This window comes from Nicotiana sylvestris, chromosome 5 (genome assembly GCF_000393655.2).
Source record: "Nicotiana sylvestris chromosome 5, ASM39365v2, whole genome shotgun sequence".
Taxonomy (NCBI): domain Eukaryota; kingdom Viridiplantae; phylum Streptophyta; class Magnoliopsida; order Solanales; family Solanaceae; genus Nicotiana; species Nicotiana sylvestris.
Window position 1 is genome coordinate 24,522,742 of NC_091061.1, and position 72,089 is coordinate 24,594,830.

A 72,089-nucleotide genomic window follows, 5' to 3' on the forward strand; every position below is an offset into this window, starting at 1 on the left:
TCTTCAATTCTTTGTCCTCATTCTCCAGGTGGACGCCTGACTTCTTCTTTTTCTTTTATCCTCATTCTCCAGGTGGACGCCTGACTTCTTCTTTTAATTCTCATCCTCATTCTCCAGGTGGACGCCTGACTTCTTCTTTGCCAGGTATTTCCTGACACAAATATTGTTTTTGCCCCTGTTTTAAATCAAAGAAAACTTTGTTAGTTTAAAGCAGGGTGGTTGGCTGTGGTATTCTTGCAGATGGTGATGTTTCTCTTCGTCTCTCTTTATTGCCTTGGAATGATTGAAAAGACTGTTTTGTCTTTGTAATTGATCCTTGACTATAGGATTCCCCTCTGTATGTTTTCCTTCAAACCCTTTTAACTGTAGTCATATGTCCCTTCTGACTTTGCTGATCCACTTTTGATTTCACCTTTCTTACACCCATATTCTTTATCTTCCACTTTTTGTGGCCGTATTTTGCATCATGTAACCTTGAATCTTGGTAGTATACCTTGACATTCCTTCTTATTTGTTTGGAATAAAACTTATTTCAAAGCTTTTAGAAAAGTAAGATTATTAGTGACGAAACACGTTGATTTCGACAATTATAGAATAAAAAGAAAAATCCAATTTTGGATGACTGTTGGAGCAAGAATGAAAACTTATCTGATTGGAGTTACTGGCACCAATGATCAGGGTATGCATTTCGGATTAATCAACCCAGTCTTTTAATCAATCTCCTCTCAATTGTCTTATTTTCGTTTTCCCCCAAAATTTCCATAATCCAACTTCATTTTTCCTTTCACAGGCCTGTTGGGCTTGTAACGTCTTAAAGAGTTTTCACCGATAAACCTTCCTCATTTGTTCATTTTTTTTTCTTTTCGCCTTATGGTGCCTACAAAGGTTTTCACCAATAAGACTCTCTCATTTTTATTTTTCTCTCAACTTCCGTCGCCTTATGGTGCCCGTTTGGGTTTTCACCTATAAGACTCTCTCGTTTTTACTTTCTTTTCTTGTTTGTACCAGAATGTTATGAACCATCTTCATTTGCTTGACTTAGCATTTTTCTAAGATTGGTCGAAAGGTCTTTCTGGTATGGGGTTAGAAATGGAAAAGCTTAAACAATTTTGGTATGTGTTTGAAATTACAACTCTTGGAATCTTTTCTTATTCCTAATACAATTTTTGCCCCAGTTCCTTGATTGGGGTCGCTTGATGTTTCTTTTCCGTGCACATTGTGCATGTTGTGCACCCTATGACCGAGCCGTGAGGCGCCTACGTATCCTTCTTTGAGGAATCAGGTCAAATGTAGTTCACTACATAATAGTGAAGATTTTGATCTTTTTATTTTATTTTATTTTATTGATTCCAAGAGAGGGTAGGAAAGAAACAAGTATGGCTCAAAAAGGGGAAGGAAATGGTATAGTGTTTGGATAGCAGAATAAATTGCCTTTGTCATTCCAATCTTCGAAATAATGCTAAATATAAACATTCAAAAAGTTATGCATAATATCTCTTTACTGCATCAGAATTGATCGCCACTCAAAAAGTTATGCATAATATCTCTTTACTGCGTCAGAATTGATCGCCATATCTATGCATTTGCCTTCAATGTCTGTTAAGCATAGTGCACCATTTGATAATACTCTGGTCACAATGAATGGTCCTTGCCAATTCGGGGCAAATTTGCCTCTTGCTTCAACCTGATGTGGAAGAATACGCTTCAGCACATGCTGACCTACTTCAAACTTTCGGGGACGCACCTTTTTGTTGTATTCTCTTTCTATTCTTCTTTGATATAATTGACCATGGCATACTGCGGTCAATCGTTTTTCGTCAATCAAGTTCAACTGTTCTAGACGGGTTTTGACCCATTCATCATCATCAATCTTTGCTTCGGCGATGATCCGAAGGGAAGGAATCTCAATTTCTGCAGGAATTACTGCTTCAGTGCCGTATACCAACAAATAAGGAGTTGCTCCTACTGAAGTGCGAACAGTAGTGCGGTATCCCAATAATGCAAATGGTAATTTTTCATGCCATTGTTTTGAACCTTCTACCATTTTCCGAAGTATCTTCTTTATGTTTTTGTTGGCTGCTTCTACTGCTCCATTCGCCTTGGGCCGATATGGGGTAGAGTTACGATGTGTAATCTTAAACTGTTGACATACTTCTTTCATTAAGTTGCTGTTGAGATTAGCACCGTTATCTGTGATGATCACCTTCGGGATTCCGAATCGACATATGATATTTGAGTGGACAAAATCGACCACAGCTTTCTTGGTTACTGATTTGAATGTCTTGGCCTCAACCCATTTGGTAAAATAATCAATAGCTACCAGAATGAATCTGTGTCCATTGGATGCTGCCGGCTCAATTGGACCAATCACATCCATGCCCCAAGCAACGAAAGGCCATGGTGCCGACATTGTGTGCAACTCGGATGGTGGAGAATGAATCAAATCTCCGTGTATTTGGCATTGATGACACTTGCGTACAAAACTGATACAATCTCTCTCCATGGTAAGCCAATAGTAACCAGCTCGGAGGATTTTCTTTGCCAACACATATCCACTCATGTGGGGTCCGCAAACTCCTGAATGTACTTCAGACATGACAGCTGCAGCTTGTCTGGCATCTATGCATCTTAATAATCCAAGATCTGGTGTTCTTTTATATAAAACTCCTCCGCTCAAGAAGAATCCATTTGCTAATCGCCTAATGGTCCTCTTTTGATCTCCTGTGGCTTGTGTGGGATATATCCCCATTCTGATATACTCCTTGATGTCGTGGAACCATGGTTCACCATCAAATTCTTCTTCAACCATATTGCAATAAGCGTGTTGATCATGGACTTGAATATGTATTGGATCTACATAAGCTTTGTCCGGATGGTGCAACATTGATGCTAGGGTAGCTAATGCATCGGCAACCTCATTACGGATTCTTGGAATATGTTGGAATTCCACTGATTGAAACCACTGACAAAGATCATGTAGACATTGTCGGTATGGTATGAGCTTCAAGTCTCGGGTTTCCCATTCTCCTTGAATTTGATGTACCAAAAGATCCGAATCTCCCATGACTAAGATTTCTCGGATACCCATGTCTGCAGCTAGCCTTAACCCCAAAATGCAAGCTTCATATTCAGCCATATTATTGGTGCAATAAAATCGCAATTGAGCCGTAACAGGATAGTGATGCCCTGTTTCAGAAATGATTACAGCTCCTATTCCGACTCCTTTCATGTTGGCGGCTCCATCAAAGAAAAGTTTCCAGCCAGGTTTTTCAATTTGTTCCACCTCGTCGATATGCATTGTTTCTTCATCAGGAAAATAAGTCTTCAACGGCTCATATTCCTCATCGACCGGGTTTTCGGCTAAATGATCGGCCAGTGCTTGAGCCTTCATTGCAGTTCTAGTCACATAGATGATGTCGAATTCCGTGAGCAATATCTGCCACTTTGCAAGTCTTCCCGTTGGCATAGGCTTTTGAAAAATGTATTTCAAGGGATCCAAACGAGAAATGAGGTAAGTAGTGTAGGATGACAAATAGTGTTTCAATTTTTGAGCTACCCATGTTAGGGCGCAACATGTCTTTTCCAGATGAGTATACTTAACCTCATAAGCTGTGAACTTCTTGCTAAGGTAGTAGATGGCCTGTTCTTTTCTGCCAGTGAGGTCATGCTGCCCCAATACACAACCAAATGAATTTTCCAAAACCGTTAAGTAAAGAATCAAAGGTCTTCCTGGCTCTGGCGGGACCAATACGGGTGGGTTTGACAAGTACCCTTTTATTTTGTCGAACGCTTCTTGACACTCATCGGTCCATTTGACTGCAGCATCCTTTTTTAACAATTTGAAAATTGGCTCACAGGTTGTTGTGAGCTGAGCAATAAACCTGCTGATATAATTTAACCTTCCCAACAAACTCATTACTTCAGTTTTGTTTCTTGGGGGTGGCAGTTCTTGGATGGCTTTGATCTTTGACGGATCTAGCTCAATGCCTCGTCGACTGACTATGAATCCCAGCAACTTTCCGGATGGAACTCCAAATGCGCACTTGGCAGGGTTAAGCTTGAGGTTGTACCTGCGAAGTCTTAAGAAGAACTTCCTCAAATCCCCAACGTGGTCGGCCTGATGCTTTGATTTTATGATCACATCGTCCACGTATACCTCAATCTCCTTGTGTATCATATCATGAAACACTGTGGTCATTGCTCTCATATAGGTTGCTCCGGCGTTCTTTAAACCGAATGGCATTACCCGGTAGCAATAAGTTCCCCATGGTGTGATGAATGCCGTCTTTTCTGCATCTTCTTCATCCATTAGAATTTGATGATACCCGGCATAACAATCCACGAAAGACCCTATATCATGCTTGGCACAATTGTCGATCAAAATATGTATATTGGGTAATGGGAAATTATCCTTTGGACTTGCTTTGTTGAGATTGCGATAGTCGACGCATACTCTAATTTTGCCATCTTTCTTTGGCACAGGAACGACATTAGCCAACCAAACAGGATATCGAGTAACTCGAATGACCTTTGCTTCCAATTGTTTGGTGATTTCTTCCTTAATTCTCATACTCATATCAGGCTTTGAATTTTCTCAGCCTCTGCTTGACAGGAGGCACCGTTGGATCGGTGGGCAATTTGTGGACCACTAAATCAGTGCTCAAGCCCGGCATGTCGTCATACGACCATGCAAAAACATCTTTGAATTCTATGAGTGCTTTAATTAACTCTTCTCGGATCTTTGGTTCGAGATGGACACTTATTTTAGTTTCCCGGACATTACTCGTGTCCCCTATATTGACGTCCTCGGTATCACTCAAGTTAGGTTTGATTTTTTCCTCAAAGTGAATTAACTCTTTACTAATCTCTTCAAAAACCTCATCTTCATCATATTCTGATTCATAATCACAATATATTTCTTGAATTAATATTTCGAAACCAGATTGATTTTTAAGACTGGGCTGAGAATTCCTCATGCATGCCATATCACTAGAGCCAGCGTAAAAGGAACTGTACAAAAAAAGAAGAAAAAGAAAAGAAAGCTATTAGGAATGATAATAAAAAGGAAACTGCTTTTTATTGGATGATGAAAGATAACAAGGTTTTGCATACTTCAAACCAACTGTAAGGTAAACTTCGGGATTACAACCTTGAAATAACCCAAAACAAACTGAAAGAAAATCAAAATAAACTACCAAGACTCCTTTCGAATTGGGAGAGGAGTGGCTTTCCAATTATTGAGCTTTGTTTCTGGCCCAACGAATTGAACTTCTGCGTTGCTACACCCTTCTCCGCTTTCCAACATATTCACATCACTAAACAATTTCTCGAACCTTTCAATTAATTCCTTCTCAGGATTGACCCGGGATTTAGGAATTGTTGTTATCGGGCGACTTTTAGCGCCGGTCTTGACAAAAGACTTTGACAGATGTGGTACTGGTTTTGGAAGAACCCACGCTTGGTGTTTCAACTTCCTGGCCCTTATTACGTCGTTGGCGGTGGGTATGAACCCTAAACCGAATGTTCCCCAGTTCTCGGGGAGAGATACTGGTTGTACAATTCCTTGCAGAGATAAGCCCAGACCTTTGCCGGGTATAAAGCCATTCTTTAACATTTCATAAGCTATCATGACTGATGCAGAGGATATCCTTGGATTCGGAAGGTATTTCCCTTCTGGAATTTTCTCTATCGACACTGTGTTTGTCACTTGGTATACCCATGGTCCCTGGTCATTTTCTGTTCCCTCGACCGGTACAATGGTACTACTGTGAGCATTTAAACTTTCTTCTCCATACACGACTACTTCTTGATGATCTCATTCAAACTTGACAGCCTGATGTAGTGTTGACGGGACTGCTTTAGCAGCATGGATCCATGGTCGACCCAATAACAAGTTGTAAGAAATAGATATGTCCAACACTTGGAATTCCATTGTGAATTCAACTGGCCCTATAGTTAGTTCCAACACTATGTCGCCAAATGAATTTCTGCTTCCACCGTCAAATCCTCGTACGCAGATACTATTCTTCTGGATCCTTTCCTCTTTAATTTTTAATTTGTTTAAAGTGGAGAGAGGGCATATGTTTGCACTGGACCCATTGTCAACCAATACCCGGGTTACTACGGAGTTTTCACATTTCACGGTGAGGTAAAGAGCTTTGTTGTGCTCGGTACCTTCCACAGGTAATTCATCATCAGCAAATGTAATTCTGTTTGTCTCAAAGATTCTGTTGGCTATTTTGCCCAAATGATTTACAGAGATCTTTTCAGGAACATGAGCTTCATTCAGGATTTTCATCAACGCCAGACGGTGTTCCTCTGAATGGATCAGTAATGACAACAATGAAATTTGAGCGGGGGTCTTCTTTAATTGATCCACAACAGAATAATCATGTAGTTTCATTTTTCTTAAAAACTCCTCTGCCTCTTCTTCCGTCACGGCTCTCTTTGTTGGCATTGGATTGTTTTTAGTTTTTCTCAGCTCTTCGGGAGTAAAACATCATCCCGAACGAGTCAAGACTTGCACCTCGCACACTTCTTCCTTGATTTCTTTTCCCTTGTACATTACAGTCACTCGTTCGTAGTTCCATGGGATGGCTTTGTTGTTGATGACTGGCAGCTGGATTACAGATGCAATAATAACCCGATCTGTACGGGCTCCTTCCACGAATATAATGGGTTTGTTAGCAACCCCTGGTACTACCACTTTCGGCCTTTCTTGTTTTGCGGCAACTTTGCTCGATGATGCCTCCTCGATTATCATAGATGGTCCATCACCATTTCTGTTCTGCTTAGATACTGGTTTCTCCTCTGTTAACTGCTTATCTGGCTTGGTTTCATGAGACTTGATCATCATGACAGTTTGTGACGGCTTCTTTGTCTTTCCATCAGCTTGTATGATTTCCATCATGTTAGCCTCTTGATGGGCTGGCATTGGATTTCTATTGATATTTGGAGTTTCGGGGGTTTGAACCTCGATTTTATTAGTATCAATCAGCTCTTGTATTGCATTTTTCAAATGCCAACATTTCTCCGTATCATGGCCTGGTGCACCGGAGCAATATTCACAGCTAATGGTGTAATCCAGATTCTTTGGTGGAGGATTAGGTAGTTTGGATTGTATTGGTCTTAGCATGTCTAACTGTCTCAGCCTGTGGAACAGACTAGTGTAAGACTCTCCCAATGGAGTGTAAGTTTTCTTTTTCTGTTCCTTTTCTCCCCTGAATGCTGGCCTAGGCCTGAAACCTGGTCCGGGGTAGGCTCGTGGGTAAGTATTTGGTGTGACGGGAGCACGCCAATTGGTGTGAACAAGCGGCTAATTGTATGCTTGAGCATGGTTAATGGAAAAATGCGCCTTGAATAGCTTGAGTAGTTGCCTTAATTGCTGAATAGCTCATGATTTTGTTTGTCTTGAGGCCTTCTTCTACCATACCTCCCATCTTCACTACCTCGTTGAATGATTTTCCAACCGCTGAAACCAAGTGGGCGTAGTAAGTTGGTTCCAAGGCTTGGAGGAAGTAGTCTACCATTTCGCTCTCCTTCATAGGAGGATCCACTCTTGCTGCCTGTTCTCTCCACCGAAAACCATACTCTCTGAAACTTTCATTGTGTTTCTTCTCAAATTTGGTCAAAGATAATCGATCTGGGATGATTTCCAGATTGTATTGGAAATGGTATGCGAATGCCTGTGCCAGGTCATCCCAGGTGTACCATCTTCCATGGTCTTGGCGTGTATACCACTCCAAAGCTGATCCGCTTAGACTTTGACTGAAGTAAGCCATCAATAATTCATCCTTTCCCCCAGCTCCTCGCATCTTGCTACAGAAACCCCTTAAGTGGGCTACTGGGTCGTCGTGCCCGCTGTATAGGTCAAATTTGGGCATCTTGAAGCCAAATGGCAATTGTACATTAGGGAACAAGCATAAATCTTTGTATGCTACACTGACTTGCCCACCTAATCCCCGCATGTCTCGGAACGATTGTTCTAAACTTTTGACCTTCCTGAATATCTCTTCTTGTTCAGCATTTTTGGCTGGCTTGTCAATTTCGGTTGGGAGATCAAACCGAGAAGCAGGTGAATTGATTTCGGAGGCTTTGAAGGTGGGCTCCGGGGGTAATATTGGTTGTCTTGGGCCTGAAATGTAGGCTCACTAGGAGATTTGTGAAATGTAGCAGGGGGAGGTGCTACAAAAACAGGAGTCATAGGTGGAGGAAGGTACGGAACTGGTTTTGGAGGTGGAGACTGTGGTGTCTGAGAGGTGGTGCCTCGGTAGTGCTGATAAATGGGGAAACTTGGGGATAATTCAGTGGTGATATTATCCTGAGTTTGGATCATTGATGGAGCAGGGTTATTTGGGTAAGATGGGGGTAACTGTCCTGTAGACCAAGCTTGGTACATTTCAGCCATTTGCTGCTTGAGCTTAAGCATTTCTTCTTTCATTTTCCCGACATCCATCTCTTCTATCTCCATACCTGTGTCAACATCTGGGATAGACATACTTTCGGGTATTGGTCCTTTTGATCTTGTGTGATAGTGATAATATGCCAGTATACTCTTTAGAGAAACTAACTGCTTGAATTCTGGAAATGAACAAACTTGTTAGTTTTGAGAATTTAACACATATATAATTACACGTTGAGATGCAATGCTCCTAGACAAATATCCCCTTTCTATTATGCATTTGCTCGACTGCTTGTGTCGTCCCAGTTTTCTTGAAAATTTTATTCACTTATATTTTATTTTATTTTATTATATATATTTTATTGTGGTGGTCGAATCTTATGGAGATTGCCTACGTATCATGACCCCGCATGAATCAGACCTTGCGTAGTTCGGACCAAAGGCAATCATTTTTATTCCTTACACAAAGATGGAATTACATTTGAAAACTTTAAGAAAATGGCTTGAAAACACACACTCTTAAATCAAAATAAAAGATACAATTCTTAACATCTCACAACGTGCCCCACTTTCCACTTTTGTTGTCAAATATTGGATTATCTGCTCAATGTGGGGCTTGACCTGGATGGCCTCCCAGCGTACGATACATCCTTTCCAACTCCATTGCTAGATGACGAGCAAAAGTGGGCGCATGCTCAGTAAATCTTTCATAATCCATTCCTTGGCAGTTTACATAACTTTGAGATGTGAAGACTGCCAGGTCGTGGATTTGTGCCCTGAAACCTTGGAGACGTTGGTCTTGGTCTTGCAATTGCTGCTGACGAGTGGTGGCTATGTCTCTGACACGGTTTTCACGATCTAAAGCTGATTCTAATAGAGCTCGGAGTCTGGCCTGCTCTAATCTTGCTTGTGATCTTTCCCTGTCGAGGTCTGCTTGTTGGTATTCTCTGTTGCATCTTCTTGCCTCTTCTAGTTGTGCACGAAGCTGGTCTTCTGATCGCATCCAATAGTCTTTTTCCTTCTTGAATTGAGCCTTGTCTTTTTCGGATTGCCTATCCTGGCGTTCCTTGTTAGATCTGGCTTCTTCGTTTAATTGTTGGATCCTTTCTTTTGCTTTGCTTAATGCCCTTTCGTTTTCCGCAAGCATGGAATCATAATCTTGCATTTTTTCGAAGAGGTTGGTGATGGTTTTTTGATCCTTCCAGCTCCTCTTTGGCGTTTCAGAGACTTTTTTCATTTTTTGGAGCCGAGCATGAAGATTTTCATTCTCACAAGCTAGACTCTTTTTCTCGCCTTTGGCTTCTTGTTCTTGCAAATCTTTCTCCAAACTGAGGCTTCTTAGATTTTCTTTTAGGGCATGGATAGTGGCTTTGTACCCTTTTTCTTTTTCTCCCCAGATTAACCGCTCTTGGATTTTATCATTGAAATTTTGAACATGGGGTCTTTTTGTTGGCCTTTTTAGCTCAGGTTCTGGTACATCATCCACGCGAGACCGCTTTTCGAACCACCTTGCATATCCAGGATTTATCTCACCCTTGGTAGTGTCTAGGACTTGAGTATCACTTTTCAAGTATCGGCACCCATTCCACATTTGCTGAAGTAAAGCTTCGGGAATAGTGGCTTCTGGGTGTAATTCGATTACTTGCATACTCAAATCTTCCTCATCAGGAACTATTTGATATCTCCCTAGTTGCCTTAGGACTCTTAGTGGTGCATACGGCTGAATGCTTCTCAATCCCAATAGTAGTAGATAACTATTTGAGGTTGACATATGTATTACTTCTCTCATCGGGAGCCATCCCAGAGTCCATTCAATTTGATTTGCCGTTAAAGCCTTTAGATGAGATACCCATGCTTCTATCCCTTCTGGAGCTTGATAATTTTTTGTTCTTTCCTCATAGCTCTCGATGCAATTAGCTTTGTTCGACCCATACTGTATGATTTTGGGTTGTTGTTGGAGATGTTCAATCACCCACATTTGCAACAAAATTTTGCATCCTTCGAAAACTTTCGCTCCTGATTTGCATAAAGTCAAAGCCCGATAAATATCTGATAGAATGATGGGGACAAGGGTGTGATTTTCTTTAGTGGTGAGGATTTGCACAACTTTTGCGGTGCGAATATCAATTGTTCGCTCTTTATTTGGGAAGACCATGATTCCTAGAAAAGCCACCATGAAAGCAAATCGACGGTGCATCTGCCAAGTGTCTTTGTTTTGCTTATTAGTAAGGCCTTTCTCATGAATTTCGAACCCATCTGACTTTCCAAACCTGGAATACAAAAAATTGAAGGAACAACATCCATTGATGACATTGCTTTTCCTGATTTGACTGCTGATGTTCAGAAGACCGAAGAATCGATGTATTGAAGGAGCCTTTGTGAATATCAAGCTTTGATTTCTTAAACTTCCGTCAAAACCAACATAGCCAGCTATCTCCTCTAATGTAGGAGTAAGCTCGAAGTCAGAGAAACGAAAAACATTGTGAACAGGATCCCAGAAAGTTACTAATGCCGTAATCAGATCATCCCGAGGCTCAACTTTCATAATGTCTGTGAGATTTCCCAAATGCTTGACGACCCATTTTTGACCGTCTTCGCCTAAATCATACCACCACATTTGAAGCTGACATAGAAATTCCTCCGTACTTGTGGATGAGGGGCTTTGTGTAGTGCTCATTTTGTATCTGAAAGTTAATTTTGATAAAGTCAAAATTCATTTTTTGAAAATTTATACTAAAATCATTTTCGAAATTTTTCTTTTATTTATTGAATATCTTTATTTCAAAAATTTAAAACTATATTTTTTCGAAATTTTTAAAGCAACCCATTTTATTCCTTTCTTCTTACCAAGATTTTATTTAAGCTGGTCAACAAGCATGTTCGAGGCGAATGAATGCACAAATAACAAGTAAGATGCATCATGATGGTCTTTTAATTTTGGGTTCACCTGTCCTAGACAGACCCAACCCCTGTGTTGAGTCTCCAAGGCCAAATGCATATGATGCAAATATTCGTTCCTACTAGGGATCCGGTACATGGCTGAGTTATTCTAAGTGTAAAACCTTAGGTTGATTGTTCTAAACCTGGCTTACCCAAACGGACAGTTTGAGCCGAAGCGGGGGCAACGTACCGGGAGCACGAAAGTCTGCCCGGCCTAGTTACTTGTCCCAACTCCGTCTTATTTGGTACGACTCTAACAGAAAGGTGGGTCACGCGCACGTGTACACCATAAATTCAGAAGACTCAGAGAGAAGGGGGTTTTCGTAGCAGTTGTATATATATTCATAATTCAAATAATATTAAAGCGGTAAACAGCAACATTTAGCATATTAGCATATAAACAGTTGAAAATCTCATAGTAAATAAAGCCAATTAACACAGATATTTTAAGCTCGAATTCTTTAAACCCTGAACCAGTGGTTCTGGGTTACAGTTCACGATCTATTCCCCAGCAGAGTCGCCAGAGCTGTCGCACCTCCTTTTCGCCGCACCCGCGGGGCGCGTGGGGAGTTTTCTCCAATTAAAGGACAGTCGAAACGGGATTTGTTTATTTGTTTTAGAGTCGCCACCTGGGAATTTTAAGGCGTCCCAAGTCACCAATTATAATCCCTGAATCGAGGAGAATATGACTCTGTTTATTATTCTGCGAACCAGAAATCCTGAGTAAGGAATTCTGTTAATTCGGAAGAAGGTGTTAGGCATTTCCGAATTCCGTGGTTCTAGCACGGTCGCTTAACTGTTTTTATTATTGGCTTAATTATCTTGATTTTTATTAAATACTTTTTGTTACATGATTTTTCTACCGCTTTTACTTATTGTGGTTAAGAAACCTTCTTTGAATCGAATTACGCGTACGTATATTCGTGTTATAAAAAAAATGCGAAATTGTGTCACGCGTACGTGTACACAATAACTTTTGATAATATATTTATTGAGCAATCATTTTTCGAAATTGTGTCGAATCAAGAATATTTGTTTTTCTTGAATAGTGAACCGTACATCTCGGTTTTTTATGAAATTGATTTAACGCCTTTGGAAAAATCCTTTTATCAAATATTCGTTCGAAATTGCGCGTACGCGTAATCCAAATTTTTTTGCTTTTAAAAATATAATCAGGGTACGCGAATGTATCCCTAATCGCGCGACATATTTGTAATGATATTACGGATTTTTCCATAAAATGTTTATTATATTATGAGGAATTTTCCTTTAAGATATCCTTAATTCTTGAAAAAGAATTCACAATTTATTGAATGTTTCCCATTGATTATAATTTCCGCATATAACATGTTTATCCAAGACTATTCAAATTCAAAGAACGGAATAAAAATATGATTAATACTATTTTTAAACAAATATGACATATATATATATATATATGCCAAAGAATAAATTGCATATGGAACTGAAAATAAATGATTCATAAAGGAAGGAAATATTTTCCGAGAATTTTCATTATTTACTTAATGCAAATTCTACTTCTAATTATCATTGGTATGAAGTGTGGCAATTTATACTTATACATCTCTTTTCATTCTTATATACTTGCTTTTAATCTAATAGGCCTAATTACTTGGTTAATTTGTTTTATGAAGGTAGATAGACATCGAGCTATAATGGCCGAATTATTATACAAGTTAATTCAATAAAATTACCTTACATGCAACTTAACTGTATATCGTATTCATAACGTATTGTAATAAGCTACATCATATCGCCTTTCGCCCACTTTTATACACACATCTATTATCTTATCAACATCACCATCTTTACCTTATGTAACAATAAATATCACTACTATAATTATCTTGGCACTTCTACATCACTTCTTACTTAACCAACAACAAAATTTAAATAATGACCAACATTCATACCATATTCCCTACTTCGACAATTTAATATGATTGAACTAATGAGATAATGAGCTAATGTTATTACAAATCTTTATACGAACTTTCACAGCAAGACAATTAGCTCATAGCTATCAAATTGAATTCACTACTAATTAACTAACATAAAATAAAAATGAAATTTAAATTGATGAACTTGGACAAATAAAAACAGAATTTCAATTCGAACTTCATTGATGAGTCATGTTGAATCTCTTTCCAACTTAAAATTTAAAAGACATGTACCTGAAAATGGAGGTAGAAGAAATGAATTTCAGCAGTGACAACAGCAGCAAAGCAGCAAAATATATCAGTATTTCCACAGATTTGAGCCACAAAAAAAAAGGACCCGAGGAACCCAGATGCACAGGAGTAAAGCTTCTTAAAGAATTTCAGATTTTAAAACCCAGCAGTATCAACAAACAAGACCCGGACAGATTCCAGAAAAATAATGTTTCAGAAATTTTTTTTTTCTATTATCTGTCTTCGACTCTATATCTATATGGGTACTCTATTTTCTGTTTTTTTTTTTTTTTTCAGATTTTTGTTTCTGCTTCTGTGTGTTTTCCTCTCTTAATTTCTGTCCAGATTTCTCTCTCTCTCTCTGTCTTTTTTTTTTTAAAACTCCTCCCTTAAGGTCTGTCCAGCTCCTGTATTTATACAGGGCTGGTTCTATACCAATTAGTATTGGAGGGACCCTTTATCCCTTTAACAACCAGAAAGTTTCCATTGAAACTTCTTTTTAATACTTTATGTGATCCTAACATGATTTTCAGCAGCCCCATTATCCCTTGTTCCCCCTTTATTACTTAAATATAGCCATTAACATTGCATTATAATACACTAGCACTAACACCCTGTTTTTTACTGTTTCATTCCCAGAAGTGCCCCTGAAATCCTGATGTTATTACTGAAAAATCAGAACCTACAGCAAAACAGATTCTAAAATCTGTACAAACTTAGTCATCTTTCTGATTTACAGCTAAAACCAATCCTATTAACCTCCTAACACAATTGTATTTGACCAACTTTTGTAAACTTGAATTCAAACTGGACATTACAGTAATATTACACTGAATTCAGAACTAACATCATAATAACATATTACTGAAATTATCATAACAATTCAGACTGGATTAATCACTGAACCAAAATCAGACACATACAGGATCATTGCCAATACTGACAATGCCCTGAAACTTTAATATTCAGACAATAACATATATACAACACTTATTTTGACAGATTCATATAAACCAGGATGATTTAACTGATGATTATCTACAATATCTGTCAACAAACAGTACATAATAATAGAAAACAGGTTGTTTCAATCAGTATTATTATGAATGAGAATTCATAATATAACTAATCGACGAACTTGATCGAGTCGATTACACACATTGTAACTAAGCACAATCAACAGAAACAATTCACGTTTAAAATCAGGTAGACGGGTAGGAGACAGTATGATAATAAAAGATGGGAAAATTACACAGACTAAAACAAACACAAAAATACATGTATAATACACAAAATAAATAGAAAAAATACCTTTGAATCTTCAATTTTATTCCGACTCGAACTCAACTTGGATTTCGGATTTTTTGTTTGAAATCAAACTGACCTTAGTCGAAGTATTTTCCACTGAAAATACTTCGACTAAGGTCGATTAAACCTCAATCTTCATCATAATCTGAACAGAATCCGGAAGTTTGGTATTTTTAGGGTTCTTTAAAAACTCGATTTGGGATTTAACCATTTCTGGTCGGATTCGAGAAGAACCAAACATGACACAATGGTGAGGGTAGCCTAGGGGTCATTTGGTGTTAGTTTGAAACGGATCTGAGTTCGTCCTTGTTTGGTCCGAATCTTCAAAAGAAGATTCGAGAAGTTCCGAACTGATTCGAACCAAACAAACGATAGATCCATACTTAGGGTGACTAGGGGAAGCTATGGTGTCGGTTTGGGACTGTTAGGTTTATATCTGAACTTGGCTCGAATCTTCAAATGAAGATTCGAGAACCTTCAGGGAGATTCGAACCAAGCGGGTAACATATTCGGATAGAGGGTGTTCAGGGGGTTCTGGGGTGTCAAGATGGTGACCGGCGGCGTTGATGCCGCCGGGTTTCAGGCGGTGGAATCCTAGGGCGGCTAGGGTTAGGAGTGGGGGTTTGGGACGATGATGAACAGTGTAGGAAGGGGGGTGTTTGGTTAGGGGCCGGGGTAAGGTTTGGGATTTATATAGGGGTGGGGTGGACTGGTATCGTTCATTGGATTAAGTAGAATGGATGGCTGAGATCTACTCACTTAACCAAACGGTGTCGTTTGGATTAAGTTAGGGGGACGGGTTGAACCGGGTATCGGATCGGGTAAGGGTCTTGGGTTAGGGTGATGAGATCTTGGCCGTTGGTTGTATTTAATCCAACGGCCTTTGATAAGAGGTGATCAAACGACGTCGTTTGGTCTTAACTCGGGACTGGACCAGACAGGCTGTTTTGGACTGGGCTGGGGAGGAATTAATTGATTTGGGCCTGGATTTTAATCCAGGTCCAATTTCCTTTCACAATTATATATATTTTCTAATTTTATTTAAATTATAAGAAAAATCCTAATAAAAATTATAAAACAATTTTTAATCTTACACAAAAATATATTAATTACTCTATAACAATTATTTAACACATAGACAAAACATCAATCACACAATGAAACATTTGAAATAGAACCAATGCATATTTTTGTGATTTTATTTAAATTATCTCTTAAATGCATAATTAAATCCTATATGCATGCAACATGTATTTTATTTTAATTTTTCATTTTATTAAAATATAGTAAAAGAAATTTATTTTATATTTTGATTTATTTTGGAGTAGTTTTCGTAAAGCAAAAATCACGTGCTCATAGTCACTACAAAGTTGATAAGACATTCAACTAAAAGAACTGCGAAAGGAATAATTACCGAAGAGTTCACTTCATCAACATCAAGTTGATTTACTAAATACTCATAAGGTCTTAAGTCGAAAATACTCCTACCAAAAAAGCTGATCATTTGATTCCTCTACAGTCGTCTTATGAGTAAATGTCAACTTCAATTTATGTCGCGTGTATTTAAGTTTCATATTATTTGGTCCAACCACAAAGTTCTTCATAAAGTACAAACCTAATTCCTCTATCTTTGGTTTGAACATACGTATAAGAGATCGACCAACAGTCACATGAATCCGATCGCCCCAGAAACAAACAATTCATAAATAATATTGAATCAGGGAAATTCTCAATTGTAGAGTGTTGTCACAGATTATATTAAACAATCAAGCACCAATGAGTAAAATATAATATTTGAATGTCTGCTTTTCCCAAATAACACATAATGCAGATTTTATGTTAATTACTGTTCATATGACACTAATCTTAGATATTTTATAGTTTAATATATCCAAAAATGTTCTTTCCCATGAAAAAAGTTATTTAAAAAAAATACAAATGATTTCAAGTATATAAAAACTCTTTTCTACTTTAGAAAAAGTATTTAGTTTAAGGCTTGGCGAACACTTCTTTACTTTGTTGACAGATAAACAAATAAAAAAGAATGCACCTTTTCATTTTAGAATAAGTAATATATTTCAATCTAGATCATAAAAAACTGAAATTGCAGTTGATTAAATACACACAGAACCTGATGAATTCCATAGTACAAATCAGAAGATGGAGATTGTAGTCGAAATATGGGAAAAAATAAATGCATCTAAAAAGGAATGCACCTAATAATTAATTCAAGGGAGAACAGATTGTCTGGTTTATCGTGGTCTGGAACGTGCCCCAATCTCACTACTCGTACCGTCAAATTCCAACTCATCTTGTTACTCGATATATCACTGGTATAGTCAACTTTTGCCGTCATATTTTGCCTTAGAGAAAGTTTGATCAAAGAATTGTTTGTACAAAAGTATATGTTCGGTGCAACTATTATATATATATATATATATATATATATATATATATATATATATATATATATATATATATATATATAATGTACTGAGGACAAACCCTAAGCAGTAATTTAGTAAAAAAAAAATCAGTTGCTATATATATTTGTAAAGTATTTAATATATATTTGCATATCATTTTACTTGCTATAGATAAGAAACAAAATACCTGTGTTTAGGTGCATTAACTTTATGAAAAAGAAATTTTCATAAAAAGAGCCGGGAAATATGTGATTCAACCCATAAAATGTAAGGGCAAATAGAAATTTGAATTCCAAGCAACTAATTTAGGGTTTATATCTAAAATTAAGGAGGAAAGTCATCTGCACAAACATACCTCGAATTGGATTTTGGTTGGAGATGATAAAATGTAATTGCTGCTGGGAAATTATGAATTTTTTCCAAGCAGAAATCTCTCCATTTTAGATAATAACCATTCCGATCTGAGGAAGTCTTTGCGCGTTTCCGATTTTGTAAACATACACTGTTTCTTGTTGCTAATTTTCTTCTCATCTTCCATGACCAAGTGATGTTGACAATTGAGTTAAGATGAGAATTGAGAATTTTTTTAGGAAGAGATAAAGATAAAAAACTTTAGTAAACATGATTCTTTTGTTTAAGATGTAGTGTTTCTGTAATTTCAGTATTTTTTAATTTATTTAGTTGAAAGCATATACAATTAACGGTAAGTGAAATTTTCTAGAAAAGAGTCGATAAAATTGGGATGATTGAGTGTTTTTTGGCCGAAAATTCTGTATATTAAAACATTTATTTTAATTGAAATAAGTTTCCAAATGTCTTGTTAATAGGTTGTCACTTGGCTTTTTAATAACTTGTCATTTCGCTAAATGAGAAGGCAAACTTTCTTGCTTTGATATATATACAGATGATATAAAATGTTCACATGTGGATGCATTATAATTCTAACAACAAAAAATTTCTATTTCCTCCTAAATTTAAATCAACCCATAAATTGATTTATTATTTATTTATCATTAATCCGAGTTACAATATTTCTAAAGCCCAAAGTATCTGATTAGATCGGTTTGAAAATATGAAATTATCTTTCCGGCATAAATGCGAATTAACACCAGATAGGAAATTAAAAGGAAAAAATTATGAACTGATAATTTATTTCCACTCGATTTATATATCAAACCATATAAATTAACTGTAAGATAAACAATCACGAATTGAGGTGTGCTAGCTTTGTTCTTATTTTTCTTTACATGGCCATAAATCCTTTCTACTAAAATGCAGTGGTGTATGTAGTGTAAAAGGTATGGGTTCAACTGAACCCATAACTTTTGCTCATACTCTGTATTTTTCCCCAAAAAATAATTAAATATGTACAAATAATATATTTTAAACCCATTAAATTAGATGAGATGTAGTAGAATTGCAAATCTAAACCTATAAAGTTTAAATCTTGGATTTGCCTCCGCTAAAATGCTCATCAATAACTAAATGGCTTTTTTTATATCATTTAAACTCAATTTAGTTCCTATAAAAGATTTATATACTTGTGAGTTAATTTAATTACAAATTTACAAAACACTAAATGACACCTTTGAACATATAAGATTAGATACATTGTTTTATATATAATTAATTCAAAGGTTAGTGATGCTTAGAATTCCCAAAAAATCTTACATACACATAACCGCAGTCCATGCCATCGGTTTCTCCAATTTTGAGTTAGATTTTCATTTGACAATCATATTTGATGAATAGTTCCTTATGACACTTATCACATAAATATTTTTCAGACAGTTTATTGTACTATTGAAATTCAAATTAGAACAAATATAAGTACTAAATAACACGTGAGTATGTTTTAGTGTAGTTTAGCCACATCATATGTAGTATTAATAAATTGTGTTGGCTTCATATAAATAAGGATTTTTTCAATAAGAAGAAGAAGGAGGAGGAGGAGGAGGCTCGGGTAAAAGAAGTTGTATTATTCTAACATAATGATGTATTTTAGCTGATAAAAATAAATATGATGATCAACTAAACAAGTTGTCATGCTCAAAGTAACTTTTGATTCTATAGATGTTATAGCAACTTCTAATTTTTAGTAATTTTATAAAATCTTATACTCAACATTCATATGAGATACACATGCATATTCTGAGACTAACATAAATAAAAAGGGAATAATAAATAATAGAAGGGTCTTATATACATTAATGTACCAAAAGATATACTCCATTAATTAACCACGGTATACAAATTTACCTAAGAAATAATACTACATGTTATATATTAGATGCGGATGAAATGGACATCACTAGGTCGCTGCCCCCAAAGGTGAAACTGATGGATTCCAATGGGAAATAGTTTGATCAGGTGGTTTACTATGACTGGAAACCAGTGTATTGCATTTGCACCAAGTGTCTGCAGTTGGGGCATAGCTGTCAAAATAGAACAAATCAACAACCTCAACAGATTGGGCACAACAAGCAAACACATGAATGGAAAGTAAAACAGGCTGGATCTTCAAAATTGGCAGCAACACAGGAACAAGTTGTGATCCTGCAGGCGGGAGAGCACCAAAAAGAGGACAAGGTGATTCAGCAAGTTGATGTGAGTAAACAAAATGAAAAGGGGGTCTGAATGCAAATTGCAAAGCCTAAGACTCCAACTATCAATATAGACAAGGAGGAAGGATGGCAGCCAAACCCTGAGCAATCGGTGGATGTAATGAATGAATTCAATCTGCTCAAGGGGAATGAGGGGCAACTGAATACAGCGAGTTGTTCAAGTGCACATATATGTGGTCCGAGTAGCAATTGTGGACATAGGGGAAGTGTACAATCAATTCCAAATGAAGCTTGTCATTTGGAATGTGAGAGGTCACAATAAGAGTTATAAGCCTATGGAGTTAAAGAAGTTCATAAAGGATAATAATGTGGGGATGCTTGCAATTTTAGAGCATAAGGTTAAGGAACAGTATGCTAGTACAATAATAAAGAAAATAGCCTCACAATAGCACTGCTGTAATAACTAAAATGCAAATGGGAAAGGAAGAATATGGATCCTTTGGGATCCATATCAAGTATAGTTCAATATGTTGAATCGACATGAGCAAATTTATACATGGTTAAACTCTAGTATATTCTCCAAGGCAGCAATTCAGTTTCACAGTTGTTTATGGATTACATAATACTGGAGATAGGAAGAGATTATGGTCTGGCCTGAAAAGTTGGCATCAATAACAACAGGGCCTTGGCTATGCATGAGAGATTTCAATATTGTCCTACATATAACAGACAGGACAAATGGCAACCCTATACATGAGAATGAAACTAGAGACTTCCAAGAGTTCCTTAATGAAACAAATATGACTGAGATTAGAGCAGTAGTAAGGAACTACACCTAGATAAATAGTAATATGTTTAGCAGAATTGACAGGGCACTAGAAAATACAGAATGGATGATCCAGATGACTCAATTAGATGTGTTGGTAATGGATCCTACTTCTCAGATCACTCACAACAAAGTATCCAAATGGAAGATTTCCCAAAGAAGGCCAAACCATTCAGTTTCTTCAATCACATTGCAGATCATGATTATTTCCAAAGCATAGTGAATGAAGCTTGGGATAGACAACCAGGATCATGTATGAAGGCAATATGGGCAAAACTAAAGAAGGTGAAGAATGCCATCAATATCTTGCATACCACAGAGTTCCAGGGTATAGAGGCAAGGCTTAATAATATTAAATAAAAGTTGAAAGAAGTCCAGGAAAAGGTAAGAGATAGCAATGCACCTTACAACATCTTTGAGGAAGAAAAAGAGCTGAGAAAGCAGCTGGAAAAATGGGGCTCAATTGAGGAAAGTATTTATCAACAGAATTCTAGATGGTTAGAATTTGGGAGACTCCAATTCTGCCTACTTCTATGCCTCCATGAAGAATAGAGTTATCAAAACAACATCCGAAAGCTAATAAGCTCAGAAGGAGAAATTATCCAAACTGAAAAGGGCATTGAACATAAAGTTACAGGCTTCTACAAAAAGTTGTTGTGATCCTCTACATGTAGCTTGCCAGCAATTCAACCTGGGGTGGTGAAAGAAGGTAACATCCTAGAAAGGAAGCAACAACTGCAGCTCATTGAACCTGTAACTGCTGCAGAAGTATACAATGCACTGTGTGGAATTGATGATAAGAAAGCTCCAGAATGTGATGGGTTTAATTCCTTATTTTTAAAAGGACATGGTCAACTATTGGGCATGAAATCACAAATGTAGTTACCAGGTTCTTTGTTACAGGAGAGACACACTTGCCAATCAATGTCACCTCAGTCACTCTGATACCAAAGGTGAAACATCTCTCAAGTGTAAAAGAATTCAGACTTATTTCATGTTGCATAGTACTGTATAAGATTATATCTAGTATCTTAACAAATAGACTATAGGGGGTTATGGATGCATTGGTCGATAATAGTCAGTCAGCTTTTGTTCCAGGAAGAGTTATCACTGACAACATTATACTAAGCCATGAGTTAGTGAAAGGCTATAGTAGGAAAAGGGCATCACCTATATGCATGATCAAACTGGACATGCAGAACGCTTATGACTCTGTGGATGACCTTTTTAGAACAAATTCTCACAGGCCTGAATTTCCCTATTGTGTTTGTCAATTGGATTATGAAATGTGTTTACACAGTCTCATACTCTTTCTTGATAAATGGCAGCCCAACAGAACCATTTAGAACCAAGAAGGGACTAAGACAAGGGGATCCATTGTCACCCTATCTGTTTGTTTCAGTCATGGAGTACTTATCAAGGATGCTGAAAACCCTACAAATCAAACCTGACTTCAACTATCACCCTAAATGTGATAAACTGAACATAGTGCAGTTGGGGTTTGCAGATGATCTTCTGTTGTTTTGTAGAGGAGATACCATATCTGTTCAGATGATTTATGTGTTAGTTTTTCCAACAATTATGGTGATGTATGGGAGAGGTAAGCAATGATGCAACTCTCCTTAGTGAGATAAGCAATGATGCAATGAGTGGTAGGTGAGATGGGAATATTGCAAATTGATCCTTCTTGGTAGGTGAGATTTGCACTTTTGGTCCCTATCTCAAAACTATAAATACCCCCTTCCATTTCATTGTATAACACACCAAAAAAAAATATATCAAAACTTAAGAAGAAAGAGTTTGAGAGGGAGAGAGATATAGTTCCTTTAGGAATGTTTCCTAACAGGGGAGTGACAAAATAGTGAGTAGAAATACTAGTCGGGTATTTTTCGGGAAACACTTTTGTGTGCGCCACTATTTTGGGTAGAGCTCAGGAATTGTTGTACCTCCAAATTATTGGGGAAGTCTCTCTTTGTATGCCTGCTAAATGTTTTAGTGGAAGTTGGTGTCGGATTTGTGGACGTAGCCTAAACGTTTTAGGTGAACCACGTTAAATATTGTGTCATTTATTTTTGGTTTCGTTGATCATTTATTTTATTCCGCTGTGCAGTAGTGTTTAGTGCCACCGGGTCCTAACAAGTGGCATCAGAGCTTTGGTTAGAGTACTATTCATACGTACGGTACTATTCATACGTACGAGTACTATTCATCCATACGGGCACTATTCATATCCACGGTTACTATTCACCGTCGGAATTTTTTTTAGATTGCAGAAGTCTGTCAAATTCTGATCTAAATGGAGGCGAGGACAAGCAAGATGGTCAACCTGAATGGCACAAATTATCACTTATGGAGAAACAAGATGAAGGATCTCCTGTTCGTGACAAAGATGCACCTGCCGGTGTTCAGTTCTCAGAAACCTGAAGATAAGTCAGACGAGGACTGGGAATTTGAGCACAACCAAGTGTGCGGCTACATACGGCAATTTGTTGAAGACAATGTGTACAACCACATTTCTGGTGTGACACATGCAAGGTCGTTATGGGACAAGCTCGAAGAGTTGTATGCCTCTAAAACAGGTAACAACAAATTATTTTACTTGACAAAATTAATGCAAGTAAAATATGTAGAAGGGACAACTGTGGCAGATCACCTTAATGAAATACAAGGGATTGTCGACCAGTTGTCGGGAATGGGCATAAAGTTCGATGACGAGGTACTTGCTCTTATGGTGCTGGCAACACTCCCAGAGTCATGGGAAACCTTGAAGGTTTCAATCACCAATTCTGCACCCAACGGTGTGGTAAACATGGAGACAGTCAAGAGTGGCATTCTGAATGAAGAAATGAGACGCCGATCACAAGGAACATCTTCTTCACAGTCAGAGGTGTTGGCTGTTACGACCAGGGGGAGAAGTCAAAATAAGAGCCAGAGTAACAGAGATAAGAGCAGAGGTAAATCCAACAAATTTGCAAATGTTGAGTGCCATTACTGCAAAAAGAAGGGGCATATCAAAAGATTTTGCCGACAGTTCCAGAATGACCAGAAGAAGAACAAAGGCAAAAAGGTGAAGCCCGAAGAAAGCAGTGATGATGAAACGAACTCCTTTGGTGAGTTCAACGTTGTCTACGATGACGACATTATCAATCTGACAACCCAAGAGATGACCTGGGTGATTGATAGTGGGGCTACCATTCATGCGACGCCACGGAGAGAACTCTTCTCATCTTACACACCTGGAGACTTTGGTCGTGTAAAGATGGGAAATGCCAATTTCTCAACAGTTGTAGGCAAAGGTGATGTTTGCCTAGAGACCATGAATGGGATGAAGCTACTTTTAAGAGATGTCAGGCATGTTCCAGATATGCGCCTGAATCTGATCTCCGTAGACAAGCTCGATGAGGAAGGTTACTGCAATACCTTCCATAATGGCCAATGGAAGCTCACGAAGGGCTCATTGGTGGTGGCGCGGGGCACGAAGCAGTCAAAGTTGTACGTGACCCAGGCGAGCATCTCCCAACAAGTTATAAATGTTGCGGAGAATGATAGCAATATCAAGTTGTGGCATAGACGTCTTGGCCACATGAGTGAGAAGTCAATGGCGCGTTTGGTAAAGAAGAACGCCTTACCAGGTCTAAACCAGATCCAGTTGAAGAAGTGTGCTGACTGTTTAGCTGGGAAACAAAACAGAGTTTCGTTCAAAAGATTCCCTCCTTCCAGAAGGCAAAATGTGTTGGATCTGGTACACTCAGATGTATGTGGGCCTTTCAAGAAGTCCCTCGGTGGTGCCCGATATTTCGTGACCTTTATTGATGATCATTCACGAAAGACATGGGTATACACGCTGAAGACCAAGGATCAAGTGTTTCAAGTTTTCAAACAGTTTCTGACCTTGGTGGAAAGAGAGACTGGTAAGAAGTTGAAGTGCATCCGGACAGACAATGGCGGTGAATACCAGGGTCAATTTGATGCTTACTGTAAAGAGCATGGTATTCGACATCAGTTCACACCTCCTAAAACTCCCCAGTTGAATGGCTTGGCTGAGAGGATGAACAGAACTTTGATCGAGAGAACCAGATGTTTACTCTCTCATTCAAAGTTACCAAAGGCTTTCTGGGGTGAAGCTCTAGTTACAGCAGCCTATGTGCTGAACCATTCACCCTGTGTCCCTCTTCAGTACGAGGCTCCAGAAAAGATTTGGTCAGGAAGAGATATCTCTTATGATCAATTACGGGTATTTGGCTGCAAAGCCTATGTCCATGTTCCGAAAGATGAAAGGAGCAAACTTGATGTCAAGACAAGGGAGTGTGTATTCATCGGCTATGGTCAAGACATGCTTGGCTATAAGTTCTATGATCCGGTGCAGAAAGAAGCTCGTCAGGAGTCGAGATGTCGTGTTCGTTGAGGACCAAACAATTGAAGACATTGACAAAGTAGAGAAGTCCACTGATGATTCTGCTGAGTTTGAGTTGCCTCCAACAGTGGTGCCGAGACAAGTTGGAGATGATGTTCAGGATAATCAACCTGAAGCCCCTGATCTTCCTAATGAAGATGAACCAGCAGATACTGAAGGTAACGAGGACAATGGTGATGATGATGCAGACGAGGAGGATCAACCTCAACCACCAATCCTCAATAACCCTCCTTATCACACAAGATCTGGAAGAGTTGTGCAACAGTCTACCAGATATTCTCCACATGAGTATGTGTTACTCACTGACGGGGGAGAACCCGACAGCTTTGAAGAAGCTATTGATGATGAACATAAGGAGAAGTGGATAGAAGCCATGCAAGACGAGATGAAATCCTTGCATGAGAACAAGACGTTTGAGCTGGTGAAGTTGCCGAAAGGCAAGAGAGCTTTGAAGAATAAGTGGGTGTTCAAGATGAAGCATGATGAACACAATTCCCTTCCGAGATTCAAAGCAAGATTGGTCGTCAAAGGTTTCAATCAAAGGAAAGGCATTGACTTTGATGAAATATTCTCACCAGTTGTGAAAATGACCTCAATACGCACGGTGCTGGGATTAGCAGCAAGCCTCAACCTGGAGGTTGAGCAGATGGATGTAAAAACCGCCTTCCTACATGGTGATTTGGAAGAGGAGATATACATGGAGCAACCAGACGGTTTCCAGCAAAAGGGGAAAGAGGACTGCGTTTGTAGATTGAGGAAAAGCCTCTATGGCTTAAAACAGGCACCAAGGCAGTGGTACAAGAAGTTCGAGTCGGTGATGGGGCAACACGGCTACAAGAAGACAACTTCAGACCATTGTGTGTTCGCTCAGAAGTTTTCTGACGATGATTTCATCATCCTATTGCTCTATGTGGATGATATGTTGATTGTTGGCCGGAATGTTTCCAGAATTAATAGCTTAAAAGAACAGCTAAGCAAGTTCTTCGCCATGAAAGACTTGGGGCCAGCAAAACAGATCCTTGGGATGAGGATTATGCGAGACCGAGAAGCCAAGAAGTTATGGTTGTCTCAGGAGAAGTACATCGAGAAGGTACTTCAACGGTTCAACATGGAGAAAACTAAAGCAGTTAGCTGTCCTCTTGCTAACCACTTTAGATTGAGCACCAAGCAAAGCCCGTCAACAGATGATGAGAGAAGAAAGATGGAGCGGATTCCATATGCTTCAGCAGTAGGAAGTTTGATGTATGCCATGGTTTGTACACGGCCAGATATCGCTCACGCTGTAGGAGTGGTAAGTAGATTTCTTTCTAATCCAGGTAAGGAACATTGGGATGCTGTTAAGTGGATTCTCAGGTATCTTCGAGGAACCTCCAAACTATGCTTATGTTTTGGAGAAGACAACCCTGTGTTGGTTGGCTATACTGATGCAGATATGGCCGGAGATGTTGATTCTAGAAAATCAACTTCAGGATACTTGATTAACTTTTCAGGGGGAGCTGTGTCATGGCAATCAAAGTTGCAAAAATGTGTTGCATTATCAACTACTGAAGCTGAATTCATCGCAGCAACGGAGGCTTGCAAAGAATTGATATGGATGAAGAAGTTCTTAACTGAACTTGGATTTTCGCAAGACGGTTATCAGTTATTTTGTGATAGTCAAAGTGCTATCCACCTTGCGAAGAATGCCTCATTCCATTCCAGATCCAAACATATTGATGTGAGATATAATTGGATCAGGGATGTGTTGGAGAAGAGGATGTTGCGGCTTGAAAAGATCCATACAGACGAAAATGGATCGGACATGTTGACCAAGACTTTACCGAAAGGGAAGTTTGAGTTCTGTAGAGAAACTGCAGGGATAGTGGATCCACCATATAGTTGGAAGGGGGAGAATTGTTAGTTTTTCCAACAATTATGGTGATGTATGGGAGAGGTAAGCAATGATGCAACTCTCCTTAGTGAGATAAGCAATGATGCAATGAGTGGTAGGTGAGATGGGAATATTGCAAATTGATCCTTCTTGGTAGGTGAGATTTGCACTTTTGGTCCCTATCTCAAAACTATAAATACCCCCTTCCATTTCATTGTATAACACACCAAAAAAAAATATATCAAAACTCAAGAAGAAAGAGTTTGAGAGGGAGAGAGATGTATTTCCTTTAGGAATGTTTCCTAACAGGGGAGTGACAAAATAGTGAGTAGAAATACTAGTCGGGTATTTTTCGGGAAACACTTTTGTGTGCGCCACTATTTTGGGTAGAGCTCAGGAATTGTTGTACCTCCAAATTATTGGGGAAGTCTCTCTTTGTATGCCTGCTAAATGTTTTAGTGGAAGTTGGTGTCGGATTTGCGGACGTAGCCTAAACGTTTTAGGTGAACCACGTTAAATATTGTATCATTTATTTTTGGTTTCGTTGATCATTTATTTTATTCCGCTGTGCGGTAGTGTTTAGTGCCACCGGGTCCTAACATTATGATTGTTTCAAAAGATTTTCAATGGCCTCAAGTTTGACTGCAAATATTCAGAAAAGTTCCATCTATTTTGGTGGTGTGAGCCAAACTGTACAACAAGAGATCCTAGACTCACTGGGATTCTCTAGAGGAGAACTCCCTTTTATGTATTTAGGGGTGGCTTTGAGAACAAAGAGGATCTCGATCATGTAATGCCAACCATTAATTGAGAGAATACTGGGAAGAATCAACTCTTGGACTTTCAAGTACTTGTCTTACGCAGGCAGACTGCAGCTCATTAAACTGTGCTATTCTCCATTCAGATTTACTGGTCACGGATCTTTGTATTGCCGAAAAAGATCATTAAGAAGATTGAGACTGCATGTGGAACCTACTTATAGACTGGTGGAGTGGAGAACTCAAGAAAGGCCTTACTAGCTTGGGAAAAAAGTGTGTTATCCAAGGACTGCAGGGGGGCTTCAATGTACTGGATTTACATACTTGGAACAAGGCAGCAATGCAAGCTCCTATGGAATTTTTGCAAGAAGAAAGACAGGTTATAGGTGCAATGGATCGATATATACTATAGGAAGGTACATCCAATCTGGGATGCTACTCCAACACAAGCATCATGGGTGGTTCTAAAGATTTTTAAGGCTAAAAGCTATATTGAGGAAGCAGGACTAAGCATGAATGAGTTGATTAGCTGGGAACACTTCTCCATTAAGAAGCTTTCTCCGAAAATGAGCGATAGTTTCTAGAAAGTATCTTGGAAGAGACCAATCTGCAATAATGTAGGAGCTCCCAAATGGATCTTTATAATAAATTTGGCTATACAGAGGAGCAGTGGCGGAGGCAGAATCTCCGGGAAGGGGGTTCAAAAAAAAAATTGTGTAGCTAGTGGGAATTGAACCTATGACCTTATGAATATTTTGAACCCTCTTGACCACTAAATTATACTTTTGGATTGTGTTAAGGGGGTTCAAAACTTAATATATAGAGGTAAAAAATAAATTTTACCTTATATATACAGTGTAATTTTTCGGGGACGAACCCCCTTCCGCCCCCTGCCTCCGCCACTGCAGAGGAGACTACTCACTAAGGACAGACTAGCTACGTGGGGGGTTACTCAAGATCTTGACTGCTTCTTGTGCAGGGATGCTGCCGAGTCAACAGACCATCTGTTTTTTGGTTGTGCGCTATCTAGCATTATCTGGACTAAACTGATGACATGGCAAGGTACATCAAGAAGACCACTACATTGGTATGATGGATTATTATGGATAGAGACGCATATGAATGGGAGAACAATTGTCGCAGAAATCTATAGAAAGGCATTCACAGCATATATATACCATTTATGGCAAGAGAGTAACAAGAGGACCTTTCAGGGGGGGAGTCGGCTAGCTGAAGTTCTTGTTTGATTAATCATACGTGAAGTAGTATGTAGGGGTACTTTGAGGGCTAAGCTTGTAAGGAAGATCGAGGATCTTAACTTTTATCCTTAGGTTAGTTGTTTTTTCTGTTCTTGCAATAATGTAGATGAGTAGATAGAGGAGGATTGAGACTCGGGGCTAATGGTGCACTGTGGGCCGGGCCTGAACCGGACTGGACTGGGCCCGCGGTCCTAACGGGCCTTTTTGGCCGGTCTTAACGGTTCTTTAAAGTCCGTGGCGGGCCGGTTCTTCCTAGAAAGCACACGAGCCCGGGACCGCTAAGCCCGGGACCGGCTGGCGGGCCTGGGCCGGGCCTAACGGCTAGTTTTTATTTTAAAAAAAATTCCAACGGTCAAAATTTAAAAAGTAGCCGTTTGGGCTGCAATTTTGACCGTTTGGATGTTTAGAAAATAGCCATTTGGCCCCCAAACTTTATATAATTACACTTTTTCCCAATTCTCAACTATAAATACCCCCTCATTCTTTCATTTTTATTCACCAATTCATCAATCTCTCTCAATCTCTCTCAATCTCTCTACTATAATTGCTTATTTTATTGTTGAAATTTCGTGAAAAATTGTGAAGTTGGTGAATTGAAGTATTCAAATCTTCAACGATTTTCAATTTTCAAGAAGTTGTTCGGCAATTCGGTAAACGCGTTCCAACTCTTAAGTTTTAATATTATAGTTTTGTTAGTTTTATTTAGTATAATTATAATTAATATGGCATTTTCTTTGAAAAATATTTTTGGTGGTAAGGGTAAAGCTAAAATTGGTGAAAGTAGTGGCCAACCTACTACCCTTCCCCCGGCTCCCCGACCCAGACCTGGTAGACGTCCTGCTGCTCCTATTATTCTTGATAGTGATAACCCCTGTTTTCAATTTTCCGATAGTCAATTTTGCCATAATGTTGCACCAGGTCAAAATTTAGATGATGAAACTATGAATGCTCTTTATCCTAATGAAACTATCTTTGAAAATGATGAGGAAAATGAGGATGAAGATGAAACCCAACCGGATTTAGATGATACACCTACTAGTCCTGTTAATAACCCAACTAATGTACCGTCCGACTCACATATAGAAACCCCTAGGTTTAATAGACAACCTTCTATAACGCCTAGAAACATCATTAGTTTGGAATTTTTTTACTCAAGTAAGAGAACAAAATAAGGCTAAGTGTAAAACATGTGGGAAATTACTGGCGCATAAATATACTGGAGACCATAGCGGCACGGGTAGTTTGACTAGGCACATAAAAACACACCCTAGAGATAAAGCTAGATATTTACAAATGAAAGCGCAGCTAGAGGGAACACATGTAGATTCTGATGTTAACCCTAGTACAGGTTCAAATCTAGTTCAACCAGGAATTAACACTGTGACCGGAGGTATTTTATATTACGATCCAAATAGAGATCGTGAAGAATTAGCAAAGATGGTTACCGTTATGTGCTTACCCTATTCTTTTCTCTCTAATCCTAATTGGGTGCATTATATTAGAAGAGTTTTTAATCCTACTTATAAAGGTTGGCCTCGCGCAACAGTTAAGAGCGATATTTATAAATATAAACATGAATATGAACAATATTTGCGGTATTTATTTACTCATATAAGTAATCGGATTTCTATTACTACTGATATTGGTAGAAGTGGTAATGATTGTGATTATCTAACTGTTACAAGTCATTGGATAGATGAGGAGTGGACAATGCAAAAACGCATTATTGCGTATAGAATAATTAATTCATGTCACACAGGTAAGTTTATAGCTAACACTGTTGCAGATATTTGTAGATATTTTTGCTTTAGAGATAAAATAATGTCAATTTCTATGGATAATGCTTCTAGTAACACTAGTGCTATAGGCATACTTACAACAACACTAAATCCCGCATTTAGAAATATATTACATATTAGATGTATTTGTCATATTTATCATTTAATTATCGGTGATGGTATGCGAATTTTAAATTTAGAAATTGAAAAGGTTAGAATGACTCTTAATTGGCTTTTTTATTCAAACCGTAGAAGTAGACTAAGAGAATATTTTTAAAAATGTGATGAATATGTCCTTAGAGAAAGAAAGGTTCCTAAACCTTGCCCGACTAGATGGAATTATATGTACGAAAGTTTAGTAGTTGCATATGAATATAGAAACCCAATTAATGCAACGTTTAATGCTCGGGTAGGTGGTGAGGATGATGATGAAATGCTTACTACTCAAGATTGGACGAATGTTAAAATTCTTATAGATTTTTTAGAACATTTTCAAATTGCTACAAATGCATTTTCTGGGCAATATTATCCTACTATTTCAAACTATTTAGTTTATATTGCAGCACTATGTGATTTGTTTGTTGAATTTTCGGAGGGTGGGGAAATTTATCAACTTGCTATAAATGCAATGAAAGAAAAGTTTAAAAAATATTTTTTCCCTATCCCTCCTATTTATGGTGTTGCTGCAATGTTAAATCCTACAATGAAATTAGGAGGTCCTCATTTTTGGTACTCAAATATTTATAAGGCTTTAGATCTTTCAAATGAGGAATTTGCTACACTTGCAGATGCAAAAGCCTCAATTAAAATTAATGCTCAAACAATTTATAATGATTATCAACTTGCCTTAGAGCATGCTAGGCCAAATGTTCCAACCCCTACTTCGTCTAGTTCACAATCGTCTAAAAGAGCTGCGGGCTTAAAAGCACTTAAATCTTGGACGGAGTTCAGGGGTTCTCAAGGTGATAATTATGATGAAACTTCACATCTAAATGAGCTTCAAGTTTATTTGTCGCAGGGACTTGAAAAGGAAAATCCAGACGGCACTTTTCATCTTTTGGAATGGTGGAAGGCAAGGGAAAAATATTTTCCGGTTCTTGCAAGGATGGCTGGGGATATTTTATCTATTCAAGCTTCAACTGTTGCATCAGAGAGCGCTTTCAGTCAAGCAAGACTTCAAATAGGTGATCATAGAGCGTCAATGAGGGATAACTTGGAAAAATCTGTATTGTTCAAAGATTGGATCCGCTCGGAAAGAAGAAACTTTGGAATTGCGAAATCACAACCGGCGATAGATGAAGCTTATGAAGAAATGATGGCGGAACTTGCGGAGGATGCTGCTTAGCCCGGAATTGGTGATGAACAAGCTTCTTTTCCACCACCACCAACGCAACCGCCTCCGAACCTTGAAGTATTTATAAAATTTGTTAGAGATACAATGTAGATTATGGTGTAACTTGTACTTTGACATATCTTCTTTTAGTTTTTTCCCTTTTAATGGTGGTATTAGTACCTTGTTGTGCTCATTCCATTGGGGAGAGGAAGACTAAGAAAGATATGTCATTTTTGGTAATAAAAATTATAATACATGCTCTTGAATATCTTTTTGCAATATTTTTTTGTCTTTAACTTGCAATTATTTATAAGCTATAATATATATACATAACATACAATATATACTACAAGAAAATATATAAGGTAATATATATACATAACATACAATATATACTACAAGAAAATCTCTCTCTCTCTCTCTCTCTCTCTCTCTCTATATATATATATATATATATATATATATATATATATATATATATATATATATATATATACTACAAAACATTATAAGAAATTATATTTGGAAATATATATACATAACATACTATATATAGTATACTAGTATAGTATACTACAAAACATGATTTTTCAAAATTCAAAATATATATATATTATACTAGTATACTATATATACTACAAAACAAGATTTTTCAAAATTCAAAATGAGGGCCCCACCCTCAATGACCACCAACGGCCATATTGCACAAATAGCCGTTTTTTTTTAATTTACAAAACTAACCTTCTCTAACACTATAAATACCCCCTCCCTCTTCTTCATTTCAATACCCAATACTCATTTCTCAATCTAAATTTCTCTCAATCTCTCAATCTCCAATTTTCAAGACTTCAAGTCTCAATCTTAATTTTCAAGTTACATCATGCCTCGTTCGGAAAGAGTGCGCTTATTTGTTTCGCACTACTATGAAGTGCTTGAAGAAAATGAAGAAGGCCAAATATTAAAATGCAAGAACTGTGGAAGAGTCTTAAATTTTCGTTCAGGGTGTACCACAGGCATTTTAAGGAGGCATATAACGTATTGTGTTGATGGTATTTATCCGCAAATTCGTCTTTAAGATATTTCAACAATTTGTGTTATTTTAAAATTATTAGACGTATTTATGCTTCATGTTGTACTTTCTTATTAATTTATTATGCATGGCAATTTAGTTTTACTATTGTTTTGTTATTTTACTTTTTCGTCAAGCACTTTAATAATTAGATTTCTACATATATATTACATATATATTTTTTATATAGCCATGATATGGTTTACAAGAAATTGCCTTAAACAAAAAAAAAATTTAAAAAAAGCCCAGAAATAAAAAAAGCCCGTTAGGCCCGCTAAACCCACGAGCCCGACCCGTTTAGCCCAGGACCATATGGGCTTAGGCCCGTCACGGGCTGGTTCCACCCGTTGAGCCCACGAAGCCCGGGACCGTGAGGCCCGGGACCGCCAGAGCCTAGGCCCGCCAAGACCAGGCCCGTTAAGCCCGACCCGTTTGGCCCATTTAGGCCCGGGCCCGACCCAGAATACAGCATTACTCGGGGCTGTCCAGTCTCGTTTCAAATTTTGATCTTGTACATATTAGTTCATTGGTAAATAAAATACTTTAATTACAAAAAAGAATTATTTTGTTGGTAACACCAATCAAGTTTAACTTATTTACATTATAAAATAATTTATATATTATTAAATCAATTAAAAAATAACTATAATTAGTTGGCCATAATAAGATAAATTGATTTTCTTTGTGTATCTCACGCAATAAATTATACATTCTCTGACACTGAATTGCCATTTATGTTACGTAAGTCCTACGCCAGCAAATAGGATTAGTAAAAATCTACTACTAGGAAACAAAAGACAACTACCGACCTGTATCCTACGTGTACTATATTACTATTTACTCAAGACAAATCAATCCAAAACAGTAAGTAACTAATTTCAAGATCTCAACTTTCGTATTAAAACCCCACTAATAATTAACCTAATCCCCACATAATCTTGGATTTAATTACCTCTCATCCCCCAAAACTCTTCACCTTATTGCACTGTGTATTTGTGTGTATATATTACAGGTATATATATCCTCTCTTGGTTTATTAGTGTATCGAAAGATTTCAGTTTCAAGAGGTAAAGGGTATAAAAATAAGATCTTTTTTTTGTTTTTGTTTTCTTGCTGCTGAATTAATTATTTATTTGCTGATTTTGTTTTAACAAATGAATTTATTTGATACTTTTGTTTTGACTAATTGTTTGATTTTCAATGAATTAGATTCAATAATTTCAGTTTCACTAGGTAATGGGTATTCAAAAGATCATATTTTTGTTTTTACTTTCTTGCTAATGAATTTATTAATTATTTGCTAATTTTGATTTAACAAGAATTAGATTCAGATCTGTAATCATTCTTTGTGGGTCTGTTTTACAGTTGCTAGGAAGCTTTGATTTCACTCTTAATCTTCCTGTTATCACTCTGCCTGTGTTTTGTTTTTTTCAGTTTGCTTATTTTGAAAGATTGCTTTTTTTTTTTTAAATATTAAAAAAAATGGATTTTTTTAATTTCTCTCTCTTGTTGGTAACGTTTGGTGTGATGTGGGGTTACATGTTTTTTCATGATTTTATATTTCTATGATTTATTTTCTACTATATATACTTGTATTCAGCCTTTTCCCTTCTGCAATTACTTCTGTTAAGGCAGTTTTCACTACCATTTAAGAATTACAAGGTGATTGAAGTTTAATTTAGTTGTATTTTCTTCTGCATCTTTTCTCTTCTCAATTAGGGAATCAAAGTTTTTAGCTTTTCTTTTCTCCTTTACAAATTTGGTGTGTGTATGTTATTGATTCTCTGGAAAGAGTTTTTCATGTGTTTTGAAAAATGGGGTTTAATTTGATATGTAAAATCTGGCTATTTGGATTAAAAATTTGAATTTTTTGAACTTTTTTTATATGGTTTTCTTCCTTTTGAATGCTTGTGTAGTAATGAGTTTGATTAAATTCAGTTCAGCTTCAAGGAGATTATCTTGAATCTTATATTTTTTGTTAATTTGATTGATCTTGGATACAGAATTGAAGTGATTTGAAAATGGCTTCCAATGGAAACAATCATGTATCAACAAAACCACCACCAGAGCCTTCACCGTTGCGAAAGGCAAAATTTTTCCAGGTACTATACACAGTTAATCTTGTGTGGTAATCCAGTATGGGTTGTTTGGTTCATGTAGTGATTATGTAACACAACAAGTGTTTATGTTGTGATTAATAATGTAGGGATTGTTATACGAGTATTGCTAATATATGTATTTTTTTCCACATTCAATCATGCATAAAATAATACACATGTTCTTGTATCACTTGTGTCGGTATTTGCAATGTGGGGTTTGATAAGGCCAACCAAACACCGTATTAAGTTATTGCGGTGATTATTTTTGGGGTATGACCAAGCAAACATTTTATGCGATATTTTATGTTGGGAATTATTTTTGATAATACAGTAAATCTAACGATCCCTTGTGTAGCATTTACTCAATTGGATCTTAATTTGTATTACCCTCCGGTTTTCGCTGAACCTCATTTGATTTTGGATATTGGTCAATGTTTCCCAACTAGTTCGGTATTGACATAGTTGATCGAATGATATTGGTTAATATTCTGTACTATTTGTTAACTGCTTGAATCACAGGCTAACATGAGGATTCTGGTGACTGGTGGTGCTGGATTTATTGGCTCTCACCTTGTTGACAAATTGATGGAAAATGAGAAGAATGAGGTACAGATTTTTCGGCTTGGTTTTATCGTTTTCAGCGAGGGAGGGTTAAAATATGAGTACATTTAAATAAACTTTTTGCATTATGTTCAGGTGGTTGTTGTCGATAATTACTTTACTGGATCAAAGGATAATCTAAAGCAATGGATTGGTCATCCAAGATTTGAGCTAATTCGCCATGGTAAAGCTTCTTTTTGTGATTCTTGTTTCATCGATATGTTTGAGCGACTCGTTATTTTTCAATAACCAACTTGTTTATATCGTTGTAACGTTTTTTCTGCTTATGCAGATGTTACTGAGCCGTTGTTGATTGAAGTTGACCGAATTTATCACCTTGCTTGCCCTGCTTCCCCGATATTTTACAAGTATAATCCCGTTAAGGTTAGTAATCGACATTATTATTCTTTTGCATAAGTTTCCTTTGTTTATCTGCGTTTGTCAAACCAGTGGTTCTTATGAAGTTAGATTTCCACAATAATACCATTTACGGTCTCGATCTGTTGGTTTATTTGTAGACAATTAAGACAAATGTACTTGGAACAATGAACATGTTGGGTCTTGCCAAGCGAACTGGGGCAAGGTCAGAATCTGCTTCTCTTAATAGTGGTTTTTTGGTAATGTAGATCTTCATTCTCATAATATCTGTTGTGCAAACAGGATTTTACTCACATCGACTTCCGAGGTTTATGGAGATCCACTCGTGCACCCTCAAGACGAAAGCTATTGGGGCAATGTTAACCCAATTGGTATGCTTATAACTTTATGATATTACAGTATCAGATTTTTGTTAAAACGCCGAACCATCTTCAGTCGAATAGGCAAAGAGGCCTTGAATATCTAAGTTCCAGGTGCCTGAAATCTAACAATAAAAGGCTTTCTTCTGAGAAACTCATAAGAATATAGTTGAAATGTTGAATTTTTGGCCTGGCGGCCCAAAATAGTTACCGGCAGTAGCCCAAATGTACAAAACATATACACTGATTATGTATATGGCATGTATATGATATGTACATTATATGTATATTTATATATATTATACAAAATATTTACATTTGCCGGCTATTATTTTTTTAAGCGGCCCAAAATGTAATTATCCCATGATTATTTACCTTTCGCTATAAGGATTTGCGCAAGCATTTTGTATGATAACAAATTAACAATTGTATGCAAATTTCAGGAGTTAGAAGTTGTTATGATGAAGGGAAAAGAGTGGCTGAGACTTTGATGTTTGATTATCACAGACAACATGGAATTGGTAAAACAATGTCTTCCTGTGTGTGCATAAATCTATTTTGCATTTTTTGCTTTGGACTCCAGCTCATGCATTTCTTTCCTTCTCTTTTAACATGATCCGAAAACAGAAATCCGAATTGCTAGAATCTTCAATACTTATGGTCCTCGAATGAATATTGATGATGGTCGTGTTGTCAGCAACTTCATTGCCCAAGCAATTCGGTAATATTCTGAATGTTTCTGTTAATAATTCCCTTCAACTTTATTACCTAAAATTAGTTTGATAACAACGAACCAACCTAATTCTTGCACTCTGCAGTGATGAAGCGTTGACTGTCCAGTTGCCAGGAACACAAACACGCAGCTTTTGTTACGTCTCTGACATGGTAAGTGAAAATATTCGAGCCATTAAATTTAAAATCTTTTTTTTTTCCATTTAAATATGAAATCGGTATTCAGAATTGTTGCCTTTTATTTTACCTTCCTTTCTCTGAATAGGTTGATGGCCTTATTCGGCTTATGGAGGGAGATAACACTGGACCAATTAACATTGGAAATCCAGGTTCTTTTTTTTTTATTTAACTTACATACACTAATGAAGGGGAGCCTTGGAGCAATGGTAAAGTTGTCTATAGGTCACTTGTTTGAGCCGTAGAAGCAGACCTTAATGCTTCTTGCATTTGGTATCCTTGGGATGCGGCGCTACTCTAGACCTTGCATTGAATGCAGGATGCTTTATGCACCGTACTGTCCTTTTTTTAAAAAAAATTATATATTTTTTTTAAAAAAAATTATATACATTGACAATGTAAAAGACTTTTATACTATCAGTATATTTTAGCTTCCACACTATCAGTAAATTGTAAGTTACCTGCCTTATTTTCCAAATTACTATTCCCACTTATCATGGATGATTACATAAAAAGGTGAGTGTATAGAAGTTAAACTCAAACATTATATTGCGTCGGTCATTATTAATTTGATTCCTTATCTCAGGTGAATTCACAATGATTGAACTTGCGGAGAATGTGAAGGAGGTAATCTTTTTATTCAGTCTTTAAAAGGACATGTTGAAATTTTGCACTGTACAACAACAACAATTATTACGCCTCAATCCCATACAAATTTGTACTTTGTACTAAGTAGTATCACCATTAGATGGTAATTGACATAAATTTTGTTGTTCTGCGACAGCTCATCAATCCGGAAGTGAAAATTATCACTGTGGAGAACACTCCAGATGATCCCCGACAGAGAAAACCCGATATCACAAAGGCAAAAGAGTTACTAGGCTGGGAACCAAAGATCAAGTTGCGCGATGGTATTCCTCTGATGGAGGAAGATTTCCGCGGCAGGCTTGGAATTTCAAGAAAGAAGTGAACAGTTTTATACATGGTTGAAAGTGATGGAAAATGAGAGTTCAAGAAATATAGATGCTTTGCATCTTTTACCTCGTTTTATACAGTTTTCTCAAATTTTGTTGTGCTTTTATCTTCTGAATGGAGAATAAACTATGGCCAGTGTGCCTTCTTGCTTTTATTGATTATTATACATGTTTTATCATCCAATATTTTGTTCCATGTTGTTTTTGCTTGGTATATGGTTGGTTTTCTATTTACCCTGATGATTTAAAAAGGGTAGTCCGGTGCATTAAGCTTCCGCTATGAGCAAGGTCCGGGGAAGGGGCGGACTACAAGGGTTTATAATAGATAAACACTGGCTTAAAAATAATGACTGAAAATAATGCAAACAAACATCTATTTTGATACAAGTTTTAGAATATCTATTGCTCCAGATCTAGACTCATAAACAAGCCGGGTTATTTTACTGTCAAGGCCAGCACTGTTTATACAAAATCTTATGTACATCACTGGGCACCACCCCAAGGGCGCGCAAGAAAAAGTACCTATAGCTTGTTTGACCAAGCTCCTAGGAAAATTTTAAAAAAAAAAAAGCAACTGGGTGCACAAAATATCTTGCGTTTACATAGGATCCGGGAAAGGAATGCACCCCAAGGGGTGTGATGTAGGCAACCTACTTTAATGCAAGCATTAGTGGTTGATTTCATGGTTTGAATTCGTGACCTATAGATCATACAGAAACAACATAGGCCCTTAACGATATTACTTTGATTTTAGTTAGACCATAGGTGCTAAAGGATTATAGGAAAATATTACGAAGGAGTGTCATACACATCCATCGGTCGGGGGGGGGGGGTTTAGAGCTGTATTTGCCGAGGCAAAGTTGGACCGGAATCAACAGAGATTGGTGTTGCAACAGTTGCTCCAAGGAAAGTAAAAGTGCTTATTTAAATTTAAAAAGGTAATTGTTTTGGAAAATTAAAGGTGTATGATCAAGCTTCTAGGTGCATTTGATTAGATACATTTAAGGTGCGGGGAAAAAAGGTAAAAAGAAATAGTTTCTTCTCAGAAGTAGAAGTTTTAAATATTTGGAAGGACAAAAATGCCACCGGCAAAATTATTTGATTAATAAACTATTCCAACAATATGGACAAAATACCATGGGAAAAAATAAAGAGAAACTTTCAGAAACCACTATATTTTAGTGGTTATTAGCTAGTTGTAGCTACCATTTACTATATTATTTCCTATAGCTATATTTTTAGGTTTTTAGAGTGTATTCGATGCATTTAAGCTACTGTATTCATGAATACAATAGTATTTCTAGGTGTGAAACATGGGTTTACAGCTAGACAGATTTTTGTATTCGACTGTATTCACGATATGTTTTGTGAATACAGTAACGTAAATAGCGCAATTCATGGTTTATTCAGCTGTTTTGAAACGGAAAGTGAATCAATTAACATAATAGACTCCTAATATAACTCAACAAACTCAATTATAACACACAAAATTTGTATTTTCAGTTATAAAAAAGATTCTCAACCGAAAAATACCCCAAAAACATAGCAACCTTCAGAGAAAATATGCTGAATATTTTTCCCAACCGATAAATACAACAAAACAGAGCAATTTGAATACATAAATTATATTAATAAAAAAAAATATATGAATACATTCATGGAATACAACGAGACATGAATATAATGAAGTACATGGAATACAACGAGATACATTGAAATACAATAAAAAAAGACAATGAATATAGTGAAATACATTGAAATACATTAAAAATATATTAACAGAATCTTCAAGTTGCTCGGCCCCAAACGGAACCCATTGTTCCATCATATTCCATCAGTAGCCACCAAATCATTCACTTTTTCCAATTTTCATGGTAATATAGTACAACAACAACAACAACAACAACAACAACAACAACAACGACCCAATATAATCCCACAAGTGGGGTCTGGGGAGGGTAATAAGTACGCAGACCTTACCCCTACCCCGAAGGGTAGAGAGGCTGTTTCCAGGAGACCCTCGGCTCAAAAAAGCAATAGGAGATGATATATTAGTACCATAAAAATGCGTAATAAAAATAACAACAATAACAACAACAATATATAAGAGATATGAAATATGAAATACAGGATACAAAATACGAAATACGAAATAGATGGCTGTTATAGTACAACTAGAAGGGGAAGCCCTACATCAATAGACGACCAATGACATTCCTATTCTAACTCCTAACTGGATAGTCTCCCTCTATTGTGCTATAGAAATATTCACACTCTCCCCTAACCTACAACCTTAATGCTCGACCTCCATAATTCCCTATCAAGGGCCATGTCCTCAGTAATCCTAAGTCGCGCCATGTCCTGTCTGATCACCTCTCCCCAATACTTCTTAGGTCTTCCTCTACCTCTCCGCGTGCCCACTACAGCCAGTCGCTCACACCTCCTCACCGGTGCATCAGTGCTCCTCCTCTGAATGTGCCCGAACCATCTGAGTCTTACTTCCCGCATCTTGTCCTCCATGGGGGCCACACCCACCTTCTCTCGAATATCTTCATTCCTAATCTTATCCATCCTTGTATGCCCGCACATCCACCTCAACATCCTCATCTCTGCTACTTTCATCTTCTGGATGTGTGAGTTCTTTACCGGCCAACATTCAGTTCCATATAACATGGCAGGCCTAACCACTGCTCTATAAAACTTACCTTTTAGTAACGGTGGCACTTTCTTGTCACACAAGACTCCCGACGCTAACCTCCACTTCATCCACCCCACCCCTATACGGTGTGTGACATCCTCGTCAATCTCCCCGATCCCCTGAATAACCGATCCAAGGTACTTGAAACTACCTCTCTTGGGAATGACTTGAGAGTCAAGCCTCACTTCAACTCCCGCTTCCGTCGGCTCAACTCCAAATTTGCACTCGAGGTATTCCGTCTTCGTCCTACTCAACTTGAAACCTTTAGACTCAAGAGCATGTCTCCAAATCTCTAGCCTCTCGTTGACGCCGCCTCTTGTCTCGTCAATTAGAATAATATCATCAGCAAATAGCATGCACCATGGAACCTCCCCTTGAATATGATGAGTCAGTGCATCCATCACCAGGGCAAATAGGAATGGGCTGAGCGCAGACCCTTGGTGCAACCCTGTAATAACTGGAAAGTGTTCAGAGTCGCCTCCTACTGTCCTAACTCGAGTCTTAGCTCCATCATACATGTCTTTAATCACCCTAATATAGTTACTCGGTAATACAGAAGGCTTAGGCGGAAGGAATTGGTCAATTCCATCACTCCGTCTCATAGGTTTAATCGTGTTTGTACGGAGAACACCATAGCTGCCATGGCGATTAACTTAGGGTTTAAGCTTTAGATCAGAAGATTTTCTTCTCTCATGAATAGTACTAGAGCTGCTTTAAATTTGGACTACCGGGGAAAGAAGTGTTGGCTCTTTCGTTCTGTGCAGGGGAGACTTGGTAATATAAATTCCAAATTGAGAGTCAAAGCTGCCCGTTTCGATCTGTATTTGGGAGAATCATGGTTGTATTCATGGAGAAAGACTGGAGTTGAGAGAGAGGGGGGAAAAATCTGAAAGAATGAGAAAAAAATAATACAAGGCGTATTTTATGGCTTAAGAGTAGGAGGTGATCATAAATAGATATTTGGCTATAAAAATCAAAAGGTAGCTATGTAATATAATTTTTTAAAAGGGTATTTAGTTAAAATAAATAATGTATCAACCTTTGTTATAGGAGGTTAAAATTCAAAAATAAATGTTTACTCAACTATTCAAACAATATGGACAAAAACTTATATCGTGCATTATTGGCTAACACATTTATGACCAAAGTCTCACATACGTGCTTCCTATCTATTTTCAGCTTTATCTTTTATGGTTTAGTTAAATGAAATTAAAATTTTATAATTAACTCATTTTCTTGTAATCTGAATAAAGAGTTTTTGACTAAAAACATTCCTCAACTATGGTTCAAACCTAAAGTACATCCTTATGTTACTAGATTGAACAAAAAAACATTCCTTAACTATTCTAGAAGTTGCAACAACCATCCTTGTGTTTAGTTTCCGTCAAGAAACTAACAGCATAAACCAACACACGTGGCTTCCCTCCTCAATCTCTCAAATGTGTCCCTCAGCCCGATCATCTTCCACCTTCATCGAAACTAAGACTTCAGAAATTGAACTTTCTTTCATTTTGAACTTCATAAAATAATATAGAGCAAAGTCAGACTAAGAAGAGACAAAAGCAGGTTATTCTCCTAAATCAAATTAAAACATGTGACTTACCCCTCAATCTTCTGGTTAAAAGTACTGCTCAGAGCTTTTAATTAATCACAACAGGTTGATGATGATTTATCATGGAAACAACTCAATAAATTTTATACTATTACCTTCTGCAGTACTTCAACTATATTGATATGTTTACAATTTAGAGATTCTGATAAGATGAAGGTTCTTTTGAGCCAATTCAAATAACCAGAGGTCTACTACATAAGCGAACTAAAATATGCTAACTTTAGTTCACTGAATAATATGACTTGAAATTCACACAGAACATGCATAAAGCATTTTACCAAAACAGGTAAGTGGCACCTCTAACTTAGCAGATCTTAATTATTGTATAGTTATTTTCTAGATTTCCTTAGCAAAGACGATCATCTCTTTGGAGATGAAGAAGATGTAAAGAACAAAACTAAATTAATCCCACTCGTCAACTACGTTAACCAATTAAAACACTGCTGGAACAATAAAGAAGAGAAAGATTATAGACTTGACTTTTATTTTTTTTCATGACGCATAACTACAGCTTAAGAAGGCAAATTGTGTCAAAACAATAGCTTTTCCAGTTTTAATGACCTAAAACTGAGAAAGAGTTGGACTTTAGAATAAACAAAAACTTCAATTTTTCAAAGCCTTGCTTCATTGAAGGTTGAATACAAAGGGAGGGATAGAACATGAAATTTTGGGGAAAAGTCACGTGCTTGACATGTGTTTTGATTGATTTCGTTAGTTCTTGACAAAAACTAAATGGAAGAATGGTTATTGCAACTTCTAGATTAGTTAAAGGATGTTTTTTTGTTTACTTTAGTAACACAAGGATGTACCTTAGATTTGACCCATAGTTCAAGGATGTTTTTAGCCAAAAATTCTCTGAATAAAAGTTCAGAGTTGCAACAGTATCACCTGTCTAGCAGCTGCCAAAATTAAGAGAAAATTTCACATAAAAATAATTGGGCTCCCTAGTTTTTGTTTTTATAGCTCATATTTCAATTTACAACCAACTAGCCCAAAATTAATAGGCTAATACTCAACATGCAACTTCAATAGGTTCCCGATATTACTATTTAATTTTTAAAAAAGATTGTTCAAGCTTTTAAGTTAATTTTCGAATCAGTAATTGTGATTCAAATATTAGCTCAATAAATCAAATCCATTTGGGTGGTGAAAATTAGATTTTTAACAAGCTTAAATATGTGGGTTTAAATTTCAAATTTAATTTTGTGAGAAATTTAGAGTGGGTGTTATTTACACTTGTTAGAAATAGTATAAGGAGGTTGAATATAAAATTTGAAGTCATTTAACGGAGATTTGGACTGGTTTTGAACAAGAATTGCAACAGAAAATCGTGGAAGAAGTTTGTCTACATACACTTGTATAAAGGTGTATAAAAGTGTATAATAATGTATAAGATGTGTTTATACACTCGCATACACTATTATACTAGATTATACATAATTATACGAAAAACTGACATCGTCTTCTTCCTTGCGTTTTCTCTGAAATTTAACTCAAATCTTGCTCAAATCTACTCCAAATCACTTCAAATTTAAATTTTGAACTCCTTCTGATATTTTCAATCAATTGGAAGAATACCCAATCCAAACAACTAACAAACTAAAAAAAACCGATTTTTGAAAGCAAAGCTTTGAATGGCCTTCAATGATGGACTTCTACTCTTCAATTTTCTTATATTGCAACCAGGTGACACAGGGGGAGAAGCAGTAATGGCGGACCACCCCTTGAAGCATATGTAGAAGATGTGAGAAGAAGAGAGAGTGAAAGCCATAGCTTTTAGAAGCATTGGTTGTAAGAACACAATTTTTGAATTTGCTAGTGCTTTCAAAATATGTACAATATGGGCTAGGTTGGGTAAACTTAAAAACATGGGCCATTTTTTGTTATGGTGTGAAGTCATGTGTATTTGCTTGTAATTCTTTCCAAAATTAACAGACATATAGGGTGTGTTTGGTATGAAGGAAAACATTTTCCCAAAAATATTTTCTAATTTTCCCATGTTTGGTTGGCTTAAATGTTTTGGAAAACATTTTCCGTATGAACTTATTTTCCTCCAATTGGAGGAAAATATTTTCCTTATCAAGAGAAGAGAAAACATTTTCCAAAACTCCTTATCAATCTTCCCCACCCTCACCAACCCACCCACCCCTCTCTCCAAAAAAGAGTTTTTTTTCTTCAAAAAAAGGCTTTTTATTTATTTTTCAAATTTCAGTTTTTCCGTTACCATCAACCCCCCCACCTCCCGTAAAAAATATTATTTTTTTACCTTTTTTTTGCAATTTTAAATTTTTGTTTTTTCGTTTTTCTGCACCCCCCCCGCCACACCCCCACCCCCACACACCCACCCAAAAAAAAAAAATTAATTTTTTTTCAGTTTTAGTTTTTTTATTTATCGGTTTAAAGATTCAAAATTTTACAAGTTCCAAAATTATGAGTTTGGAAGTTTATGTGTCTTGAAGCTTACATGTTTAGAAATTATAAAGTTTACGGGTTCGAAATTCTGCGGTTTCGATAGTTTAACGGTTCGAAACTTTATGAAATTTGTGGGTTCGGAAGGTTGTTGGTTTGAAAGTTTATGGTTCATGTTTATTATATCTAAATTATTTATGAATACTCTTGAGAAGTCATTTTCCTTAATTTGCGTACCAAACAACGGAAAATGAATAAGATTACTACTTGTTTTCCAAAAAAACATTTTCTTGGAAAACATTTCCTTTATACCAACACACCCATAGTCTTCTCCTTCTGTGAATAAGCTTAAAAGTTGTATAGGATCAATTTTAAAATTGCATTAAGATGAAAGAGTAACTCGAACAACTTTGCAACTTATCCATCTAAACCTGGTCTTAATTTGCTGGTAAAACTTCTCTTTTCCTTAAAAAAAGTTGGGACTTTACCTAGAAACATTTTTATAATAATCGAAAAAATTTCACTAGACAGTGACGCAAGGTTCGAAACTCGATGGATGATGAGCTCTAACATTCTGTCATTTAAATACCAGACTTTTTGTCTATGCCTCATACTCATAATATGTGTTTAACTCATATACCACATAATACGCTCTTACCATTAGATTAAAGTCCCGAAATGTGCAAAGTTGCTACTTTGCCTTGGAACATATAAATTGTAAAGAGTAAATGGGGTTAGTTATTACTCCCTCCTGTCCTTTTTATTCGTTTAAAATTTTGGCACTTTCATTTGATAATATTAATATTATGAATATTTGACTAAATTATTCCTCTTCCTTAAATGAGTAATTAATGACCATATGTCCTCTTGGAATAATAAGAGTGGAATTGAAGGGGGGAAATAACGCCTTCTTGGTTTTCTAACGTGACAAACATTTTGGACCAATTTTTTTAATTTATTTTTCGGCTAAAGTGATAGATAAAGAGGACCGGAGAGAGTAATAACTGTGTTTATGTTGTAAGTCTCGACTGCAACCAAATTGCTCAACCCTCCTTCTATTCATGTCTCCAGATGAGAAGATTTCTCAAACTTCCTTTTATTACAGCAACAACAATACAAAAATCCAGTGTAATTCCACAAGTGGAGTCTGGGGAGGGTAATGTGTACGCAGACCTTACCTTACCTTGTGAAAATAGATAGATTGTTTCCAATAGACCCTCGGCTCAAGGAACAGTGAAAAGGAAGCAACAAGAAGGTAATAGGATAACGGAACTGGACGACCCGTGTAATAATAAAGATCCAAGAATAGTACTAATACTACTGGTAAGACTAGGAGAAACTCCCGACTACCTGTCAACCTTCAAACTTCATTTTATTCATGTTCCCAAATCCAAACCATTTAAAGGAATTGAGGTCATGAAATGTCAGCCAGCATACCATGTGAAAATACTGTAATCATCTATTAGTCATTTCTAGGATTCAATAGTTGGTTAAAACTCCAGGCATCAGAGAACTAGCAGTATCACACAAACTATATTTGTGTAAATGAATATATTCTTCATCAAAAAAAATATTTATGTAAATGAATCTATGTTTTACATTTCAAAGAGGAAGTAAAAAGGCATTAGAAGGACTACAATGAAAAAGAGTTCTAAGCTTCCACAGGACTCTTACTTTTCGGCACCTTCTCTTTTTTAACTTTCTTTGTTGCTGCACCTTTGGTTTCTGCTTCAGTTGCATCTTCTATTCTGGCAAAAATTGGCGTCGGCTGTGCCATTACCTGACCAGCTTTCAGCCCGCCCCATTTGGTATCACTCTGAAACAAGATACTCGATCACTTCCAAAGACGTTTCGGGGTTTGCTAGAAATTGGAGGAAAAAAATATAACGAAAGAAAGATCAATGTACCCAGTTAACAGCATTGAATTGGTCCTCAGTGTAGCCAAGTTGTGAATATATCTTCAAGCTTAAGCCTGGTGTAATCGGGGATAGCGCGACTGCTATGATTCTCATTGCTTCCAGTATAATTACAAGATCCTAATAAATTAATTAAAAGGGAAGAATAAGCGTCTTAGAATACAATGATGATGACTTTAATGAGTTCTGAACTAAAGTAATTCACGGAAACCGCTTGAAGAAAATGGACATTCTTTTCTTTTTTCTTCTGTTTTTTTTTTTTCCTTTTTTTTTAATAACCAAGAAATCACCGAGGACCAGTTGATGCACATTCATGAAATTCGGTGGATAACCCACCCCTTTACCCTTCTCCACTTAGATACCAGGCTTTTTGTTCACGGCAAGGTTTGAACTCGTGACGTGTGTCTAACCCGCACATCACGCGCTGGACATCCTCTTTTACAAAATACTCCCTCCAGAGTAATGAATTGGAGTACCACACAAGGAAACTTAGATCTTCTTATGATTATATTCAAGAAAAATTTTATTGCTTCATCTTTTTAACTGACATCAAGATGAACTTCAAGACCAAAAACACTTGGAGAAATACCTTTGCTGCAGTTTCAAAGGCTGTCTCCCCTTTTTTGAAAAGAGACCACGGTGCCTGCTCATCAATGTATGAATTTCCAGCATTACCAATCTCCAGCACAGTCTCACAAGCTGCTGATAACTCCAAATTTTCATAATGCACACGTGCCTTCTCTACCTATAAATAGAAGACATTATATCATCAAACTTAAAGAAAAAGGAGGTCTTTTCTTGTCCACTGTTTTCGTTTTGCTTCAAATTCAAGGAATAGAAGTCCTAAAGAAGTGCGTATACTCGTCTAGGTTCATCAAGATGAACAATGTAATTTAGACTATCATATACATCTCAATATATGAAAGGAGAGATGTGTTTACCAGTTTTTCCACCGCAACCTTGAATTTGTTTCCTTCTGCCGCAACATATGAATCAACCGCCAGAGTTGATTGGCAGTTCTTTTTCAGAAGTCCAAGTGTGCGGTTTAGAAGATTACCTGCATTGATAATCCTAAGGTCAGACTTAATATCCATGCCTAAGCTCCAAAAAGTGATTTAACCAGAATCAACTGGCAATGCATCATATTCAGAACGAATTAAGTACCAATGGTATTAGCTAAATGTGCGTTTATGATGTTGATGAACCGTTCCTCTGAGTAGTCACCATCATTACCAAATTCAACTTCCCTGAGGAAAAAGTACCTCACTGCATCAGGTCCAAATCTCTGAACCAAGTCCGTTGGCTCAAGCGTATTTCCAAGTGACTTGCCCATCTTCATGCCATCCTAAAATTTCAAAAATAGAAGCACAGCTACATGAAATCATCAATTGTATAGTCTATAAAATTAATTAGCATAACCTGCATGCTCGCCTATATGTTTTTATCTAAGTTACATAGCTTGAAATAGTAAATCATATGAATGCAATTCTTAAGTTTAACCTTTATGGGGACCAAGTTTATTACATTATGACCAATGTTAATGCTTAATGCAGTCCAGATAGAAAAATACAAAATTATTCAACGGAAAAGACTTTTGCATTTGAACAGAACTTTATCATTCGTAGAAACATTATGCTGCATGCTTCTCCAAAGCTTCATATGAAGGAAGAATCAGAACTATGTCGCAGCAGATATAAAATCTGTACAGTAGCAAGAAACTCCTCAAACATATAGGAACTTCATCTACTGTTTCATCTTCTTTTACTTTCTTTTTTTTTTTTTTTTGTGGAGGAGTGGTTGGTGAGGAGATGGAATAGGTAATAATAAACTACAATTCAAACAATGTAGAAGAGCCAGATCTCCGAGGTCAAGACAAATAAAGAGTTAAAAATAACATGAATACCTTGGTCAAGAATCCATGGCCAAATACCCTCTTAGGGAGGCCAATTCCTGCTGACAATAACATAGCTGGCCAATAAACAGCATGAAATCGCAATATGTCCTGTCAAAATTGTTACGAAGACACATTGATTAAATCAATAAAAGGAATATGCAAAGGAACTTTAGCTTGCCAAAACTGCTTAAGTAAAGATAACAAGATACTTTTAGGTCTAACCAAAGAAGCATCCAAAATGAGAACTTTGAACGTAATACAGAAAAAATATTAATGTCAAACATCTGAGTCTCTTCATAGTTAACCGAGGAACAACAACTAACATCAAAGATCGAGAAGATACAAATTGGGATACACCAAAAAGAGTTGCACATCTCCATAGCCCTTTAATAGTTGTTCGGAGAGAAACTTGAAATAGCATTAGAACGTAATTTAAATTCCCAACTATGTGCTTAGTCTTCCCCTTTAGTGTGAGTAATATCCATTTCTGTCAATGCCGACTAGTTTTTGTAAGAGACTACCAAGGAAGTTTATGGAACTAAGATTCTCCAAACAAGATCCATAAACCACTCCCCTTCCCCCCCCCCCCCCCCAACAAAATCTCACCCCAAACAATAAACACAACACAAATTAAGGATTAGCTCATCCGAAGAAATATGCCTAAAAGCATGGCATACCTTGCCAATTAAGTGGAGTGAGGCAGGCCATCCAGATGAAATTGCAGTTTCTAAACTAGCTAGCTCGTTATCCTCCAAAAGTGCAGATACATAACTGTTTGACCCAGAAAATGGAAAACAGAGAAGAGAGTGACGAGGGGGATTAAGATAAGAAAGTGGAAGAATGAAACATCATTATCAGGGTACATAACAATGAGATCCCTTTGCTACTATGTTCATAAAACAGTTCAATTACTGAAACATGTTGACTAGAGGAACTTTTGACTCAGCACTAACACTATTGAGTAACATATTGAACTGAATCCAAAGATAGACAGAAAATATCAAAAGGTCGAAACATCTAAATTTGGAAAGTGCTAGAGAAATAGATGACTTACCCCAATAAAGCATCAAACCACACATATATAGTCTGCTCAGGATCATTAGGAACCGCGATACCCCAATCTACTGATGCTCGAGAAATAGAGAAATCTTTCAGGCCGCTTTTAATCCAACCTTGGACCTTTAAATAGCCTATATCAGTTATATTTCATATTATTTTGAAACAACATGAATTATGACCAGGGTGTGAATTGAGACAGCAAATAGGACAATATTTCAGAAAGCAGTAGTCACATTTATCAAATGACAATAGAGCATGTGTCTATATTTTTAAGCATTATATTTAGTATTGAGGGATGCTACATAACCTGCCTACAGATTTCTTACAGTTGAGATGAATTTTTTTGCAGGATGAATATCTTTTGGTTCACTGAGTAATAAAATTCATCTCTTTTTTTTCGTGATTAAAAGAAATAATGTAATTCATCTCTAGTGAACCTAGTTTAACTGAACTAATGACATATCAATCAAAATAGTGAATCTTCACCTCCAGGTAAATGATGCTTTGGACAGGAAGGCATAGCTAACTATATTCGGCTACTGACCATATCGTTTATGAGAAGTGAGAGCAAATTCCAGGAATGAGATATTCTCCGAACATAGATATTGTTTACGTATTTAGCCGAAGCCAATCTGATATGAATCTCTTCTAGCTTCCTCCAGGTGATATTATGAGCCAATAAGGTACAGATCGTAAAATTCTAAACCAAATTACCTCATTTAGACGATAAGAGGGCTGCACGAATCCAGGGTTTTGCCTTAAAATTTCTTCCAGCTGTTGTTGATACTTTGACAAAGCAAAGAAGTAATTATCTTCTTTTCTTCTCACACATGGCTTTAAGTGCGTAGGACAACAGTTATTAGCCAGCAAATCCTTCTCGTCCTGCAACTCTTCCAATGTTACAAATGGACTGCCCAATAATAAACAAACTAGATTTAGCCATGCATAAATGCCATAGCAGCATGTGCTTAGTTGGATATTGCATAATTTGAGTTGTTTGAGTTATAGGGCATTCGTATAATGTCATGAATCCTTCTATCTTTTCTCAACTATATACAAACATTGGACTATCTATATACTATTAAATAAGACCGCAGTGTTGCAATCAATCACCATGAAAGTGCTAGAGAAAGTAAAAGATGGAAAATGATTTCTATTTTATATTATAATTCAAAACATTATAGTTAAAAGGCACTGACGCAGTGCCGGAAAGAGATGACACTTGTGAGGCTCAGGGCCTGCAGAACATTAAGCCAAGCCTCAATGCACAGTGGAATAGGGCTCAAAGTCACACGGAAGTTATTCAAAACCACGTAGACAAGGTTACTATCTTCAACCATGAATGAAAATTCATATGAAAGAACCAATGACTCGAATGCCTCGTGCCTAGAGTGACTACTGAGACATGGGAAAACATAGTAAAATTTTATGATCATGTATAATAGATTATGGGGACAAGCACATCATACGAAGGGAAGGGACAAGTTTTAATTAAAACAATAACAATTGAGTCCTCACCTTGTACTCCTCACAATTGACACAATAAAGTCCCTCATAATCAGCCCTGTATATGTCGCCATTGGCAAGAACCCGAGAGTAAAATTCCTTCACAACAGCTTCATGTTTTGGATCAGTTGTTCTGATAAACTTGTCATAACTTATGTCAAACTGCAGTAACAATTAAATAAATAAAAAGCATTAGCTCGATTGATGAGAGCTCCTATTACATGAACTAAGGTCTTAATTTTGAACCCTTCTCTGATCTGCCTACCCACCCAATCAAAAAAGAACATTCCTGATAATATCCTTAAGAGCAAAATAGATGAATAAGCACTAGTTTGAAGAATATACATCTTTCCAGAGAGCTTTATAAGCTTGTGATACAACGTCACAGTGTTCACTTGGACTGGAACCATTAGCTGCAGCTGCAGTAGCAATCTTTTCTCCATGTTCATCTGTGCCAGTGATGAATATAACTTTCTTCTCAAGTAGCCTCTGCAACAAAAGGAACTCTGCAAGCATCAGCCCATAAAAATTTCACATCAGGACATGCGTTAAAGGAGACTCACATTATTATGTCCCTTCCTTCTATTTAAAAGGCTAAAACCATATCTTGTGGAGTCCATTAATGGAGGCATCTTTTCTTCAAATTTTCTATATTTTAGCCTCCTGCACCCGCTCTCTGGTGAGGGAGAGAGGTGTCTGACATAGTTTTTTCAACCACAACCCACTAAAATCCCCAGAAGTGGGGTTTGGGGAAGGTAGTGTGTATGTAGACCTTACCCCTACCCCCGGGGTAGAGAGGTTGTTTCCGATAGACCCTCGGCTCAAAAAGACGAAAAGAGACAATAGATCAGTAACCGCAACAGAGACCAGAAAGATAATAAGAACCAGAGAGTAGAGGTACTGATAGTTTTTTACCTTCTAATTCTTTTTATAAGTGATGTCTTTTTTGTTCAGGTGCTTCTAGATTTCATACTAGGACACAAAACAAAATCTGCTAGTAAGCGTAAAGCCTAAACTAGTTCAGGGTCGACACATGAATCCACTTCATTTGCTCATTTCATACTAGGATTACCTATCCAGAATAAATAAATTTGATCCCAGAAGTTAAAGCGGTCTTAGAGAAATGGATGCAAAAGCAAAATACATTTGACTCTTTTGCAGACTCAGGGATCACAACCACAAGGAAGTTTTACACAAAACTGAGAAAAGGAGGCTCCAATTACCATCTATGCCTAACAAACAAAGTATGCGAAAGAGTTCAATCCTCTCAAATTCATATTACAAGATACTTCCAATTGTGATAAGATAATCAGTATAAAAGAGGCTATAACCTTGTATTCCAAAGAAAAAAACAGAGAATGTACACGAATTCATAGTAGGAACAAAACCGGCTATGAATATGAGATACCCTAAAGAAGTAGTGCAAAGATAATTTCACTCCGTCAAAACTAGATAATCAATCAACTACACCTAGATATCAACCTAGAATAGTTGGGGTCAGCTATATGAATCCTATATTAGATAATCGATCAACTATACCTCAATCTCAACCTAGTTAGAGTGAGCTATATGAATCCTCTATATTGTTCCTCTTTGTTCTCACTCTATTCATTCTAATGCGACTAAACAATTTGTCTTTAACGTAAATTGGACAATTTTTAAAACTAGAGATACACTTCTCCCTGCAGTAACATACAAGTCTATAACCAAACAAAAAAAACTCCATAAAATTAAACATAAAGGTCAAATATTTGAGACCAAGAATTGGAATTTCAAAAGGGTATAACCTGAAAACGGGCAATGGCATCAGCAGCAATGGTGGTATACGCACTGCCCATATGAGGAGGGGCATTAACGTAATAAAGTGGAGTTGTGAGTACAAATGCATCGCTCCCATTTGGAGAGAAACTATCTTTACCATTACTACTACTGCTGCTACAAGTGCAGTAAAGTGCAGTTCTTGAAAAAGAAGGAGATGAAAGCAAAGTTTTACCAAAGTTAATTCGATTCTTGAAATCAGACTTTCTAATATTAAAAGAATTGCGCAAAGGGGTTGAAGATAAGAAATATAGACTGTTATGAATGGAGTGTTGAACTCTGCACGCCATTTATTAGTTAAATTGAATGACTGAGTGAAGTTTAATGGATATCTATGTTTATGGGGATTTTGAGATTGGCTGTGTATAGGATGAATTTAGACTGGTTTTTATGCTTTTATTTGGGGTATGCTTAAGGTTTTCTGAAAGGTGGAGAGAAATGAGATGAGGAAACTAAGGTTTAAGAATTTAGGGATGGACTCGAGCACTTCCGCACCTTCAATCCTCAACATTAACAGCTTGTTTGGATGGTGGTTAGGTATACTTTCATAAGGTATTATATGGTATTGTATTGTAATGTACTGTATTGTTCGACGAATATAATGTTTGGATGAATTGTGTCATTTTACCGTCGTTTTATGGTATCACGCACCAGTAATATGATGAATAAACTTATAATATTATAAAGAAAAATTATGATACGGTATATAAAAAGGTAAGGTAAATGATAAAATAAAATTATTTAATAATAATAAAGAGTGATATTGAGAGAAAAAGATAAGGTAACAACACGACCACACCAAATCAGTCGTTACATAAAGTGACACATTTCATCGTTACGTAACGACGGATTTAACGATACGATACAATAAAATTTAAGTAACAATCAAAACAAACATTGTATTTAAAATAACAATACGATACAATACAATAGGTAACAACCATCCAAACAAGCTGTAAGGGGGAAAAGAACATTATTCAGTTTTATCAACATTAAGTTACATTTGATATTATTTCATTAAATTTTATTTTAAATAAATTGTAATTTTAAGTTTTAAAGTTTAACTATCAACTTTAAATTTTTCGTAGAGAAAATTACACATAAGTATAGTCCATACATATTTTAAGTTATTTGACAAATCTACTAAGATTTTAAGACGTAAGTCATTTGAAAAATCTTTACTCAACGTAACCAGTGTATTTTGAAGCTTACATATGATAGTATTATTTTTTTTTTTTTTGTGCAAAGGATAACTAGATTTATTATTAAAGCATAGTAGTACAAGCAGTTCGAGGGAGCATATGCATCATTCTAAGGGGGCGACCTCTTGATGTGTCATAACAAAAAGGGGCGTTCAGGGAGAAACTACTACCACTACTGTTGTTGTTGTTGTTGTTGTTGTTGTTGTTGTTGTTGTTGTTGTTGTTGTTGTTGTTGTTGCTGCTGCTAGGGCCTATATTAGAAGTAGTACATAAAGGATGTTCAAGGAGTGTTTGCAAATGGTTTGAAAGTGGAACAGTTGTTAGAGCCAATCTTCTAACAAAAAGCTTGCATGTGGGATCATCCTCCAGTGCTGCTCGAACAAAAGATGTTGTTTATGTATATACAGTGATTCCTTCAGTACTCTCCATTTGGCTACCATACTTTGCAAGTAAGTCAGCGACTTGGTTTTGCTCCCTATATGTGTGAAGTAGAGCTAGATCATCCAAGTGTGCGAGTAGGAACCTGCAATCATTTATAATGTTAGTATAAAGCGAATGTGATATTTGTAAAATAGTAATGATTGCTTGGGCATCTAAATTCACTTCTTATGGCTTATAACCATGTGTAAAAGCTAACTGCAGGCCATAATAAAGTGCGGATAGTTCTGACTCCACACTCCCATCAGAGATATGGTGACCAGCAAATCCCACAATCCAGGGACCCAATGAGTCACGGATTACACCGCCAATTCCGCCTTGTCCTGTTGGTAACTGAGCAGAACCATCATTGTTTAGTCTAAAAGGGTGGGAGCTAGGAGGATGCCATTTGATGTAAAGAGGATATGGCCGTGAGGGGACGATGGTGGAGCATAAATGTAATAGTATTCTGCGGCCATTCTTAAAATATGTGATGAGGATGGGGTGTAGTATGGGTGCGAAATACTTTTTCATTATGTCATAAGCAAAAAGGTATCAGGATGGTAGTGGGGATATTGAGTGGGTTGGGAATATCGTTGTGCAAGATAAATTGTTTCAGCCATTGAATAGGGGGTCCGCATGACTATTTAGTGTCGTGAGTTCCCGAGTTATGTGAAGTCGGACCAAAGTTGTAAAGATACTGGGCAGTCAAGGAGGAGGTACAGGATAGTTTTCGAGCCAGTATGACATTGGGCACAAATGTCAGTAGTAAGAAGGCCTATGTGATGATAATAAGCCGCAGTGGGTAACCGATTGTGAAGACATATCCATAAGAAATGCTTTATTTTAGGAGGTATTTTTGGAGTTTCTAAATCCAGGTGAACGAGGGAGTAGGGGGTTTAAGGATCAGTTGATGATATAGTGATATAGTGGTAAGGTGCCATGCCACATGAGGGCCCAAGCAAAGGTGCCAGGGGATGAGGAGTAAGAAGGAATATGGATATGGTGTATACATTGGAGTATGGATGTGGGTAGTTCAAAAGGCAGGGAGGCGAAATTCTAGTGAACATGGAAAAAATAGGTAGAGACAGTGTTAGTTAGTGTGTGGCGTGGTAGAGGTCCGCCTAAGGAGTTACAAAGAATTGTATTGCACCCGTGCCCCAAAAATTGACAAGAGAGCCATTGCCAATAAGCTATTGGATGCCTTGTTGGCAAAGTTGCTATCCGGCAAGTAAGTTTGACCAAATGAAAGATCCTGCTATGTTTTGGTGTCTGCGGTGGTAGAAGTATTCATGTAGTAGGGTGGCAGCCCATAAGGAAGATGGTTGTTGAAGTAATCTCCAAACTTGGCTTGCGAGTAAGGTTTGGTTCTTGAGATGAAGGGGTTGAATGCCTAGGCCACCAAGCTGCTTAGGAGTGTAATTGTGCTCCATTTCATAAGATGTATTTTTTTCCATTGTGGGGTTGTGCCCCAGAGAAAAATTGCATTGGTATCGCTTGAGATGGTTAATGATGTATTGAGGGAGTTTAAAATATTGCATGACATGATTGGGAAGACTGTTAAGTTTGGAGTTAATGAGTATGGTGCGTCCCGTCTGTATAAGAAAATTCGTTTTCCAACTAGCGAGCTTAGTTTTAAGATTATCAAGAAGGAATTGAATTACTTTTGGAGGGTCTGGGCGTGAACAGGGGAAACCCACATGTATTTGCCAAAGGAGGATGCTTCTCGAATGGGGAAGAAAGTGAGGATAAATTTTTTGTCTGGGGGGTTACAATTTCTAGACATTTATTTATTTATTTTTAATAGTTAATCTTTTGTCCAGAAAGATGATTGAACTCATTTAGGATATCAATTATAGTGTGGCAACTTTTGGTGGAAGTAGTGGATGTTAGACTAATGTCATGCAAGATAACCTGATAAGTTGCCATAATTGGTAGTCTACTGCCATATCAATTTTTCTTGTAAATAATTCCATACATAATATAAAAAGGTACGGTGATAATGGATCTCCTTGTCGAAGACCTCGTATGGGTTTGAAAAAAGGGGTGCGAGACCCATTAAGAAGGATTGAGGGAGAGGTGGTGGTGACACAAGACATGATGAGTTTGATAAGTGGCAAAGGAAAGTCGAAATAATGTAGGGCTTGTCAGACGAAGGACCATTCTATACGGTCAAAAACTTTTTCTAAATCACGTTTAAGGAGCATATAACTAATTTTGGCCGATCTGCGCTTAAAGTGTGAAAGGATTTCCTCAACAATAATTGCATTATCTGCAGTGCGACGATTTGATTGAAAGCTCGATTGGGTGGGACTACATATGATATAGTCAAATCATCTGAGTAATTTCTTCTTGTTTTATCCTCTATGTGCCCTAATGTACTTCTATATGGGACGTTGTCATATAAAATAGGGTAAAATATTGTAAATATTTCTATAATATTACTCAATTTTAGATATACCCATTATATTCCTAAATCAAACATTTAATACTTGTATACTATAAAAATGAGTTTCCCTTATCCTAATTTTCATTCCCTCATTCTAGACCAAAATCCTATATATTCTTCTTTTGTGGCATATTAAATGTAACGGCCCGGCCGGTCGTTTCATGATTTATAGCCTTGTTTTCCCTATTTCTGCTTCATATGTGTTCCTCAGCTGTATTTCATTGTATCGTGTTAGTCGGTTCGGGTTCGGAGTGGTTTTGGAGTGAACTGAGACACTTAGTCTCTTTTGAGACGTCTTAAGTTGGAAAAGTCAACCGGATATTGACTTATGTGCGAACGATCTCGGATGTGAATTCTGATGGTTCGGTTAGCTCTTTTAGATAATTTTGGACTTGGGAGCGCGACCGGGATGTGATTTTGAGGTCTGTGGTAGAATTAGGCTTGAATTGGTGAAATTGAAATTTTGACGATTCTCGATCGGCAGTGGAAATTTTGATATTGGGGTCGGTATGGAATTTCAGAAATTAGAGTAGGTTCGTAGTATCATTTGTGACGTGTGTGCAAAATTTCAGGTCATTCGGATGTGATTTGGTAGGTTTCAGCATCGTTTGCGGAATTCGGAAGTTTAGCAGTTCTTAGGCTTGAATCCCAGGGTGATTTGGTGTTTTGATGTTGTTTTGGGTGTTCTGAAGGTTCGAATAAGTTTAAATGTTGATATGTGACTTGTTGGTATGTTTGATAGAGGTCACGAGAGCCTCGAGTTGATTTCGGGTGGTTGACGGATCAAGGATGAAATTTGGAGGAATGCTGAAGATTTGTTCTCAGTTGTCAAAACCGCACCTGTGGAATGGGAACCGCAGGTGCGAGGTCCGTAGAAGAAAAAGGGGACCACAGATGCGGGATTTGGAATCTGAGGCTGGACCGCAGGTGCGGAAATGTCTGGGCAGAAGGTATAAATTGGACCCTTCGCGAAATTTGAGTTATTTCCACCATTTTTATTCAGACTTGGAGCTTTTTGGAAGGTTTTAAAGAGGGAATCAAGGGGGTTTACATTGAGGTAAGTTATTTGAGCTTAATACTTGTGATTATGGTAATTTTCAGTTGTTTGAGCATGAAATTAGTAGAAAATAGGGATGAAATTGGAGAGTTTGATTTGGGGATTTTAGGGACCATTTGATGTCGGATTTTGATGAATTTGGTATGTATAGACTCGTGAGTGAAAGGAGTTTCTAGTTTTGTGATTTTGTCGAATTCCGAGACGTGGGCCCGGGGGCTGATTTTGGGTGAATTTCGGGATTTTGGTCTAAATTGTTAGTTTTTCGTATAGATATGGTTCCTTGGCCTATATTGATTGTGTTGTATTATTTTTGGTTAGATTTGGGACGTTTGGAGTTCGATTCCAGAGGCAAGGGTGTCGCGGAGTAGGGATTTGACCGATTTGAGGTAAGTAATGATTCTAAATCTAGTCCTGAGGGTATGAAATCCCGAATTTTACATTGTTTCACTACTTTGAGGTGACGCACATGCCAGATGACGGGCGTGTGGGCGTGCACCGTTGGGGAATATGACTTGGTCCGTCTCGTAGCAACTATTAAGTTGTGTATTTGATTGAAAATTATATGATACTTATGTGTTTAGAAAGAATTCCTATAAATTTGGGCTGAATGCTGTATTTGGGCCTCGTGCCAAAGCTGTTTGGACCCTTAGGGGCCTTTTCTTATTATCCTCACACTGTTTTTGATTGAAAATCTATACTCAGTCATGCTATGCTTACTGATTTCATAACTCAGTCTTTGTTACACCGTTTTGATACATATAAAATGTTATTTTGGGCTGAGCAACCTGATTATTTACTGATAGCCTGAGTGGCTTGAGAGGTTTATGATTGAGTGAGGTCGGGGGCCTGTGATTGTGAGGATATTGAGAGTATAGCACACGAGTTGTCCATGCATCACGTGAGTTGTTCGTGCAGCACGTGAGTTGTCCGTGCAGATTCTAATATTGATACTATAGCACGTGAGTTGTCCGTGCAACACGTGAGTTGTCCGTACGGATTATAGCATTTGGGCTGAAGGAGCCCCATCGGAGTCTGCACACCCCCAGTGAGCACGAGTACCCTGAGTGAGTGATATGAGATATGCCCGAGGGGCTGATTCTGAGTGATGTTGTGCCCGACGGGTTGTTTATGATGTTCATCACTTTTACTTGCATTGCGTCTCTGTTGAAACTGTTGAAAATATCTTCTAATGATTTTACCGAGAACTGGATTTTAAACGAGATGATTTGACTCATATATTGATTTGAAAGCATGTTGTACCTACTGAGATTTCATGATCTGGACTTTATGTGTTTCCTACTGCTCAGTCTTTATTTACCTTTATTACTTATTGAGTTGGCATACTCACATTATTCCTTGCACCATGTGTGCAGATCCAGGGGTTTCCAGACGTGCTAGCGAGCGTTGACTATTATCCGTCGTGGATCTGTTGGAGTTGGCAAGGTAGCTGCATGGCGATTGCAGCCTTGCTCTTCTCCCTCCTATCTTCCTATAAATGTTATTAGTTGTTTTATTCCAGACTGTATTAGTCTTATTATTATCGGACAGTCCTTGGTAGATGCTCATGACTTGTGACACCTCGATGTCGGACTTTTCATTTCGCATGTTGTTATTCAGAATTATATTATGAAGTTTTATTCATTTAACAGCTTACAAAAATCTTTATTTTGAAATATCAGGTTGTTTTGATAAAAAAGTCGGCTTGCCTAGTTTTACGTTAGGTGCCATCATGACATGGTAGATTTGGGTCGTGACATTAAATAAATAAATTTTATTTTTCTGAGGTGAAGAGTAATAGTAGTTGGTTGACTTCATTGTCCCAAAGAAAATAAAAATGCTTTTTGGTAGGTTATTTTCATAACTTAGATGATCGTCCAACGAATTAACTCTCAATTTGTTTTTTGAAAAAGCCAATAAATCCTCCATCTGACTTTTTTAAGTCTTAGCTTCCAAAATCCATATGCATAAGAAGGTCCATTGAAATCCACTTCCCTCGGTAAAGCTTGTCGGACATCCTGAACTAGTTTTAAAATTGTTATGCCTAAAAGCAAATACCTGTAATTTATACATGTGATGTAGGGATTAAACATTAGGATTGTTACGCAAATAGCCGGCAAGATTCAATTTTTTTTTATTCGGTATACATAAACTATACATAGTTATATACAGGGGCGTAGCTAGCCCATCGAGTACGGGTTCGGCCGAACCCAGTTATTTTGGTCCAATCCATGTATCTGTCTTAAAAATCCGTGAATATGTACAAATTATTTATTTAGAACCCAGTACCTTAAAAGGACTAGAACCCCGAACCCACAAGCTTCAAATTCTGGCTCCGCCTCTGGTTATGCATATATTTTATATATAATTATACATGTATTTTAGTTTAAGATATTAGGTGGGCAATTATTGGTGTTAATTCTTTTTACTTTTATCAAAGTGTACATTTACATATTTGTACAAAAATTATTTTTAGAGTAAAGCTTAACTTGCAGGGTAAAAAACCGTTCAAATTTGATGACAATATTAATTCACATGTATTTTCTTGACTACTTCAAGATCAACGGTCTTTCTCGAATCGGTTTTCTCAAAATTCAGGTGCTGCTTTTCGATGGATCCAATGAATGTTGTTGGCCCTTCCACTGGTGGTGCAAGTTCTGTTCAAATGAACTTTGGACAGACTTATGTGTTGCAACCTACAGGTAGACATACCGTGACTGTAGTGTGGTTGCATGGCCTTGGAACTAATGGCATTTGCTGGAAGTCATTTATACAACAGAGTCCTGGTAAAAATACTAAATGGATCTTTTCTACTGCCCCTTGCGACCAATGATGATATTTGAAGGCCCCTCTTCCACAGTTTATTTATTGTCTTTGAGCCAAGGGTCTTTCGAAAAAAACCTCTCTATATATAACGGGACATCAACTTATAATGATTCTACTCCAAATATGAGTTAAATATCAAAATTTTGTATACAACCTTTAAATCTCTACAGCAATCAAAGGTTTACCGTTTAGACGATAGTTATGCATTATGATAGAATTATAAAAATGACTAATAGTCAGGCAGTATATTGCAACACGGCGGATTGAAAAATATTTTTTCTTACGGACCTTTTGATGAATTGTATTCGATACTAGTGGAAGTGTGGGACTAAATCATCATTGTTGTAGTTGTCAATTATGGAGCTAAGGATCTTATTTCTATTATTATGGGTTGTAGAATTAAAAGTTTAGATTGACATAGATGTCATGCTAATGAATAGTTGTTAAAATATTTTTTTATTTCGCATTATTATTAAATGCTACTAAATATTTTTTACGAACTTACACTTATTTTTCTGACACTAAGTAATTATAAAATATTTCATCTGCATTTGTACATTAATGTCAAATAATGCATTTCAAGGGCAACAAGTTCCATGGACTTTATATGGCATTTGTTTGACTCAAAAGATATTAAATTTTTTTTGAACAAATCAATTAAAGAAGAAGGGGTAAATTTTAGTCAAACTTAATTGATTCCAGATCGAAAGATTTAGTAGTAATAATTACATATGGGACGAATGAACTATCAACAATCTTATTAAGATTCGATATTGCCTTCTTCATCGATGGATGAGGAAGGAGGATTACAATTGTTTTTCCTCTTAGGATACAAGAATGGAGCTTTTGTTCTTATTTTTCTTGTCAGAAAGATGGAGAAGCCCCCCCCCCCCAGAAAACTTTCCTGGCTATATATATATAGTCGAAACCTCTTGATCCCCGTTGTGACTTGGTGTGTTTGGGTCGGTGGTGCGTTCTGGTCGTGACTCTAGGCATTACTCTTTTCGATGTGTCGGATATCTTGGAGGAGACATGAAGTGGACCCTATTGACTTTCACTACCCGATTGCTAAAAAGGGGTCGTGGGCAACCTGGTCGTGGTGGTCAGATTTTGACCAATACAGTCAGTCCCTCCGTCCGTCGGGGTCGTCCTTTGTGGGCTTGACGGACGGATCATGTTTGCAGCGTAATCGAGAGGAATCTGACCCCCAACTTTCCGTTCCTTAGTCGCGTTCTGTGGATTTTTTGGCGGGGTGGAGATGTTCTTTCGGCACTCGTGTACCGTTGCGATGGTTTCGGAATCGAAACGCCGGTTTGGCAAATGAAGTGTTGGTTCGTGTATGCCACCATTACGACACACGTTCCCGGGGAACTAAAACATTTCGTGCCCCATCAGATTCAAATGGCGACTCTTGGGTTTCGTGCTCGGAGAATTTATGTCTCTTATAAATAGGGGAACTTTGTCATTTGATTGATTCGCTTCATCATCCGTTTGACAGAGTTCTTCGGATATCGCTTTTTCAGATTTATCTCAAATTATTTCTTTCCTTCCTGCTCACTGAAACCTTTCGTACTTTCTTTGTATTACTTTTCTTTAGAGAGTTTTTTGCTAAAAAATGGCCGGTGGTTTTTCTCGTGATGATCTCCCTGCTGCCAATCCGATACCAGAAAGTTCTGTTCAGGTCACCGGAGAAGTGGATGCGGTGGAGGATGAGGAGATTCCCTAGGTAGATGAGATTCTGCCTCACCCCGGGAGGGACGCGACTAACTTCAAATTCGGCGGTGGAGCGGAGCCGGAACACGTCGCTTCCGTTGTGAGAGAAAGGGGAACTGTAGATTTGAGGGAACGGTGGGGAATCCCTAGTTTCGTCGAGATACGGCCGGCGGAGGGGGATGACAGAGTTCACTTCGACCGCCCCGGATATTGTGTGTTTTACGCCTACCCCTTCATTGTCGGGTACACACTTCTTCTTCCCATGTTGGTGGTAGATTTCTGTCGTTACTACGAGGTGTTCCCTGCTCAGCTTTCACCTTACTTGTACAAGTTGTTTCTTATGATGCTCAAGTATGCGGAACTTGCTGGTCGTGAGATCACTTTGGAACATATGTTGAGCATTTTTGCTCCACAACTGATTCAAGGTACGATGAATCACGCACGTCCTCGGGGATTGAAAGGTCTGGTGGTGAAGATGGATGACAGAACTAATCGTCGTTTCTATGAAAATTATTTTTATGTGCGGACTGAGCATATTGTGGCGGACCCGACGGGATTCCCCGAGAGATGGAACTTTGCCCGTAAGTTTGAATCTTTAATTAATGGAATGTTTGACCATCTTCCTCGGATATTAAACTGCTCTGTTTTTCTGCAGCTGAGAGATTGCCCCTGCCGCCTATCGAAGGGATTCGTGAATGGGTGGAGGCCATTCTTCCCCATACAGTGGGAGTTCGCACCTGGTCGACTTTTCACGAGAGGTTTGGACATAGGGCCCTTACAGGTGAGATGACGTCCTCATCTACTATCTTTCCTCTTTTTTTGTTTAGCCTCTTATGCACCATTCGTCGTTGTTAGGGAGGGTGCGGAGAGCAAGGACCCCTCAGCTAGCCTTTCGACAGTCGATCGCATCCGCTTGTCTTTCGCTATACCCACTGTACGCCCTTCGTCGAGGGATGCTTCGGTCGAATCTGTGGCCTTGGTTACTCCAGTGAGGGCCGCTTCTCAGGACGAGGTCCCGACCAATGTCGTCCGTCCTACGAACGAGTCACCGTCGACTGGAGAGAAGGAAGGGTCGTCGAAGAGACGGAGAGTAGAGTTTGAGATGGCGCCTCCGACAGTGATTCACCTAGATGATTCTCCCCCGACGGGCTCAGGAGAAGGTGTTGTTGCGGCATCTCCTATAGAGGCGAAGCAAATTGTTGATGTTGGCGCCGACAGTCAGCGATCGGAAACTCCGGCTGCCGTCATGGCTCAGCCAGAATTCCCTGTTGTTACTGGCGATCAACGCCTTGTTATGGCAGAGATCCAGACCTCAGGCGCCGCTGTAGTGACTTCAGATGTGCCCTCCTCTTCTGTAGTGGGTCGTGCTCCTCCTTTGGCAGCGAAAAGGGGAAAAGGTGTGGCGATTGACGAGTATGAGTCTGAGTCAGACCTGGATCCTGATGATGTCAGGATGTTCGAGTAGGGACTTACTCATTCGGTGGTTCATGCGGGAGGCTCAGCTCGTATTCTCCAGATCCCTTCCGGCATTAACCTCTCTGATGCTGAGTTGAGGGACGAGGTGGCCGTCATGGGCTTAAGGGTACATTGCATTTGGCTTTCGTTTTAAGTTTTTCCCTTTGTTCGAAAGCATTAGTTTAACTGTCTTTCTGTTTTCCAGACGTATATGGTGGAAGTGGAGAGCATTCGCAGGGCCAACACCCGGTCGAGGATTTTCTTGCAGATGATGGAGAAATACCATCGATATCGCAACAGATGTCGCGAGTTGCACGAACGGCTGAGGACAGATCCCCGTAATCGGGCTCTAGGAGAGGAGTTGGAGAAAAGGGACCAGGAATTGATGCAGACGATCCGTAGCAAGAGTGAACTTGAGGAGCAACTCCGCATCAAGGACGAGGAGCTCGAATTAGGTAAGGGGATCACTACAGAGTGTGAGCATTTGCAGGGCAGGTTGAGGTCTATGCAATCGGAGATGGACCAGAACTTGGTCCGAGTTGAGGCGATGAGCGCAGAGTGGAGAGGGAAGTTGACCGCGATGGAGATCAAGGTTGCTGGTTTGGAAAACATTGAGAGAGCCTGGTCTGAGGCTGTGGTGAGGGCGGCGGCCCTGGAGGATACTATCCGCGTACTCTAATCTGAACAAGAATCGGAGAGGGCGACAACTACTCTTATAGAAGCGAGGCTCGAGGAGCGGATCAGTACGATTGATCAGGAGGCTTCAGTTCTGGGGATCGGGTAACGGCCCTGGAGGTAGAGAACGAGCGACTAAAGGCTGAGGTTGAATCGTCTCCCGCTGTCATTCCCCGCCAAGTGCATGAGCTCTGGGTTTATGCTGAAGCTCAGCGGGACATATACAGGGGTTTGTAGGAAGCAGGCACCGGGACAAATTGTTTGACTCAAAAGATATTAAAACCTTTTTGAACAAATCAATCAAAGATGAAGGGGTAAATTTTAGTCAAACTTAATTGATTCCAGATTGAAAGATTTAGTAGTAATAATTACATATTTGACGAATGAACTATCAACAATCTTATTAAGATTCGATACTGCCTTCTTCATCGATGGATGAGGAAGGAGGATTACAATTGCTTTTCCTCTTAGGATACAAGAATGGAGCTTTTGTTCTTATTTTTCTTATCAGAAAGATGGAGATGCCCCCCTAAAAACCTTCCTGGGATATATATATATATATATATATAGTCGAAACCTCTTGATCCCCATCGTGACTTGGTGCGCTTGGTCGGTGGTGCGTTCTGGTCGTGACTCTAGGCATTGCTCTTTTCGATGTGTCGGATATCTTGGAGGAGACATGAAGTGGACCCTATTGACTTCCACTACCCGATTGCTAAAAAGGGGTCATGGTGGTCAGATTTTGACCAATACAACATTATGGTCTATCGACATTATATTGGTCTCCACTCTTTTATGATAGTAAAAGATACGATATATATACACATCAAACATAAATACGGAGTACTTTTTATCTTGCACCTCTATGTACTTTGGCCTGTAGCTTAAGAAAGAAAAATTAAGAACTTTCAAAACTTATAATATAAAATAAGTCATAAATATTTGTATTTGTATGACTATAAATTATCTCATTAAGGATAAAACAAAAAAAATTAAAAATATATTATTTCTAAATAAGAAAGTATAACATTCTCTTAAGAATACCCAAAAAAATGATTTATAAATGTTGGGAAGTGTGTCATGCTAATAGAAGGGGAATAATTAAAACATTAAAGCAGTAAATTTTAAAAGACAAAACAAGACAAAATTTACTTGATTCGACAATATTTGCTATTCCACAATCACACAAAGAACAATCTTTAATTACTGCAAAAGAAGAGATAGAAGAAGTTGTAGTGGGTGATTTGCAAATGAAAAGGCAGAGATTAACAATAGGATACTCATTGTTTTTCTAAATCATTTACTTAACAATAGGATAAAATAAATTATGATAAACATTCTTATACGATCCTTCAATTTTAGATATACCCATTGTTTTTCTAAATCATTTATTTAACATCCGTATATTATAGAAATCCTATTCACTCTTATTTTCCTTCTTATAATAGTTAATATTTGGCTTAAGTTGCCCTTATCCCCATTCCCATTCGCGCATTGTACATCATTTTTCGTTAAAAGCCAATAAATTCTCCATCTGACGTTTTGAAGGTCCATTGAAATCCACTTCCCTTAGAAAGCTTGTTGGAAGTTCTGGATTAGTTTTAAATTATTGCGCCCAAAAGCAAATGCTTGAAATTTATACATACTATGAATGTGATGTAGGGATTAAACTTTATCCTTTTTTACTTTTATCAGAATCTATTTATATATTTTTGTACAGAATTATTATTGCAGCAGTGCTTAACTTGAAGGGCAAAAAGAACGTTCAAATTTGATAACAATTTACATCTTGTATATTAACTCACATGTAATATTTTTGGGAAATACCATATATGTCCATTTATAAGTAGTTTTTTTATAAAATTTGGCTAATTCATAAAATATTACTAATATTAGCTAATTAGCTATTTGTAGCCAAAAAAGGTCAATTTTTTGCTTTCTTTTGAGAAGGTGTTATTAGAATAGATTGGGTACATCTTAAGGGGCATGAATCTCAGTTTTTGGATGATTTTGGTGGAGTTTTGAGGTGGTTTGAATTCAAAATTCGAAGTAAAAGGTGAACATGAAAAAAATGATAGGTATATCACACTGTGTATATGTGTATAACTTTTGTATCACATATGTATCACATGTGTAACGACCCTACCAGTCGTTTTACTTTTTAAAACCATGTTCCCCTAAATAAGACTCTCTGTACATGCTTCTACTGATTTATGACTTGGGGGGAGGGTTGGTTCGGGATTTGGAAGAGTTCGGGTTGAAATCGGAACACTTTGTTCCTTAAGTTGGCTTAAAAGGCTAAGTTTGACTTCGGTCAACATTTTTAGTAAATGACATCGGAATCGGGATTCGACGATTCCAATAGGTCTGTATGATGATTTTGGACTTGGGCATATGTTCGGATTGGATTTTGGATGACCCGGGAACGTTTTGGCGCTTAATAGTGAAAGCTGGTTCTTTGAAAGTTTTAGAAGTTCTTTAAATTTGGTTTGGAGCGGGTTTTGGTGATATCGAGGTCCAAATGGGATTCCGAGATCGGAAATAGTTCCGTAATGTGATTTAAGACTTGCACACAAAATTTGGTATCACTCTGAGTAGTTTAAGTATGTTTCGGCCCATTGGAAGTAAATTGAAGAACTTGAAGTTCATAAGTTTGATTCAATTGGTTTTGGGGTGTGATTCTTAGTTTTAATGTTGTATCGGGCGTTCCGAGAGTTCGAGCGAGTCCGTTTTATGATTCTAGACTTGTGGGTATATTCAGGTAGGGCTCCGGAGGCCCCGAGTGTCGATCGGACAAGGCTCAGACCAAGTTGGGAGTTTGAAGCAACAGCTGAAGCTCCCCAGATCTGTCATAATCGCACCTGCACTTGGCCAGCCGCAGATGCGGGCTCGTAGGTGCGAGCCACGAGCCACAAGCCGCAGAAGTAAGAAATCAAGGGTAGCCCAGGAACCGCAGATGCGGAAGATTGGGCGCACCTGCGTAGGGGTGAGCATCGGTCGGTTCGGTTTTGTAGAATTTCGATTCGGTTGATTCGATTTTCGATTTGTGATTTTAATAATCAAAATTGAACCATAATAACTTCGGTTCGATCCGATTTATTCATGTTCGGTTCGGTTTTCGATTTCAAGCCTTGGAAAAAATAGTACGAAACAACAAAAATAAATTACTATGCGACTTCTGGGGTGTACGAAAATAGATTACTATATACAAATAGATCTTGCTTCAGTCCAAGAAGCCTATTTGCATTGCATTGCCTTTAGTGAATTCCTTCCATTTGCAAATGAAAGTTTTAATCAGGACTTGCCGCTAGATGTGCCATCCAACTACTCCTTCCCTCAGGCAGAACTCCTCGTACCAACAGCAAGTTTCGCAGGTCAAGCAAGCACTAGTAGTAGCTCCGTATACCCACAACTCCTCTGGCCATAGTAACACTATCACACTTAGCTTTCTGTCTGTAGGGTATTTACAAGGTTATTGGGCCAAACTACATGACTATCTCTACATGTTCCTTGTCAAATATATAAATGTCTCGCGAAGGGGTTCTGATGGTTGCCTTTTACCTTTTTCCCGGTAACCTAATATAAAACGAAATTTTGGATTTAGCGGATTGATATGTTTCTTTTTCCCGGTTACCTATAATTATCCATAGTTTACGCTCGTGACTTTCTCTTTTAAACTTGATATTTTGATTGTCTTCCAAGTGACTTTCTCTTTTATTTCAGTAACACTCATATGGTATCACTACCCCAACTCCTATCTGAATATATCTCAAGGATCACGATGTCATATCTGCAAGACTGAATTCATCATATTGGATTTTACTATGTTTATCTTGCATGATCTGCTAACTCGTCTGTAATATGTTGTTTAGCCATAACTACGCTCTTCCTAAATCAATTACTGACTACTCTTTGGCCCATTCTCATATCAATATTTCGCATAATTTTTCTTGGGTTATTTCCTTTATTTTAACTTACGGCTCGCACTAACTCATTATCTATCAATAACATCTTGGGCAGGGACCCTTACTTCCTTTCTTTGACGTCGTGTTTGCATAATGTTTTGGAATCGTAGTATATCTGTATGATTTGGATAAGTGCAATCTCATTCCTTCCTCATTTTTATCGTATTCTTCCTTTACCATTCTATAGTTACTAGAACACTTAATTCTGACTTACTGCCATATCACTTCATATTCCCCACTTGACGAGAGTACTAAGATTTAGAGTTACGACGATCTACCTATAGATGTTTTACCTCTTCATCTTTGGCGTCTTTTCACATCATCTATGACACTTACTCGCCTTGCGGTAATCCTTCTATACCAAGGATAACAAATTCCTTACTCATGAGAGTGACACTTGGTGTAACTGGCACACATAGTCCCTTAAGCTTATCTTTGCTCACATTGCTTGCTTCTAGAGAAGCGTCTTCCTGAATGACCTTTAAAGGTTATTCTTTTGTCGTCCATTCTATTATCGTCGGAACGCAATCTCTGAAATTCTCATGATGCCTACTATTATCAATCACTCAGTCCCTAATTCATGTTTAGTTAATCTTATTCACTAATCCATACTGGTTTTATTACTCTAGGGTCTAACTTTTCCTTTTGGTAATCGCGTTAGAGTTGCGAACTTATTTCTCGCTAACATTTATGCCTATCACTTTTATTCTGAAAACTTGAACAAGACATTCTTTTGCTTTTAGCTTCCCTTTGCTCCATCCAGTGGCTATTCGGGTTGCTTAACGTTCTCGCTCTACTAGGGACGCGAGCCACACTAAGAAAATATTTATCCCTTCAAGGCTTCCATTGTCTATCTTTATAGTACTCATATCTAGCTGTACTATTTTAGAATGCGCCATCTGGGTGTCTCACAAGGAGATCTATTAGCACATTTGCAATATCCTTCAGAAATATCAATTAACGCAAATAATCAATTCACCATTTTGGGTTACTCTAACCCCATCCGAATCCTGATATCCCGTCCTTTTCTTAATCTACATTTGTTAGCCCCCAATAGGGTATAACTGAGATGGGTGTGGCCAATTATACATACATCTGTTACTGTTGATGGTAACTCATAATGCTTATATTTTTCTGTCGGAACTGTAAGACTGATAATCTTCATTAACTGGGTGTCTCGTACCCTTCTTCACCTTGCTTCTTTTACTTCCTGAAACTTATGTCTCCCTCCTTATTCCTTTTTACCGTAATAGTGGATAGGCATTCTTGCCTTAGGGATCCTTATCGAGAAACTTACACATCTTAGTATACACATGATTTGCTAAATACCTCATATTCATCCATCACAAGCATGATGCAAAAATTGAGTTCCTCTGACTCAACTCTTCCACAGCTAAATCTCTTACTAACCGTCTTTCTAGATGTAGGTATCGTCATACTATGAATAAGATAGAATTTAGGAAATTGAGTTCTTACAACCGAGCTCTACCACACGATCTAGAGTAAGAAGAAAGAGTGACAGTCCTAAATGCCCTGTAGCCTCCTGCTTATAAGTGTGGTGCACGACACACCTATAAACAAGACTCTACTAGACACAGCTTATAGACTTCCTAGGATAGAACTACTCTGATACCACTTTTGTCACGACCCAAACTGATGATACCTTACTCAATTGAGTACCAACTTAACGTATCTTTCATATTATTCTATTATAGGTAAATGAACCGGAGTAAAGCATGAGTAAATACAAACTTATACATAAGAAGTACGGGCCTATAAGATCAAAATAACCACTCGTGTACTGAACATAGGTCGACAAGGTCATACAATCTTTTATGTACATGACATCTATCTACAAGCCCAACTCCGAAGCACATGGAGTGCACCAACATCTTTCGCTGAGCTGATATCCTACTTGGAGGGCTCTCGACCTGTCTATCGGGACCTGCGGGCATGAAATGCAGCATCCCCAAGCAAAAGGGACGTCAGTACGAATAATGTACCAAGTATGTAAGGTACATAAATAAGTACATAACAGACATGGAAGAAATATAGAGTAAACGACTCAACCTGTAAGTTTAGATAATTTTGTAAATCATGAAATACTTATAGTGTCATGCATATGCATATGAATGTCATGTCGTGCATAGGTACATGTGTTCATAACATCATCAAGCCTCTAAGGGCATCCCATCATATCATCTCGGTCACTGTGGGCAAATTATCAATGTATACCAGCTGATCATGTGGTGGTATGTATATAACGCCGTAACCTTTTTTCATATCCCATATACATATAATATACATATATACGTGTATATAATGTCATCTGGTCATGGGTCAATATACATGAAGGCAATGCATGAGAAGTACGTCAATAAAATCTCTTGGAGTGTCATAAGACCATTATGCCTTTGAATAATATCATGAAGTAAACTTTTTTAACTTACGTATTTTTCTGAGACCCATGAACAGATGATAGAATAGTATGACACATGGAGAATCATGAACATAAGCATCTCTAGCATTCTATAAATAGAGTCATTTATGGAAGTTGTGCATTTGCACGTTTCGTTTGCATCGTATGGATCATGCCAAAAGAAAGAAGTGATAGCCTTAACATATTTGGAGTAGGAAAAAATCCGTATGATATTCTTGGAAAAGGTTGCACCGTACTCCTTTAGAACCGCAATTTTTTTACGTTGCCAAGAATTCTAATACTTCTCGTTGGATTTTTTTTTAGGGATTGGTGGCAAGAAGTTGTGTTGACAATTTATAAGGATTGCTAAGATTGAAATGTCTGGAGAATGAGATTTTGTTGAAACCCATCAGAATGGCTAATGCCCCCACCCCCACTTCTTATTGTAGTCTTTGATATGGAAATTATTTAGGAATAAAGTGAATGTGTAAAACTTCACATTAGTTGTCACCTCATAAATAAGTTTATGAGTCATGAATTATGAC

At 37.6% G+C, this 72,089-nt stretch overlaps 2 protein-coding genes across 4 annotated transcripts; one reads left to right on the forward strand and one right to left on the reverse strand.

Annotated features, from left to right (window-relative positions):
• Positions 1-34,000: 34,000 nt before the first annotated feature.
• Positions 34,001-38,641, forward strand: LOC104211852 (UDP-glucuronic acid decarboxylase 6-like). Of its 3 annotated transcripts, none has more exons than XM_009760986.2 (13): positions 34,001-34,150; positions 35,142-35,240; positions 35,757-35,843; positions 35,934-36,021; positions 36,130-36,221; positions 36,356-36,420; positions 36,498-36,586; positions 37,018-37,095; positions 37,202-37,295; positions 37,393-37,459; positions 37,572-37,635; positions 38,070-38,110; positions 38,268-38,641. In XM_009760986.2, exons 2-13 carry the CDS (start codon positions 35,160-35,162, stop codon positions 38,451-38,453), a joined length of 1,032 nt encoding a protein of 343 aa, XP_009759288.1. In that variant the 5' UTR covers positions 34,001-34,150; positions 35,142-35,159; the 3' UTR covers positions 38,454-38,641. The 3 variants fall into 3 exon arrangements, with proteins under 3 accessions (XP_009759288.1, XP_009759290.1, XP_009759289.1); XM_009760988.2 differs by having other exon boundaries at positions 34,111-34,205; XM_009760987.2 differs by lacking the exon at positions 34,001-34,150 and adding an exon at positions 34,723-34,800.
• An 8,071-nt stretch (positions 38,642-46,712) lies between these two features.
• Positions 46,713-53,841, reverse strand: LOC104211851 (methionine--tRNA ligase, chloroplastic/mitochondrial). The gene is made up of 12 exons (XM_009760985.2): positions 53,339-53,841; positions 51,897-52,040; positions 51,564-51,713; positions 50,760-50,927; positions 50,041-50,165; positions 49,664-49,757; positions 48,996-49,094; positions 48,257-48,437; positions 48,034-48,149; positions 47,682-47,837; positions 47,084-47,212; positions 46,713-46,992 (listed from the first exon to the last, which is right to left on the reverse strand). Exons 1-12 carry the CDS (start codon positions 53,657-53,659, stop codon positions 46,828-46,830), a joined length of 1,848 nt encoding a protein of 615 aa, XP_009759287.1. The 5' UTR covers positions 53,660-53,841; the 3' UTR covers positions 46,713-46,827.
• Positions 53,842-72,089: the final 18,248 nt, after the last annotated feature.

What these genes read in the sequence shown, in the direction of transcription:
- LOC104211852 (XM_009760986.2), top strand. Translation starts at nt 35,160, where the DNA reads ATGGCTTCCAATGGAAACAATCATGTATCAACAAAACCACCACCAGAG. An exon ending in GAAAGGCAAAATTTTTCCAG is followed by an intron (nt 35,241 to 35,756) that starts GTACTATACACA and finishes CTTGAATCACAG; the next exon opens with GCTAACATGAGGATTCTGGT. An exon ending in ATTTGAGCTAATTCGCCATG is followed by an intron (nt 36,022 to 36,129) that starts GTAAAGCTTCTT and finishes CTGCTTATGCAG; the next exon opens with ATGTTACTGAGCCGTTGTTG.
- LOC104211851 (XM_009760985.2), bottom strand. Translation starts at nt 53,659, where the DNA reads ATGGCGTGCAGAGTTCAACACTCCATTCATAACAGTCTATATTTCTTA. An exon ending in ATGCCATTGCCCGTTTTCAG is followed by an intron (nt 52,041 to 53,338) that starts GTTATACCCTTT and finishes CTTTTGTTGCAG; the next exon opens with AGGCTACTTGAGAAGAAAGT. An exon ending in ATAAAGCTCTCTGGAAAGAT is followed by an intron (nt 51,714 to 51,896) that starts GTATATTCTTCA and finishes TTGTTACTGCAG; the next exon opens with TTTGACATAAGTTATGACAA.